At 33.9% G+C, this 69,091-nt stretch overlaps 5 protein-coding genes, 1 non-coding gene and 1 pseudogene across 6 annotated transcripts in view; 4 read left to right on the top strand and 3 right to left on the bottom strand.

The window, feature by feature from the left end:
* LOC107621870 (coniferyl alcohol acyltransferase-like) overlaps positions 1-4,731 on the bottom strand; it is an 8,035-nt gene extending 3,304 nt beyond the window's left edge. Inside the window, exons 1-2 of the mRNA XM_016323854.3 lie at positions 4,309-4,731; positions 1,256-1,669 (exon numbers count right to left, since the gene is read on the bottom strand). Coding sequence (XP_016179340.1) covers positions 1,256-1,669; positions 4,309-4,731 — 837 coding nt within the window. The remainder of the gene's footprint in view (positions 1-1,255; positions 1,670-4,308) is intronic.
* On the bottom strand, positions 2,124-3,966 carry LOC148579175 (fasciclin-like arabinogalactan protein 2 pseudogene; annotated as a pseudogene).
* Positions 4,732-19,407: 14,676 nt separating the features above from the next.
* On the top strand, positions 19,408-19,515 carry LOC148579174 (small nucleolar RNA R71). Its single transcript, XR_015895766.1, has one exon. It is a non-coding gene; the product is annotated as a small nucleolar RNA R71 (small nucleolar RNA).
* Positions 19,516-25,633: 6,118 nt separating this feature from the next.
* On the top strand, positions 25,634-27,762 carry LOC110268352 (uncharacterized). Its single transcript, XM_021114447.1, has 2 exons — positions 25,634-25,794; positions 27,195-27,762. Exons 1-2 carry the CDS (start codon positions 25,634-25,636, stop codon positions 27,760-27,762), a joined length of 729 nt encoding a protein of 242 aa, XP_020970106.1.
* Positions 27,763-47,191: 19,429 nt separating this feature from the next.
* LOC107623983 (protein JASON) lies at positions 47,192-51,701 on the top strand. Its single transcript, XM_016326400.3, has 8 exons — positions 47,192-47,534; positions 48,036-48,084; positions 48,219-48,298; positions 49,575-49,780; positions 50,614-50,696; positions 50,812-51,212; positions 51,306-51,388; positions 51,474-51,701. Exons 1-8 carry the CDS (start codon positions 47,373-47,375, stop codon positions 51,580-51,582), a joined length of 1,173 nt encoding a protein of 390 aa, XP_016181886.1. The 5' UTR covers positions 47,192-47,372; the 3' UTR covers positions 51,583-51,701.
* Positions 51,702-55,323: 3,622 nt separating this feature from the next.
* LOC107621869 (pentatricopeptide repeat-containing protein At4g14850-like) lies at positions 55,324-57,675 on the top strand. Its single transcript, XM_016323852.3, has 2 exons — positions 55,324-57,027; positions 57,149-57,675. Exons 1-2 carry the CDS (start codon positions 55,436-55,438, stop codon positions 57,612-57,614), a joined length of 2,058 nt encoding a protein of 685 aa, XP_016179338.1. The 5' UTR covers positions 55,324-55,435; the 3' UTR covers positions 57,615-57,675.
* A 2,680-nt stretch (positions 57,676-60,355) lies between these two features.
* On the bottom strand, positions 60,356-62,131 carry LOC148579173 (uncharacterized). Its single transcript, XM_088489073.1, has 3 exons — positions 61,956-62,131; positions 61,197-61,863; positions 60,356-60,637 (listed from the first exon to the last, which is right to left on the bottom strand). The coding sequence occupies exons 1-3, from the start codon at positions 62,129-62,131 to the stop codon at positions 60,356-60,358; spliced, it is 1,125 nt and encodes a 374-aa protein (XP_088345199.1).
* Between the last annotated feature and the right edge of the window lie 6,960 nt (positions 62,132-69,091).

The following is a 69,091-nucleotide window of genomic DNA, read 5'->3' as shown; positions in this document are numbered from 1 at the left end:
ATAATAACAGTTAGATGACGTGAAAGAAAAGTGTAATTGGACCAATTTAGTTCTTCTCTTTGCATACTTGGAGGTCGAGAATCATAATTAGAGCGCATATATAAAAACCCTCGCACCCAATAACACAAGAACAAAAATAAACTCTAACATAGACTCATGTTCAATAAAAGTAGGATCAAAATAATAAAAATAGAGAAATATCATCGCCAAATATGTATACATTCCAAAAATATCACCAAAAAAAGTTTTTGCCACTTGTCACTAACCTCTGTGAGCAGAGTTACAAATTCTTGCAGTTGTGTTCAACCTCCACGCATACGCTTATACACATTTTTTGAAAATCAATATTCAACCACAAATTTTTTCTCTTCCAACAACCACTAGTTACTTTCAGCTATAGGAAAGAGAAATATTTTTGTTTTAAAGTTTAGAGGAGAGAATACGAAGAGTGATCAAAAGGGTGGAGAAGTAACGTTTTATTACTCTAAAGCCCTAAAATGACATCATTTCAATCTTTCTTTAACGCTAAAACATATATGATGCTGATGTTTCTTTTCCAGTGTGACAAGAACTAAGCCACGTCATTTACAGCGTTGAGCTCTGGTGACGGAAAATGTGTTTGGGATCAACGTGGTGCATTTTTTTGAATTTAGGAGATTATGTTAGAGCAATTGAGATCTTAGGAACTAAATGAATTCAATTCATCAATCTCAAGGATTAAAATGGGGCTCAACTCTTTTAATGTTTAATTTCATTCAAATTCTTTTTAATATTTTTTTTTTATTTAATTTTGTCCTTAACGTTTTTAATTTTGTCTTTAATATTTTAAATAAATTTAACAGTTTGGGTATAATTTTGATACAAATAAAAAATATTAAGGATAAATTAAGATTAAATACAATTAAAAATTAGAAGTATTTTTGAAAAAAATTACAAATATTAAAAATAAAAAATATATTTTGTTCTCTTTAAAATAATACAATGACGTATATTTAAAAAATAAATTAATTGTAAACTAAACTTATTATGATTAAAAAATTACATTTAATTAAATTTAAACAATTTAGATTATTAGTAGAATTACTAACCAAACAAAAGAATCAACTAATTAAAAATTGACCGGATAAATTACATGTTAATTAGGAGTGGACTGGTTAAAAACCACCTAATTATTTTACTTCTTTAAACGTTAGTCATTAAATTAGCTTCTTTTATCTTTCAATATGGTAGTTTTAATTTTACGCATAACACAAACCTTTTTGCCTTTGATGTCTGTTGAAGCTGCACGAGCAACCATCTTCCACAAGAACGCGGAGAATGACTCGAGTTTTGTGTGCTTGGTGGCGCCATTGTCGGTGGCGAGTGAATGCATGTGTTGGAGCTGCTTTGCCGTGACATAGTAAATGCGGCTGAGGAGAGAGGTGGTGGTGGCAGCTGGTGGTGGGAGCTTGGAGATGGGGATGTACATGTTGTGGAGGGAGGGGTGGATGAACCCTGGGCGGCGGGGACTGAGAAGGGAGCGACGGAAGCAAGGTTGCTTGGGCTTGGGCCTGGTGGGTTGGGCCATGTTGGCCCATGATACAAGGAACATGTTTGCTGAGTATGCATCTGCTATTCGATGATCAAATGTGCATCCCACTACTATCCCACCGCACTTGAGTGATGTTGCCTGCATGGTTAAGTACAATTAGTTTGATTTCAATTACGCTTGTTTTGAAGGGAAATTGGGAGAAAACAAAATAAAAAAAATAAAAAAATAATTATTTTTTATTATTTGATTGAAGAGAGAAATTAAAAAAAAAAAAAAAATAATGTATCCACCAATTTTTTCTCTTTCTAACATTAAAAAGAAAAGAAAGAAAAAATTTATTTTCTTTTTCTACTTTTAAAGTTTTAATATTATCTCTTCACTTTTTTTAATATATTATTTGATACCAAAAAAAATATTAAATAATCATTTCTAATCATACAAAATTTAGATGTTAACATTTTTACTTATGAAAGTCAAAAATTAAAATTATACCATAAAAGATGGTTTTTACAAATAAAATTATTCGAACTCTAAAAAACTAAATAAAATTCTCAAATTACCTTCTAATATAATCTAACTCTAATTTCTAATTTTACCTTATACCACCACACCCCCAATTCCAAATTCTACCACCACTTTCATCCCTAACTACTACCATCACTGTCGCCATCACCATCACCATCTTAAAGAGCTCCCTCACCATCAAAACCTTGTTGATCTTGTATGCAACAAAGGAGTCTTGGTCAATCAATGTCCCCACTATATATGCTCGCCGTATCAACCTTCGTCTCAAACTTCACGTCTTTCCTGTCATTCTGCACCGTGAAGTCAAACTTGTTTGCTCCTTTTGTTGCCAAAGTGTTCATAACCCCGTTGTTTGACTTCAGCATGTGCAGTAACTGGTATACTGAAATTTCGTGGTACAGCAACACCGATATCTTCTATATGTCTGTGAGGTTCTTGTGCTTGGGCATCAAACTATTCATGATAGTGTATGTCCATGAGGCAGAACATGGTCAAGCCACCGTCCACGCTATTCTGAAAAGTTGGAAAAGCCTTTGAAAGTCTGAGCAAGTCTGCGAATGACTTGCAACCTTTCTCGAATTGGACATGATGTTGATGATGTTGATCTAGCTAGGGACCGCGGTGGGTGCTTCTGCTTCGGCGGAGCTCAATGCGCTGCTGATTTCGAGGATAGAGATATTGTAAGGGATTTTTTGAAAGGACTTGACGTAGAAAAAGTGGAGTCCGTCGTTGTCTTTGGAGGCGAAGCCTACTTTGCTACCCTTGAGGTTAGTGAGATTGACAGCCAACAATTCCAACGACACTGCCAATGGCCTAAAGCATGGAGGACCAAAAAGCAATAGAGGTGGTAATGGTGATGGCGGCAGTGATGGTGGTTGTTGGAGATGAGAGTGGTGGTAGGGTTTGAAATTGGGAGAGTGGCGGTGTGAAATAAAATTAAAAATTATAAATAAGTTACATGTATTAGAAGATAATTTAAAAATTGTATTTAATTTTTTAGTGTTCGGATAATTTTATCTGCAAAAGTCTATCTTCTAACTATAACTTTAATTTTTGTCTTTTATGGATAGAAATATTAGCGTCTAAATCTTTCTTGATAAAAAAATGACTATTTACTCTATTTCATTTTCTTATTTCAAATTTCACAATCTAAAATTTTATATTCTGGTGTATATTAGTTACCAAACAAAAAATATTCGGTGTATATATATTTATGTGTGTGTTAAAATTTAGATGAGGAAATATCTAATCCTTAATATTATATTTTTGTTTCGACAAATAATTTGTATCAAAAGAGAATTCATAATTTATTTCTTTATTATTTAAAGTATATTAAGCAAATTAGTTTCCAATGAAACAGTTTAATCATCCATCTGCTAGCTAAAGTATTTTTAAAGAAAATTAAAGTCTGGTTTGTCCTTTTTAAAAAATATTTTGTAACTACTTTGTTATTTTTATTTTTACTTAAATAAATTTTTTATTCTTATAAAATGACCGTATTTTAGTTTTGGTTCCTGTACTTATTCTTTGCTGGTTTTGGTCCAATAAAATTGAAAAAGATTTTGGTTTTAGTCATGTTTGTTTGCTTTGCTCCGTTAAATATTAATATGCTAGATTAAATGCTAATACGTAATGTATTTGAGTTTGTCATATTATCGATTCTCATGGCATATCAGCACTTAAAAGAAGAAACTAATAAAAAAGAGCCAAACTCAGAACCTTTTAAATTTCACTGAACAAAAAGATCAAGCAAAATTTTGTAGAAACTAAAAAAAGAAAAAGTTAACTTTTAATAAGGACAAAAGACTTATTTAAGTTTTTTTTTTTTTAGGAAGTAATATATCTAATATTTAAAAAATTATAGAGTAGTTTGCTAATTTTATAATATAAACTCTACCTTCTCACGTCATCGTCTAATATAAAATTTATTAAGAATTAATTTGGAATTTATTCAAAATTTTATTTTAAAATATTAAATTTAATACAATTTTATAAAATAAACATTGTCACTCCTAAATTCATAGTATCATATTTAAAAATAAAATGTTATTATCAATTTAGAAATATAAATATGCAAGTACTATATTATATATTTATTAAAAAAGAAAGGAAAAGTATACTTTTCATGGGACTATCCCATGCATGTTACTCTTTTCGTGATATGCATAACTAATCATTATGTATTATTGTTAGTTATACTACCTTAATCTCCGTATTAGACCTAGATAATGAATATTATGATTGCTATTTACCTGGACCACAAACACGCCACGCTTCTTCTTGGGAACAAGCTTCCCTTCAATGGAGACATCAGGATTGTACAAGTTGAGACAGTGAAGCTCAATGTCTGCGACAGCTTCAACAAAATCAACTCCACGGTTGTTGCATAGCAACTCGGGTTCACCCGCCGTGTTGGCCACCACTTCGCCGGCAAATGCATAGTAAGACACAAGAGCTTGAGACAGCGATTTCTTCAAACACCCCACCATGGATGCAAAGCTATTCATCACCATTGTGTTGTTGTTCTTGTAGCAGAAGAAGACTCCAACGTCTACCGGAGGAAGGAGTAGATCGAGGTTAGAGAGTGGTAGCCAGTGTTCTTGAGTTGGTAGAACCGCTGCTACCACCTCTTCATTGGTCACACTCACGTGGAACTCTCCAGCAGCACTATCCATTATTAATTATTGTATATATGTATTTGTGTGTAGCTGATTGGCGTACTGGTGAAAATCGTTCTTTGGGTACTATACGGATTTATAGGCAGAAGGTGGTAGATAAGAGAAGATAAAAGAAGACACGGTAAGGTGAGTTGGTTTGATTTTCAGCTAATGTTGGTTCAGCGCTGTTTCTTATTCGTTTATTTTTCATTTTAATTATTAAAAAAAAAAAAGTGATTATAATATAACGAATAACAATATATAGAGGTTCTAGTGGTGGGATGGTGTGTGGCAACAAATCCCCGTAAACCTGTTTTGAACTAGAATAATGCATGGTAGAGGATAATAGAATTTATTATTTTTTATTATTAATAATGTTTAAAATTTAAATATGTGTTAAAACTTAAAAGCATATTATTAGATCATTAAATTAAAAAAATTTAGGTTATTGTCTAAAGGTGATAGTTAAAAAAATTAAATAATAAATTTTAGTATTTTTTAAAGTATTCATCATTTAATATTGTGGATGGTAAATATATCAGAAGTTCAAATTAAGCGTTTATGTTGTGTTTGAAACACGATAAAATTATAATTTATTTTATTCTAAATTTAATTTTTTATTTAATTTAAAATAAATAAAAATAAAAATTCAATTCATTTGTAAATTTTTTAGATTTACATTATAAATAAAGTCAAATTTTTAAATTTTTTTTCATCATTCTAGAAGTAAGGGGGAAAATAATAATTTTGTGATATTCAAGAATTTGATTATTAAAAGAATTATGTTGTGTTAATATTGGAAATTAAAGAGACTAAGAGTTTATTTCAAAAGCAATAGTATTGACTTGAAATTATTCATAGATGAAGAAATGTATAAATTTTGTTAGCCACAACAAAAAAGATAAAGCTCAATAAGTTAAGTGAGGACAACAAGAACTAAAGAGTCATTAAAATTTTAAATTTATTTAACTATATTTAAATTTAATTTGTTGATAGAATTTGTCAAAAGATTTTATTTTAATTTGTTTAGTAATACTTTTAGGAGTTTAAAATTTTAAATCAAATATGATCTAATTTAATAAAATTAAATTTGATTTAAATTAGTTACAGTTAATTTTGGAGTAATATCTTTTATTTAATTTCAGCTTTTATAATTTTATTCTAAGAAGATTTGACCCACATTAAGACTTATCTGTTAGAAAACTGTTTAAACATTTTTATAAGTAATTTGAATAGTTTTTTATAAATAAATTTTATGGTGTCTATAATGCACAAATTTTATGTATTCAAATGAGGTGAGTGATTGCTTTACTTGTTGCATGAAAAAATTGGACGATCCAACTTACACTACAAGAAAATGGAGCATTTGTAACAAAAAATTTATATCAAATTTAACTCTTAATGTTGGTCATTACAATTTCGTTCCTTTGATCGAGGTTGTCAATGACAAGTTCTTTGAAGATTTAGTAGAAAAAATCCATCGATGACCTAGGTCACTAAGAATACGTTTCTTAGATGTCTAGTAAAAAAATAGTATCCAACTATCCTTTTAACTTAATCTTTTTGTTTTCATTGTGTCTTTTGTTCCTTTTTTTTTCTTATCATTCTAGTTGAAAAACACTATCCAAATATCATTTATCTTAATCTTTTCATTTTCATTGTGTCTTTGGTTCCTCTTTTTTTTTTCCTTATCATTCTAGATGAGACTTTGGTGAAAATTCCGGCTGAGGTGAGGGTAGATGTTGAGAAACATCTGGGTGCGGCTCAACAAGAGAAAACTCATACGGTGAATTAAAGTCCAAAGAAAATAGTAAAGAGCGAAAACAATAGGGTTAGTTAGAGTTTTCATCTGATGCGAATACAAATCTCACCTTAGATAATTGTATCTCCACTACATGGTCTCTGCAAAGAAACAATTCCAGCAAGACAATGTACTTCAACATCAATTGCATCTGTAGGAACAATTAGAGAAAGGGAGTGAGAATCTATGGGTTTTCCAATAGGATACCAATGGAGGAAAAAGATCGTATATCGGACCCAGGGTAAATCTCTATATCAGGAGAGTCACAGATATACTAGTCCGACTTTAGGATTATAGTCGCAGTCTGTTTATAACTAATGTTATAGTCTACCAAAGCAAGCAAGCAGTAATAACAAGCAAGTAAGACAAGTCACATAACACAGTAACATAGAGAATAAATATAGAATATAACCACAGAGAATATGTGATAAATAATATGATGCATGTTTTTCCTAAACAGGTCATGAGTTTAGTCTGCGCAAGTGTCGATTGACTACCTACAACTTGACATTACTTGGGATCAGACCTAGTGTTAGACAAAAATATTATTTTTATAAGAAAATGATGAAAAAAATAATTAGTCACATGGTGATGTTTCTGTATATAATATCTATATTTATTTTAATTAAAGGTCATTTGACAATTTGGTTATTTATTTGAATTTTTTGAATTGACATCAAGTAAGGAGTGCAAAAACAGTTACGGATGCAATTCAGATTCTCCAGAAATGATGTACAAAGGGTAACTGTCAGTTGGCATTAGCTTAGTCTATAAATAGCGCTTTAGGAACACATTGTAGGGAGTTCAATTCTTTTAGAAAACACTTAGAAACCCAAAACACTCTTAGTCCCTTGGCATCACAGAGTAAAATTGGGAATCTTAAGTAATTCCTCTGAACTCAAACACTTGTAATTTGCTTTTTTCAGTTTCTATTAATAAAATTTCTCTACTTTTATGTATTTTTCTCTTTTACGTATTCTTCTTTTTTATGTTTGTGTTTCTTTCTTCATCTTCTCTTTAATTTCTTATTTGTTTTAATTTCTGTAATTTACTTTGCCTCTGGTACCTTGCATTTATGTGTTTATTTGTTACTTTCATTCTTTTTAATTTTATTTGACGTTACAATTGCGACATTGAGATACCCACATTTTCTTTTAAACATAAAAAAAATTTGAGTAAAACAAATTGGCACGCCTAGTGGGACATTGTCAATAGATTGTAGTTTGTCAAAAGAAAAAATCAGGAGTTTTAAATTTGCATGTGGTTACGTAGTGGAAAGATTATGTTTCCAGAGACCAAAAAATCAGCGTCAATTGACATGTCAAATACATCTGCAGCATCTTCTTCTACTACCAGCGATAAGACTAGAGAAAATGAGTCTGAGAATTCTCCTGTGATTTCAAAAGCAGAGCCTACCTTGCTGTCAGTGAGGCATGATGGCGTTGCCCATGCCCATCCAGGGTTAAATGCAACTCATATAAATACCGTGGGTGGGGTGACCGCCTTATGGCTTGCCACCGGGGTATGCCCCCCATGCATGGTGACACAAGGATTGCCTGTACCTCTCTACTCAACTTTTCAAAATTCTCTTTACCAGAATCCATATGGCATGTCAAATGTACCTATTTCTGGGGTGTCAGGTTCATATATATCACAACAAAATTTTTCACATGCTATTAACATAGGAAATAACAACGCATCTAATTCTACTACACCCACTGTTACTAGGGTAGAGAACTCTAGGCCTGTGTTTTCTGACATATCAAGAGCAATGTTTGTTAATCAACCTAGTCAAACTGTTGGATCTTTAGCAAATATTAGGCAACAGATGGATGAAAGCCACCATGATCTAGTAAACATGTTAACTCATTAAATAGTGACAGTCTTAAATCCTCTTTTAGAAAACATAAACACTAGAATTAAACAATTAAATAGGTAAGTTAATAAAATTGTTACTGTGGTAAATTTAGAAGAAAATAATAACTATGGTTTAGGGATTAATAATGTCAACTAAAATGGTGGAGCAATTCCTAATTATGACGTTCATATGCCTAGACATGGTCAAAATGCTTATGATATGTTGGAAAGACTTAGACAAAAAAAACTTAGGGGCATTATAATCTAGCTAGGAATGTTGAACAAGTTTTAAACCGTTTGGGATTTAATGTTGGTTGTTTAAATAGGCTATGTTTCGTGTCTACTTTTCTTGAATGTGTCCAACAAGCAGAGCTTTCAAGAGGTTGGAAAATTCCAAAATCCCTTACAAAATTTTCTGGAGAAGAAAACGAGTCAACAGTAGAGCATATTGCTCGATATACTGTTGAAATTGGGGAAGCAACTTCTAATGAATATCTCAAGATGAGATATTTTCCTTCTTCTTTAACAAAAAATGTATTTACGTGGTTCTCCTGTAACACCCTAACTTTTAGTACGTCATGATCGTACTAAAGATAAGGTATTACTAATCTACTTTCCTTGTTTACTATTTAATATTAAGCCTTTAGTTCGATATCGCGTTTCAATTTTTAAGAAAATGCCTGAAAGTTTACTTTTATTAATTAAAATCATATATCAAAGATCCTCAAGCAATACTAATCACATAGTTATTAATAATAATAAATATCATACAATAGAATTCAAATAAAACTTAGTTACAACTCCTATCCCTCTACATAAAATAAAATCTTTAATAACAAGGGCGAGAAAATTCTATGAAAGCAACTCAACACATAAATTTAACTCAAATAAGGCTAATATCCGCCCGCGGCTTCAAACTGAATCTTCGAATTTGGGGTGAGAACAAACCACACGTTCTCAGTAGAGAATGAGAATGCCGTAAGAGTAATGAAATAAATTGCAAACAATTAACTTACTTAGTAAAACTATTTTTGTTAAACCTTTGAAAATACTTTTATTTCGACTTTAGATAAGTAATTATTTTTCTTTAAATTTCTAAACTCAAAACAGATTTTAATCACAAAATTAGCCATACTAACCATCTCTCAGCTACATAATCATTTTTCAACCACAACATCTCACCTCAATACATCCGTGAACTAACAGCACAAGTAAGGGATTCAAACCAACATACAAACAAGTCAAACAGCATAATCACAGAGAAGTAATACAAGCAAACATAACCGAATACAAATGTGCAAACAACATGATGCATGTCTATTCCTAACGTAGGCCATGAGCTCATATGTCGATTGCCTACCCGCTCCCGACATTACCCGGGCACAAGTCCCAGATATAGCTTTCCAGATGCATACAATGTGCTTATAAGTCGTACGGCTAGGCCGCATACAGTGTGACTCTCCAAATCAATAAGCGTACATCTGGAAAAAAGTTCTCAGTGTGTGGGCGTCCCCACTTTACATTTGGCATTAAGGCCCAAACAATATCACATCTGCTCTCCTGTGGCAGACAATCTCTTTAAGTTAATATATCCTTTAAATCCTTGTTCTCTACTCTCCTGTGGCAGAGATTCCTTTTCTTTAAAAACTGAGCTCAAAACAACACTTAAAACAAAATCTCTCCTTACAAAATTGGATTTAACATATTATGTTTTTCTTAATAAATCGAGTTTTAAAAAAATAGAATACACCTTTTCTCAACTAAATAAATCTCAAATAATTTAATTTTCTAAAACCAAATCTTTTAAAATAACTTTTCAAATAAAACCTCAGATTTTATAAAATTTCGTCAGCACTTCCCCTAAAACTCGGGCTTAGCCACCCTTTTCGGGTTCCAACTGAACCATTTTCAACCTCTTTTCAATCATTTCTAATAACTCAAACTAATTCCAATATCCACAACATTTATAAATCTGAAATTCCAACTAGGTCCAATGTCAAAATCTTTTCTAACTCTCAATTTATTACTAATAAAATAAATTTTCAATATAAAATCCGTTTCTCAATATAAATAAATATGTAAATAAAATATTTTCTACTATAAAATCATATTTCAAAATAAATTTATAAATCAGATTTTCGAAATAAAACTACTTTTTTGGTTACTTTTACATAAAATCGGGCAGAATCTCCTTTTAAAAATTGAACTTCACCACCCATGGGGGCTCTCTCAGATTCATAACTTCCAAACCAAACTCAAATCCAACTCCATTCAACAATTATCAGTACGACAATTTCTTCAATAATTAACTCATCATATTACAATTTAACAAGTAACACTAATTTAATCACCTTTCACAGCCACAACTCAACGAATTCATCATAATCACACAAAATCAGAATTTTAACAACTTTATCAAAATCAGAAAACCAATATCAACCACAGCCTCAATTCAAACTCATTATTCAGTCATTCCAAGTAATCGTAAATTATTTGCAAATATCCACTAGACTTCCGTAACATTCATAATTTAAAACAGTTAATTTCAAAATAAAACTCTCTACCTCTGTATGAAGTCAAAGTCAACAAAAATTTCGGAAGAACTTTTTGACCGAGCTACTGAAGAAAAAAACGTCAGAAATTATCTGTGTCTTCTAGAACTCCAGTTGGCCGAATTCAAGGGAAAGAGAAGCTACGTCACCGTCAGCTTTCACCAAACAAAAATAACGTCAACGTGTAGAGGAGGAGGATACGAACACTTTTACCAGATTAAATTTTTTATTAGAATTGCGGATTAAAAGAAATCGAAGAGGAAAGAAATGAGAAGAGCTTACGGTTTCAGCATGCAATTCGGTCTCTCTCTTCATTTTGATAAAATGAACGTTCAGTGATTACCATAATGAATTAAAGAAGATGCTTAATGAATTTGATGATGATTTGGCAAGGCTATGGTGGTTAGGTGTCAAAATATTTATCAAGGGAAATGAATATGTGTATGTGTTATTATTATGTTAATGCATGGTATATATAACATTGCCAATCTTTCTTTTCCTTTTGTTCCCCCTAATGGCTTCGGCCAAGTTTTTTTTCTTTATAATAATAATAATAATAATAATAATAAATTTAATTTTTGTCTATCAAAATAATTTCTAATAAATATTTTAAATTAATAGAATAAACTTTAATAATTAATTTTATTTTATTTAATTATTTTTGTTAAAAATAATTTTTTTTAAATTATATCTCAATATAATATAATAACTTATAAATAGTTAATTATTTAATTTTTAAAAATTCGGGGTCTTATCTCTTTAACTTAAGATCAAATTTCATTCATTCTTGGACTCAGTTAGAAAGAAATTTTCATGATTAATTTTTTCGAAGTGAATAGAAAGTTAGCCTTACGAATTTATTTTCTGTCAGATGTGCAGAGGGAGAATCCATTTATACTTATTTGGCACGGTTTAGAAACATGAGAAATAAGTGTTTTACTCCGATCCCAAAAACTGAAGTTGTCAAAATGGCTACTAATGGGCTAGAATTTAGAGTTAGAAAAAAATATGTTAATCAACATACTTTAGACCTTTTTCAGTTAGTTGAGAGAGTAAGACAAATAGAGCAAATTAAGAAAGAAAAAGAAAATTTTAAAAAAGGTTCTAAAAAAGTTGCATATGTTGATTATTTTTTCGATAATAGTGATTCAGATGATAAAGAAGTTTATATTGCTGAATTACATGGAGGTCCTCCTTATGTGTGCAAGTCTTTGAAGCCTATTAAAGGAAAAGAAAATTTTTTTTCATATTCCAAAGTTGAAAATAAGACTTATTCTTTTGATATTTCTAAGGCAGATCAAATATTTGAAGTTTTATTAAAAGATAAGCAGCTTATTTTATCGGAAGAAAAAAAGATGCCTTCGGCTAATGAAATAAAGAATAAAAAATTTTGTAAGTTTCATCAGGTATTCTCACACACCACTAATAATTGCGTCAGTTTTAGGAATTTAATACAAAAAGCCATTGAGGAGGAAAGGTTGAAGTTTGAGGATAACACTGTTATGAAGGTGGACACTGAACCGTTTGCTGCTGATTCAAATTATTTTGAGTCATTCAATTTGTCAATCAACATGGTAGGAATTGACGCTACAATGACTAGTGCTCAAGATGAAAATAAAGACCTAAGGATTTTTTAGCAAGACAAGAAGGCAGTTTATCCTCGTCCTGTTGAGGATTTGTTAGATTTTTTATTGAGAATTAAAGAATCTGATAGCACCATTGCTATGTGTCCAACGTGCAGTGCTATTTTTAACAAGGAAGCTGCAAAAGAGTTTGAAAAATACAAAGTTGAAGAGAAAGAAAAGGCTGAGTTGAAAAAGAAGATTGCTGAATGGTGCACGAAATTGTGATCTCCAGGCTCGAACAAATCCTGGTAATGGCTCCAAAGATTGGTGCTCTGATCTTAATTCATAATTGTCACAACTTCGATACAACTAACCAGCAAGTGCACTGGGTCGTCCAAGTAATACCTTACGTGAGTAAGGGTCGAATCCCACGGAGATTGTTGGTATGAAGCAAGCTATGGTCACCTTGTAAATCTCAGTCAGGCAGATATAAAGTGATAATGGTGTTTTCGAATATTATATAATAAAATAGGGATAGAGATACTTATGTAATTCATTGGTGAGAATTTCAGATAAGCGAATGGAGATGCTTTTCGTTCCTCTGAACCTCTGCTTTCCTGCTATCTTCATCCAGTCAGTCTTACTCCTTTCCATGGCTGGCTTTATGTGATACATCACCACTGTCAATGGCTACTTTCGGTCATCTCTCGGGAAAATGATCCAATGCCCTGTCACGGCACGGCTAATCGTCTGGAGGCATCACCCTTGTCAATGGCTTCATCTTATCCTCTCAGTGAATAATATGCTCACGCACCCTGTCACGGCACGGCTATTCATCTGTCGGTTCTCGATCATGCTGGAATAGGATTTACTATCCTTTTGCGTCTGTCACTAACGCCCTGCAATCGCGAGTTAGGAGCTCGTCACAGTCATTCAATCATTGAATCCTACTCGGAATACCACAGACAAGGTTTAGACTTTCCGGATTCTCTTGAATGCCGCCATCATTCTAGCTTACGCCACGAAGATTCTGGTTAGGAGATCTAAGAGATACTCATTCTAGCTTAATTCATGTAGAACAGAAGTGTTTGTCAGGCACGCGTTCATAAGGGAGAAGGATGATGAGCGTCACAGATAATCATCACCTTCATCATGTTCTTGGGTGCGAATGGATATCTTAGAAGCGAAATAAGAAGAATTGAATAGAAAACAGTAGTACTTTGCATTAATCTTTGAGGAACAGCAGAGCTCCACACCTTAATCTATGGAGTGTAGAAACTCTACCGTTGAAAATACATAAGTGAAAGGTCCAGGCATGGCCGAGATGGCCAGCCCCCTAAACGTGATCACAGGATCAAAATACAATCCAGGATCCAAAGGTGGTCAAAAAGACGTCTAATACAATAGTAAGAGGTCCTATTTATAATAAACTAGTCACTAGGGTTTACATGAGTAAGTAATTGATGCATAAATCTACTTCCTGGGCCCACTTGGTGTGTGTTTGGGCTGAGCCTGAGTGTTGCACGTGCAGAGGCCATTTGTGGAGTTGGACACCAGTATTTGTGCCCGTTTGGGCGTTCAACTCTGGTTTTGGATCCTTTTCTGGCGCTGGACGCCAGATTTGGGTAGAAAGCTGGCGTTGAACGCCAGTTTACGTCGTCAATTCTTGGCCAAAGTATGGACTATTATATATTGCTGGAAAGCCCTGGATGTCTACTTTCCAACGCAATTGGAAGCGAGCCATTCCAAGTTCTGTAGCTCCAGAAAATCTACTTTGAGTGCAGGGAGGTCAGAATCCAACAGCATCAGCAGTCCTTCTTCAACCTCTGAATCTGATTTTTGCTCAAGTCCCTCAATTTCAGCCAGAAAATACCTGAAATCACAGAAAAACACACAAACTCATAGTAAAGTCCAGAAATGTGAATTTAACATAAAAACTAATGAAAACATCCCTAAAAGTAACTAGATCCTACTAAAAATATACTAAAAACAATGTCAAAAAGCGTATAAATTATCCGCTCATCACAACACCAAACTTAAATTGTTGCTTGTCCCCAAGCAACTGAAAATCAAATAGGATAAAAAGAAGAGAATATACTATAAATTCCAAACTATCAATGAAACATAGCTGCAATCATATGAGCGGGACTTATAGCTTTTTGCCTCTTGAATAGTTTTGGCATCTCACTCTATCCATTGAGGTTTAGAATGATTGGCTTCTATAGGAACTCAGAGTTCAGATAGTGTTATTGATTCTCCTAGTTCAGTATGATGATTCTTGAACACAGCTTCTTTATGAGTCTTGGCCGTGGCCCTAAGCACTTTGTTTTCTAGTATTACCACCGGATACATAAATGCCACAGACACATAATTGGGTGAACCTTTTCAGATTGTGACTCAGCTTTGCTAAAGTCCCCAATTAGAGGTGTCCAGGGTTCTTAAGCACACTCTTTTTTTGCTTTGGACCTTGACTTTAACCGCTCAGTCTCAAGTTTTCACTTGACACCTACACGCCACAAGCACATGGTTAGGGACAGCTTGGTTTAGCCGCTTAGACCAGGATTTTATTCCTTTAGGCCCTCCTATCCACTGATGCTCAAAGCCTTGGGATCCTTTTTATTTGCCCTTGCCTTTTGGTTTTAAGGGTTATTGGCTTTTTGCTCTTGCCTCTTGGTTTTAAGAGCTTTGGCTTTTTCTGCTTGCTTTTTCTATATTTTTTTTTCGCCTATTTTTTTTTCTTTCGCCTATATTTTTTTTCTGCAAGCTTTGTTCTTTGCTGCTTTTTCTTGCTTCAAGAATCATTTTTATGATTTTTCAGATTATCAAATAACATGTCTCCTAGTCATCATTCTTTCAAGAGCCAACATATTTAACATTCTTAAACAACAACTTCAAAAGACATATGCACTGTTCAAGCATACATTCAGAAAACAAGAAGCATTGTCACCACATCAATATAATTAAACTAAGTTCAAGGATAAATTCGAAACTCATGTACTTCTTGTTCTTTTGAATTAAAACATTTTTCATTTAAGAGAGGTGATGGATTCATAGGACATTTATAACTTTAAGACATAGTTACTAACTACTAATGATCATGTAATGAAGACACAAACACAGATAAGCACATAACATAGAAAACGAAAAACAGAGAAAGCAAGAACAAGGAATGAATCCACCTTAGTGATGGTGGTGTTTCCTTCTTGAGGAACCAATGATGTCCTTGAGCTCTTCTATGTCTCTTCCTTGTCTTTGTTGCTCCTCCCTCATTGCTTTTTGATCTTCTCTTATTTCATGAAGCATGATGGAGTGCTCTTGATGTTCCACCCTTAGTTGTCCCATATTGGAACTCAATTCTCCTAGGGAGGTGTTGATTTGCTCCCAATAGTTTTGTGGAGGAAAGTGCATTTGAGGCATTTCAGGGATCTCATGGAAATGAGCTTCTTGCGCCTCTTGAGCTCCATGACTGGGCTCTCTTGCTTGCTCCATCTTTTTCTTAGTGATGGGCTTGTCCTCTTTGATGAGGATATCTCCCTCTATGTCAATCCCAGCCGAATTGCATAGGTGGCAGATGAGGTGAGGAAAGGCTAACCTTGCCACGGTGGAGGACTTGTCAGCCACCTTGTAGAGTTCTTGAGGTATGATCTCATGAACTTCCACCTCTTCTCCAATCATGATGCTATGGATCATGATGGCCCGGTCTATAGTAACTTCAGACCGGTTGCTAGTGGGAATGATTGAGCATTGAATGAACTCCAACCATCCTCTAGCTACAGGCTTGAGGTCCAATCTTCTTAGTTGAACCGGCTTGCCTTTGGAGTCAATCTTCCATTGAGCTCCTTCTACACATATGTCCATAAGGACTTGGTCCAACCTTTGATCAAAGTTGACTCTCCTTGTGTAGGGGCGTGCGTTCTCTTCCATGTATGGCAAGTTGAATGCCAACCTCACATTCTCCGGACTAAAATCTAAGTATCTCCCCCGAACCATAGTAACATAGTTCTTTGGATCCGGGTTCTTACTTTGATCATGGTTCTTGGTGATCCATGCATTGGCATAGAACTCTTGAACCATTAAGATGCCGACTTATTGGATGGGATTTGTTAGAACTTCCCAACCTCTTCTTTGAATTTCATGTCGGATCTCCGGATACTCATTTCTTTTGAGTTCAAAAGGGACCTCAGGGATCACCTTCTTCTTGGCCACAACATCATAGAAGTGGTCTTGATGGGCTTTGGAGATGAACCTTTCCATCTCCCATGACTCGGATGTGGAAGCTTTTGTCTTCCCTTTCCCTCTTCTAGAGGATTCTCCGGTTTTAGATGCCATCAATGGTAATGGAAAAACAAAAAACCTATGCTTTTACCACACCAAACTTAGAATATTGCTCGCCCTCGAGCAATAAACAAAAGAATAGAAGAAGAAGAAGAAGAAATATGGAGAGGGAGAGGGAGATGTGGTTTCGGCCAAGGAGGGTGTAGAGGGGTGTGTTGTGTGAATTTGATGAAGAATGGAGGGCTTTATATAGGGAAGGGAGGGGGGGTATCGGTTCGGCCATATGGGTGGGTTTGGGTGGGAAATTGGTTTTGAATTTTGAAGGTAGGTGGAGTTTATGAGGTAGGTTTATTGGGAAAAGTGGGTGGATGTGAGTGGTGAAGGTTTAATAGGGAAGAGGGATGGAGGTGATAGGTGAAGGGTTTTGGGGAAGAGTGTTTATTGGGAAGAGAGGATGATTGAGAAGAGAGAAGAGAGTGAGTGGAGGTAGGTGGGGATCCTGTGGGGTCCACAGATCCTGAGGTGTCAAGGCATTTACATCCCTGCACCCATTAGGCATGTAAAAATGCCTTCGTACCCAACTCTGGGCGTTCAGCGCCAGGTTGGTGGCCATTTTGGGCGTTCAACGCCCAATTGTGTGCCATTTCTGGCGTTGAACGCCAGAACCATGCCTGTTCTGGCGTTCAGCGCCCAGAAGCTGCCCATTTTGGGCGTTCAGCGCCAGAACCATGCTCTGTTCTGGCGCTGAACGCCAGACAGATGCTCCTCCAGGGTGTGATTTTTCTTCTGCTATTTTTGATTCCGTTTTCAATTTTTATATTTATTTTGTGACTCCACATGATCATGAACCTAAGAAAACATGAAAAACAATAAAAATAAGAATTAGATAAACATTGGGTTGCCTCCCAACAAGCGCTTCTTTAATGTCAATAGCTTGACAGTGGGCTCTCATGGAGCCTCACAAATGTGCAGAGCTTTGTTGAGACTCTCCAACACCAAATTTAGAGTTTGGATATGGGAGTTCAACACCAAACTTAGAGTTTGGTTGTGGCCTCCTAACACCAAACTTAGAGTTTGACTGTGAGGGCTCTGGTTGACTCTGCTTTGAGAGAAGCTTTTCATGCTTCCTCTCCATGGTTACAGAGGGAGATCCTTGAGTTTGAAACACAAGGGAGTCCTCATTCCATTGAAGGAATATTTCACCTCTGTCAACATCAATCACAGCTCTTGCTGTGGCCAGGAAAGGTCTTCCTAGGATGATGGATTCATCCTCTTCCTTTCCAGTATCCAGGACTATGAAATCAGCAGGGATGTAAAGGCCTTCAACCTTTACTAACACGTCCTCTACTTGTCCATAAGCCTGTTTTCTTGAGCTGTCTGCCATCTCTAATGAGATTTTAGCAGCTTGCACCCCATAGATTCCCAGTTTCTCTATTACAGAGAGGGGCATGAGGTTTATTCCTGAACCAAGGTCACACAGAGCCTTAAAGATCATGGTGCCTATGGTACAGGGTATTATGAACTTTCCAGGATCCTGTCTCTTCTGAGGCAATGTCAGTTGATCCAGATCACTTAGTTCATTGATGAACAAGGGAGGCTCAGCTTCCCAAGTATCAATGCCAAATAATTTGGCATTTAGCTTCATGATTGCACCAAGAAACTTGGCAGTTTGCTCTTCAGTAACATCCTCATTCTCTTCAGAAGAGGAATACTCATCAGAGCTCATGAAGGGCATAAGGAGGTTCAATGGGATCTCTATGGTCTCTAGATGAGTCCCAGAGTCCTTTGGTTCCTCAGAGGGAAGCTCCTTATTGATCACTGGATGTCCCAGGAGGTCTTTCTCCTTGGGATTCACGTCCTCTCCTCTCCTCACAGGTTCGGCCATGGCGCTTATGTCAATGGCCTTGCACTCTCCTTTTGGGTTCTCTTCTGTATTGCTTGGGAGAGTACTAGGAGGGATTTCAGTGATCCTTTTACTCAGCTGGCCCACTTGTGCTTCCAGATTTCTAATGGAAGACCTTGTTTCATTCATGAAATTTACAGTGGTCTTAGATAGATCAGAGACTAGATTTGCTAAATTAGAAGCATTTTGTTCAGAGTTCTCTGTCTGTTGCTGAGTTGATGATGGAAAAGGCTTGCTATTGCTAAACCTGTTTCTTCCACCATTATTAAAGCCTTGTTGGGGCTTTTGATCCTTCCATGAGAAATTTGGATGATTTCTCCATGTTGAGTTATAGGTGTTTCCATAAGGTTCACCTAAGTAATTTACCTCTGCTATTGCAGGGTTCTCAGGATCATATGCTTCTTCTTCAGGAGAAGCCTCTTGAGTACTGTTGGATGCAGCTTGCATTCCATGCAGACTCTGAGAGATCATATTGACTTGCTGAGTCAATATTTTATTCTGAGCCAATATGGCATTCAGAGTATCAACTTCAAGAACTCCCTTCTTCATAGGCGTCCCATTATTCACAGGATTTCTTTCAGAAGTGTACATGAACTGGTTATTAGCAACCATGTCAATGAGTTCTTGAGCTTCTGCAGGCGTTTTCTTTAGGTGAATGGATCCACCTGCAGAAGTATCCAATGACATCTTAGATAACTCAGACAGACCATCATAGAATATATCCAGGATGGTCCATTCTGAAAGCATGTCAGAAGGACACTTTTTGGTCAACTGTTTGTATCTTTCCCAAGCTTCATAGAGGGATTCACCTTCTTTCTGTCTGAAGGTTTGAACATCAGCTCTAAGCTTGCTCAGCTTTTGAGGAGGAAAGTACTTGGCTAAGAAAGCCGTGACCAGCTTATCCCAAGAGTTCAGGCTGTCTTTGGGTTGAGAATCCAACCATAATCTAGCTCTGTCTCTTACAGCAAAAGGGAAAAGCATGAGCCTGTAGACTTCAGGATCTACTCCATTAGCCTTAACAGTATCACATATCTGCAAGAATTCAGTTAAGAACTGAAAAGGATCTTCAGATGGAAGTCCATGAAACTTGCAGTTCTGTTGCATCAGAGAAACTAATTGAGGTTTCAGCTCAAAGTTGTTCGCTCCAATGGTAGGAATGGAGATGCTTCTTCCATGTAAATTGGAATTAGGTGCAGTAAAGTCACCAAGCATCCTCCTTTCATTATTATTATTTTCGGCTGCCATATCCTTTTCCTGTTCGAAAATTTCTGAAAGGTTATCTCTGGATTGTTGTATTTTAGCTTCTCTTAATTTTCTCTTCAGAGTCCTTTCAGGTTCTGGATCTGCTTCAACAAGAATATTCTTGTCCTTGCTCCTACTCATATGACAAAGAAGAAGGCACAGAAAAATAATAATAATAATAGAGATCCTTTATACCACAGTAAGGGGATCCCTGTATGAGTAGAAGAAGAGGGGGAGATAAAGAATGTGATGTAAAGGAAGAAACACAACTGTACGAATGGAAGAGATGTGAGATGAGATGTTAGGATATGAATGAATAAATAGAGTAAGATGGGGGAGGGAAAATTTTCGAAAATTATTTTGAAAAAGAGTTAGTGATTTTTGAAAAATGGTTTTTGAAAAATGTTAGTAATTTTCGAAAATTTTTTTAAAATAAAAAATAAAAATAAAAATAATTAGTTAATTAAAAAGAAATTTTTGAAAAAGAGGGAAGATATTTTCGAAAATTAGAGAGAGAGAGTTAGTTAGGTAGTTTTGAAAAAGTTAAGAAACAAACAAAAAGTTAGTTAGTTAGTTGAAACAAATTTTGAAAAGATAAGAAGTTAGGAAGTTAGAAAAGATATTTTGAAATCAAATTTTTGAAAAAGATAAGAAGATATTTTTGAAAAGATATGATTGAAATTAGTTTTGAAAAAGATTTGATTTTTAAAATCACAATTAATGACTTGATTCACAAGAAATCATAAGATATGATTCTAGAACTTAAAGTTTGAATCTTTCTTAACAAGCAAGTAACAAACTTGAAATTTTTGAATCAAAACATTAATTGTTATTGTTATTTTCGAAAATTTGGTATAAAAATAAGAAAAAGATTTTTGAAAAATATTTTTGAAATTTTCGAAAATAACTAAGAATTTTGAAAAAGATTTGATTTTTGAAAAAGATTTTGAAAAAGATAAGATTTTCAAATTGAAAATTTGATTTGACTCATGAGAAACAACTTGATTTTAAAAATTTTTGAAAAAGTCAACTCAAATTTTCGAATTTGATGAGAGAAAAAGGGAAAGATTTTTTTTTTATTTTTGAATTTTTATGATAACATGAAAATTATGCAATGCATGAAATTTTTAGATCAAAACAATGAATGCATGCAAGAACGCTATGAATGTCAAGATGAACACCAAGAACACTATGAAGATTATGATGAACATCAAGAACATATTTTTGAAAAATTTTTAATGCAAAGAAAACATGCAAGACACCAAACTTAGAATTCTTTAATGCTTAGACACTAAGAATTCAAGAATGCATATGATAAACATGAAAAGACTCAAAACAAAAAATCATCAAGATCAAACAAGCAGACTTACCAAGAACAACTTGAAGATCATGAAGAACACTATGAATGTATGATATTTTCGAAAAAAATGCAAGATGCATATGCAAGTGACACCAAACTTATGATATGACTCAAGACTCAAACAAGAAACAAAAAATATTTTTTATTTTTATGATTTTCTAATTTTTTTGGATTTTTTTTCGAAAATTTATTGAAAAGGGAAAATAAGGATTCCAAAATTTTTAATATAAATTCCAGGAATCTTGCCATGTTAGTCTAAAGCTTCAGTCCAGGAATTAGACATGGCTCACTAGCCAGCCAACCTTTCAATGAAAGCTCCGGTCCAAAACACTAGACATGGCCAATGGCCAGCCAAGCTTCAGCATTTAACACCAGAGTATATTGCTCTTGATAACAAATTGCTGCTCATCATTTATCAAGTATGTAAATTACCTCTGATGGTTTGGAAGCCTCAGTCCAAAAGAATTTAGATATGGCTTTACAGCCAGCCAGGCTTCACATGCTTCATGAAACACTAGAATTCATTCTTAAAAATCTTGAATAAAATTTTTGAAAACATTTTTTTTTTCGAAAACAGATGAGAGATTCTTGAAAATATTTTTGAAAGATTTTTTTTTTGAAAAGAAAACAAAAAGAAAATTACCTAATCTGAGCAACAAGATGAACCGTCAGTTGTCCAAACTCAAACAATCCCCGGCAACGGCGCCAAAAACTTGGTGTTGTTGCCGGATCCGAACTTGGCACTGATGTTACCGGACCAAAAGCTTGCCGAAAACTCAAACAATCCCCGGCAACGGCGCCAAAAACTTGGTGCACGAAATTGTGATCTCCAGGCTCGAACAAATCCTGGTAATGGCTCCAAAGATTGGTGCTCTGATCTTAATTCATAATTGTCACAACTTCGATACAACTAACCAGCAAGTGCACTGGGTCGTCCAAGTAATACCTTACGTGAGTAAGGGTCGAATCCCACGGAGATTGTTGGTATGAAGCAAGCTATGGTCACCTTGTAAATCTCAGTCAGGCAGATATAAAGTGATAATGGTGTTTTCGAATATTATATAATAAAATAGGGATAGAGATACTTATGTAATTCATTGGTGAGAATTTCAGATAAGCGAATGGAGATGCTTTTCGTTCCTCTGAACCTCTGCTTTCCTGCTATCTTCATCCAGTCAGTCTTACTCCTTTCCATGGCTGGCTTTATGTGATACATCACCACTGTCAATGGCTACTTTCGGTCATCTCTCGGGAAAATGATCCAATGCCCTGTCACGGCACGGCTAATCGTCTGGAGGCATCACCCTTGTCAATGGCTTCATCTTATCCTCTCAGTGAATAATATGCTCACGCACCCTGTCACGGCATGGCTATTCATCTGTCGGTTCTCGATCATGCTGGAATAGGATTTACTATCCTTTTGCGTCTGTCACTAACGCCCTGCAATCGCGAGTTAGGAGCTCGTCACAGTCATTCAATCATTGAATCCTACTCGGAATACCACAGACAAGGTTTAGACTTTTCGGATTCTCTTGAATGCCGCCATCATTCTAGCTTACGCCACGAAGATTCTGGTTAGGAGATCTAAGAGATACTCATTCTAGCTTAATTCATGTAGAACAGAAGTGTTTGTCAGGCACGCGTTCATAAGGGAGAAGGATGATGAGCGTCACACATAATCATCACCTTCATCACGTTCTTGGGTGCGAATGGATATCTTAGAAGCGAAATAAGAAGAATTGAATAGAAAACAGTAGTACTTTGCATTAATCTTTGAGGAACAGCAGAGCTCCACACCTTAATCTATGGAGTGTAGAAACTCTACCGTTGAAAATACATAAGTGAAAGGTCCAGGCATGGCCGAGATGGCCAGCCCCCTAAACGTGATCACAGGATCAAAATACAATCCAGGATCCAAAGGTGGTCAAAAAGACGTCTAATACAATAGTAAGAGGTCCTATTTATAATAAACTAGTCACTAGGGTTTACATGAGTAAATAATTGATGCATAAATCTACTTCCTGGGCCCACTTGGTGTGTGTTTGGGCTGAGCCTGAGTGTTGCACGTGCAGAGGCCATTTGTGGAGTTGGACGCCAGTATTTGTGCCCGTTTGGGCGTTCAACTCTGGTTTTGGATCCTTTTCTGGCGCTGGACGCCAGATTTGGGTAGAAAGCTGGCGTTGAACGCCAGTTTACGTCGTCAATTCTTGGCCAAAGTATGAACTATTATATATTGCTGGAAAGCCCTGGATGTCTACTTTCCAACGCAATTAGAAGCGCGCCATTCTGAGGTCTGTAGCTCCAGAAAATCCACTTTGAGTGCAGGGAGGTCAGAATCCAACAGCATCAGCAGTCCTTCTTCAACCTCTGAATCTGATTTTTGCTCAAGTCCCTCAATTTCAGCCAGAAAATACCTGAAATCACAGAAAAACACACAAACTCATAGTAAAGTCCAGAAATGTGAATTTAACATAAAAACTAATGAAAAAATCCCTAAAAGTAACTAGATCCTACTAAAAATATACTAAAAACAATGTCAAAAAGTGTATAAATTATCCGCTCATCACTGAAAAAGAGAATGAAACTAATGAGCTAAAACGAAAGATAGCTGAGGAAAAACAAAAGTTGGGCGGTCAGACTTCTTTGAACAAGTGTGTCAACAAAGCTAGGATACAACCTATGAACCAGAAGATGAAGACTGTAGTCATGATTGATGAAAAACTCGATGTATTTTCTTAAAAGACAAGGGTTCTTCCCACCAAAATTTCAAACAATAAATGGGTCCAGAATGTGAAAAATGTGCAGAATCAACCTACTGCTTTCTCAAGAGGAAAAACCAAGTGGGTGAGGCCTAGACCTTTTAAGCCCAGGTACTACGAGTTCTAGTTATGGAACATGAATCATGCACAAGATATAGGTAGTGTATATATTCTAAAAAATATACATATTTCCTTAAAACCAATTTATTCTTGTTATAATCCTAACATGCAGCAGGTTCCTAGTTATTCTCCTTGACCAAATTGTCAAAATATTCTAAAGTATTCTCTTTTTACAACTTTTGAGCAAAAAGAGAATATATCTGAGTATGTTCTTTTAGATCCATATAAGGGACATGGAGCAGATTTTCCTCCTTTGCTAACCATGGCTAAATTTGCAGAAATAGAAAATTCTTCTACTCACCCTAAATGCAATAAAAATATAAAGAAAAATCTGGCTGCAATGAAGGTAATGGTTGAAAACAAGAGAAAAAATATGAATATTTAATTACTGATTATTTTGAAATTGATTTTGATGACAACTTAGAAGCGATATTTGGTGTTAAGCAACCTATAGCTATGGTATCAATACTCCCCGAGGAGTATAGTCAAGTTCGGAAAGTGGAATCATTAGAAGATGATTGTTATGATATCTTTCCTAGAAGCGAATGCTTATTACTAGATGACAATATGTGTGGTGGAGGATTATTTGAGAAACCTACTGAAAATGAGAAGGAACATTTGTGTCCACTGCATATCAAGGCTCGTGTTGATGAAAGGATAATCAATAAGATTTTGGTTGACGGGGGAGCTGCTGTCAATCTCATGCCTGAAAAAATGATGAGAAGGCTTGGGAAGACTGAAAATGATTTTATCAAAAGTAGCATTGGGGTGACAGATTTTAATGGAAGGACTTCTTTTATTAGAGGTGTGGTTCTACTGTCAATTGAGGTTGTTTCTGTCAATAGGCCAACTCTGTTTGTTGTTGTTCCATCTAAAGCTGATTTTAAGTTACTTTTGGGACGTGATTGGCTTCATGAAATGGGTGCTATTTCATCCACTTTACATAAAAAACTGATTTTCTGAAATGAAGATGGAGGAGTGGAAGAAGTTCTTGCTGACAATAGTACCTGTTACTATGATGAGATGCATGTGGAGTTCAGGATGTATAATCCTGGAGTCAAGCGACTGACGATTGACACCAAGGCATTTAATCCTGAAAATATTGAGATGTGCAAAATAGATGTGAATAGTTTTATTTTGGTCCGTAAAGCTCCGGGGTGGATACGGCCTCAAAAGAGGCTTAGATGACGAGGTTGACGAGCCAACTAGCTCGGCTGTCAGCCTATATGATAGACAGAGAAGGGTGCATTGATAGTGTACCTTATGATTGTATATATGATGATGGTATTTTAGGTTTTGAAAAAAATAATACTAACAATGTGAAAAAAATTGAGGTGCAGGATCTTTTGGAGGAGGTAGATATTGGTAACGGTGATTATCCTAGATCAACATATGTGAGCAAGATGTTGCTTGAAGATTTCAAAAAAGAAATGGTGGAGATATATTAAAGGAATATTGTGTCTGTTTTGCATGAGATTATGAAGAAATGCCAGGTTTGAGTCGTGAATTAGTAGAGCATCAATTGCCATTAAAGGCCAATGTCAAACCTGTCAAGCAGCCACTAAGGAGATTTACTCTTGAAGTCGTGCAGAAGATTAAAGAAGAGATTGAAAGACTTCTTAAGGCTAAGTCTATAAGAACAGCAAGGTATGTCAACTGAATTTCTAATGTTGTTCCTGTCATGAAAAAGAATGGAAAATTAAGGGTTTGCATTGATTTTAGAGATTTAAATTCTGCAACACCAAAAGATGAATATCTAATGCCTATAGCTGATATGTTGATAGATTCTACTGCTGGTCATAAAATTTTAAGTTTTATGAATGGATATTCAGGTTATAATCAAATTTAGGTGTCCAGGTACTTTAGGAACTTTTGAATGGGTTGTGATGCCATTTGGGCTCAAAAATGCTGGTGCAACTTATCAAAGGGTGATGAATAAAATTTTTTATGACTTTCTTAAAAATTTTATGAAAATTTATGTTGACGATGTGTTTGTCAAATCAAATGCTCAAATAGAGCATCTAAAAAATTTAAAAAAAGCATTTGAAAGAATGAGAAAGTATAAATTAAAAATAAAATCCTTAAAATGTGCTTTTGGTATGAGTGCAGAAAAAAGGGATTGAAATTGACAAGAACAAGACAAAGGCTATCTTAAAGGCTCTTTTTCCAGCAAACAAAAAGCAACTACAAGCATTTTTAGGGAAGGTCAATTACCTTTGAAGGTTCATTTCCAATCTGTTAGGAAAAACTAAGGTTTTTGCACCTCTGATCAAGTTGAAAAAAGAGGAAGGGTTCCAGTGAAAAGCAGAGCATCAAAAAGCTTTTGACGACATCAAGTAGTACTTGACTAATCCTCCTATTATGACACCTCCAAGGCACAGAGCACCTTTAAAACTTTACGTGTTAGCTTCTGAAGTAACAATTGGTGGAATGCTGGCTCAAGAAGATGAGGATGGCAACGAAAGAGTAATTTATTACCTAAGTCGTGTGCTAAATGATGTTGAGAGCCGTTATTCTCCAATTGAAAAACTTTGTTTAGCTTTATATTTTTCTTGTTTAAAACTTAAGTATTATTTAATTCCTAGGAATTTTTATGTAAATTCTAAGTTTAATGTTCTTAAATATATGTTGTCTTCTCCAATTTTGCATGGCAAACTAGGAAAGTGGATGTTGGCCTTAACGGAATCTTCTTTACATTTTGTTCCTGCAAGAGCCGTTAAGGGACAGGTTTTAGCTAATTTTTTGGTTGACCATTCTTGTATTGACATTGATAAAATTTTACTAGGTTTTGTTGGTTTGATGCCTTGAAAAATATATTTTGACGGTTCATGCCATAAGGGTGGTGTTGATATAAGAATTTTAATTATTTCTCCAAGTAGCGAGCCAAGTAAATTCCTCTTTGAATTAAATTATTCATGTGCCAACAATGAGGCAGAGTATGAAGCGTGAATAATGGGACTGGAATTATTATTAGAAAGAGGAATTAAAAATGTGGAAATTTTTGGAGATTCATAGCTTGTAGTCCGTCAAGTATCACTTGAGTATAGGTGTGTTAGTGAAAATTTAAGAAAGTATTTCAATGTGGCTACAAAGTTATTGAGCGAGTTTGACAATGTCATTGTAAGGCATGTTCCAAGGGAGTTAAATCAAGAAGCAAATAAATTAGCTCAAATTGCTTCAAGATATAAGATCAAGTCCTCAACATTAGAAAAATTGGTAAGGATAAAGGACATATTTATGCCTTTGAGAGAAAGAGAAGTGTTGTTATTAGAAAAACTAGACCCAAAAGATTGGAGAGTACTAATTGTGGAATATCTAGAAAATCCAAGTCTTAGTGTCGATAGAAAACTTAAATATAGGGCTCAAAGTTATGTTCTAATGAATAATGTCTTGTTTAAGAAATCTGTTGATGGAAATCTCTTGACATGTTTGGGAGAAAAAGAAACATATTTGGCTCTTGCAGAAGTGCATAAGGGAATTTGTGGTGCCCATCAGTCAGGGAAAAAAATGAAATGGGTGACAAATAGGAGAAAATTGTATTGGCCAACTATTCAAAGAGATTGTATAAATTATGCTAGGTCCTGTGAGGAATACCAAAAACATGGAAGCCTTTAACATATTCCAGCTTTAGAATTGCATGTTATAATTAAACCATGACCGTTTAGAGGTTGGGCTTTAGATCTGATCAGAAAGATTCACCCACCTTCTTCTAAAGGTCATAAGTTCATTTTGGTTGGTATTGATTATTTTTCTAAATGGGTAGAGACTATCCTTTTAAAGGAGGTGACTCACAATGAAATAATTGATTTCATTAAGGAGCATATTGTGCATAGGTTTGAAATTCTGCAGTCTATTATCACTGATCAAGGAACCACGTTTATTGAAAAAAATATCATGGAATATGCCAAGTCTAGGGATATAAAAATGCTTTCTTCTACACCGTATTATGCCTAAGCAAATGGACAAGTGGAGGTAGTATGTCAACAAATGCACATTTGATTTACTTTGACAACACTTGAGGCAAATGCACACGAGATGGCATGCACCAGTGCAACCTGATATAGACAGATATGGAGGTCATCTCAAATGAAATACAAAAGAGGTCACTGTGATTTTAATAATTAGTTTAGTATGAAGTAATGTAATAACTTCCTAAAGATAGCAAGTGTCAATCAGTCTACAAAAAAAAAAAGATAGGGTGCATACAAAAGCAAATAATAAAAAAAAAACTCTAAAAGTTAAAAAAAGTGAAGATTGCAGGGACATATTAAAATGACAGAAGTTCACATAATAAATACAAGATTAAACTTCAAAGATCTCTTTCAAATGAGTAACTTCAGTTTGGAGAGCGGTTTGGAAGTTCCTAGCTTCTTTTGCAGCTTCATGTGAAGAAAGCATCTTCTCTTATAAGAAAGAGATACTAATAATCAGGCTAAATGAAATGTCATACCTTATTAGTTTTGGGGTTAGGTGTAGGCTTATCAAATGTGGTAGAGATCAGATCTTCAGTGTTAGGCACAATTAGTGAAGTGGTAGGAGCCGCAGTGACCTAAAGCAAGAAGTGAAATGAGGACGAAGGTAACTAATGAGATTAAAAATCATCATAAGAGACATCATCATCATTTAAGTTCTTTAAGATAATGTTATTTTTTAATATGGAGGATGTGAGAATATATGAAAATACCTGAGAAACAAGTTTACCACTGAGGCAAAGGGCATCGACAACATTATCTTCCGAAGATGAGTTACTCATTGCTTTATCACTCGACGAGTTGCTCTCGTTTTTCTCTTTATTATTCTGAGAGACTACTGGTCCATTAAGGTTGCCATTATATGTATTTGATGTGTCATCCTTATCATCACTATTTGAAGATGTTGACACTGCAATTGGTTCAAGTCTTCTTTTTATCCGGCGGCTTGAGTAATTAAAATTGAGTTTCTTTTGTTCTACAAGTCTACCAGAAGTCTTTTTCAAAGGAGGATTGGCAACAAGTGAGGTAGTTTTTTCTTCGGTAAAAAAAATATAATAATAATAAAATAATTAAAACAGGTGCCATTGTGATATTCTTAGAAGGCATTATGCACGAAGAAAATAACATTAATAACAATAACACAGAGAAGAGCATAATTTTTTGAATCTAATGAAAAAATAATTTAGTTATAATTATCTTTTTTGACGATTGATACTCTTCTCACTTGTTGCATTACAAGAGCAGTGGTCATCCTTTGATAACAGGTACTAAAAGTGGCCTTAATGGAAGAGTAATAGGTTTTTCACCAAGAGAAGAATGAATATGTGGTCAATAGACAAAGTTTAAAAGCAAATTAGTGAAATTTATTTATCAACGAAGCATTGTCCTTCTAAAAGTTCAACAGATCTTCTAGTGAAGTGGCTTTGATATGCAAAGATTGAGACTCTTGAAGATGGTAAAGAGACGGAATGGCTTGAGCTAACCCAAACTGTCTAGAAACGGCATTTGGCATGTAGACTGCTGTTCTTAGGTCATCTTCACCTAGGAACCAGCAAAAGGTAGTTGGGGAGTCAAGAATTGTGACCAAATAGTGATACTTTCCTTTTGTGATATCTTAGCTGGAGTAAGAGATTGCATCAACCATTTCAGACCAGTTTGATAATTAGCAAAAGGAGTTAAATTGATGTTGTGGTCTTTCTCTGGCAAGTAATAGAAAGCACAGAAGAAGTGTTTCATTTTATCATGTGAGGCCATCAACTTGTCAGAAAAAACTAAGTAGAGCAGATGGTGTCTTGCAATCACAGAATCTGTAGGAATTTTTTGGGTCAAACGTGATTGTAGCTCAGACTCAAAAATGGCAGACAGCCACAATTGAAAAAACCAAACGGGACCGTCAACATTAGTGATTCTCTTTTTCTTTCTCATAAGGTCTGTGATCCAGAGCGAGATATTGTCGAGCCAGAAACAATTTGGCTAAATACAACTTCCTACCATCGGCTAACATAATAGCTAATGGGAGATAAGTGACTTTGACTTGAAGACTCTGGACACAGAAAACAACGCCACTCAACTAATAGGGAAGAAAGGCTACGTGCTCATTATCAAAAACAGGTTCTTCATCTTGACATTTGTTATTGAGAATGAAGCTTTGTAGGTGGTAGAAAAGATAGCAATGGAATACTTAACTCCTGTGGTCGACTTGGTAGTAGTTAAAATTTTCTCTCCCAAGGGAGGTAGGCCAGTTATAGCAGCTACATCCAGAAGAGTAGGCGTAATCATACCGTATGGGGTGTGAAAAGTATGATAAGTCTCATCGCAGAAATATAATGCACCTCCCATTAGTCCTAATTTGACAGTGTAAGAGTTTTTACTAAACTGAATTAGATCATATATTCCAATTTCTTTCTACAGGGTCATTTTCTCAGTTTTAACCCTATCTAACTAAGTACAGTAACCTCCAATGTTGGTCTTTGGGAATTTATGAATAGCCTGTTGTTGGAGTTAAAGTATCTAATGGGAATAGAGTCTTGAAAAGCAACGAATTTTCTTTGAGAGTGACCAAGAAAAAAGAATTTTTAATCTTGCTTGTGACTTTGGGAGAGATAATAGGGTCGATGAAAGCTGAGTCTACACCGTCAATGGTGAAAGGGAGTAGCACTTGAGATTCTCATATTTTTTATTTTGAGGCCTCTAGTTCAGGAGCAAAATCTTTGCTGTTTTTAACAACAGGCTTATCACAAATGACCACTTTAGATTAAGAAGGAAGACTTGTTGACGGATGGTGGTTTGAGGTTGCCATAAGAGTACAGATTGAAAAATCTAAGTATTGGGTGTCGAAGTTGTCAATAATCAACAAACAATCTGTAAAGGTAGAAAGTAATGCATAAGAAATGAATAAAAGTTGAGCTTATATGGGTTTAATTTGGTTTAAGCAGTTAGCAAGGACTTCACATGGAACAAGGCTTAATACTGTTTGCCGATACTCATGATATATATTTGGGATTTTATCATAAATTTACAATAAGACCAAAAAGAAGAGATGCCTCTCTAAAAATTAGAACATCCTAATATTTTTCCAATTCAAAAGGACTAAGATAAAGAGCATTTGAATTCCAGCACACATGAACATACCCAAGAAAGTAATATGCAATTTTTGGTTCATAAAATTTAATACAGTGGAGCATGCATGAAGTGTGAAGAATAGAGAACATATTGAACAAGATCATAGTTAAAAAAAATTCATCTATAATTGTAAATATCAGCAATTTACCAAATAACATAATTAGCTCATAAAGTCATATTGATCAAATTAAGAGAATGAACATAAAAAAAAAAAGATGAAAAAAAAGCAACATAGTAGAATTGAAGAATAAGGACACTCAAATCTTAATTTGAGTCAAAGAATGTAAAAAAAAAAAGAATGCTCTTTAGGGTAAGATTCTAGTACTCATAAATAACACTAGATATTATTCACACCATTTTTGGGAGTTAGGGTTCCTCTAAATCAACAATAAAAAAGAGAAAGATAAAAATGGAGTTAGCAATTAAATCTTACCTGAAATATCATAAGATCTAGGTATACTTGTGAATGGAAGTAGCCCACCTTAATAGATGAAATTTGGAAGAATGGGAGACACAGACATATTCTAGATATAAAATTCTGGGTGTTCAAATACTAACATATTTTCTCTCACACAAATATTACAAGACGATAGAGTATTGAGCTGTTTTATTTTTGTTTAGTTAAAATAAAAATAAATAAATAGATAAATAAATAAATAAAAATAACCAAAAAAGGAAAAGTATGATACTGTACAAGTACTCCTATTCACATTCTAAGTTAACATTTTAAAATAAAATACTTGTCAATACGTGTTTTTATTATATATATATTTAAAAAGAAAATATATATATATATATAATAAAACAATAAAACAATAAAAAAATATATAATAAAATAAAAAATATATATATAATAAAAAATAATAGTAATAAATTTAAAAGAATAAATACATATATGTTTACATATACTTCTTGTATTGCTATAAACAATAAGGTATTTTCACTTTCAATTACTGTACGACTTCAAGTAAAAAATATTGGGGGCATTATGTTAGACAAAAATGTTATTTTTATAAGAAAATAATGAAAAAGAAATAATTAGTCATATGGTGATGTTTTTGTATATAATATTTATATTTATTTTAATTAAAATTAAGTCATTCGACAGTTTGGTTATTTATTTGGATTTTTTGAATTGACATCAAGTAAGGAGTGCGGAAACGGATGCAATTTAAATTCTTCGGAAATGATGTACAAAGGGTAACTGTCAGTTGGTATTAGGTTAGTCTATAAATAGCGCTTTAGGAACACATTGTAGGGAGTTCATTTCTTTTAGAAAACACTTAGAAATCTAAAACGCTCTCAGTCCCTTGGCATCACAAGATAAAATTGGGAATCTTAAGTAATTTCTTTGAACTCAAACACTTGTAATTTGCTTTCTTTCAGTTTCTATTAATAAAATTTTTCTACTTTTACGTATTCTTCTCTTTTACGTTTGTGTTTCTTTTTTTATCTTCTCTTTAATTTCTTATTTGTTTTAATTTTTGCAATTTACTTTACCTCCTACACCTTGTATTTATGAATTTATTTGTTACTTTCATTCCTTTTAATTTTATTTAATGTTACAATTGCGACATTAAGATACCTATATTTTCTTTTAAACATAAATAAAATTTAGGTAAAACACCTAGATATGGCTTTCATTGTACCTATTATTAAGCATACATATCAGGATGGACAAAATTATAACGAATCTAACCGGATAGTTAGCAACGGTTACAAAGCTTGATGCCATGATATTCATACAATGGGAAATAATGTGCATTTAAATATCACTCGATAATTTTAAGAATTTTACCCTTATCATTTAAGGGTTAAGCTCGTAAGGTGTATAACTTGTATTAATTTTTTTTATGGATTTATTAGTGAACACGAGTTGACAGTAAAACGTTCTCCAATCCAACAGAAAAGTTCTCCATTGCTCTCGGAGGGAGATGGACTTCCACAATAAAATCCACAATGACTTTGTCTCCTCCTCCAAATACGATGGCTTTTTTATTGAAATAAATACAGAAAAACTATTATTTCCTTAAATACGCATGGATAAAAATCTTTTTTCAAAATGCGCAGCACCAAATCATGAGAAGCACCCACAAATTGGAAATAGCCTCTATCTCAATGCTAGTGCCCACGAAATAGTGGCAGGAATCCATCTTGTGTATCGGCTTCTCAGGTATGGCAAACACGAATTCGGCCACCATAGAGGTGGTACCCACGAAATGGAGGCAGAGGGAAAACTCAAGGGGTCAGACGCGAATCGGACCCAATTCATTGGTACCAAACACGAAATGCAGCAACTAAGTTGTAATCATCTAGAAGTATTAGCTCTCTATCACCATTTTCATGTAATAATTCATCTGTTGAAAATATTGACCATCCACCACCATTTTAAAACAATGTTCTATCTGAACCACCTACGGCATATATTCCTTCCAGTTATTTTTTTATCATTTTATCACTATATTTTTATTATTAAATTTGTATGTAACATTGTGTGGTATGAAATCTCAGTTTTAATTTTATTTTTTTCACATGTGATTTTATTTTTATATAGTTTGCTATTATTTTTATAGTTAGTTATAGTAAGTTCTTGACCCCAATAAAAGAAGAGAGAGTTTTAATAAGAGTAAAAAAAAATAAAAAACAGCAACAAAATATATATTGACATATATTTTATATTTGTTTTTTATTTTCACCTACCATATCATACATAATAAAACAGCAAACACTAACTACACAATAATTTCTTTGGCATTGCTATCAAGATTATTGTGAATTAAAATTTTATTATTATTCACAACATACAAGAACATCGTTTTCTAATGATATTACGTGGGAAGAACCAATTGCCAAAAAAATAAAACTAATAAGAGAGCAAATAAAGAATTAATTGTCTAAACAATTGTAATCCCAACCAAGCACTTAATTAATTAAATTATGTAATCTTTGATCCATCAAATATGCTATAGTTTAATTAAGTTAGTTAAACCACCATTTTGATAATTTAAAACGTTGGTTTGTCAAAGATTGATCGTTTCTTTGTCGTAAGGTTTTTGGCTCTTTAAGGATTAATTTTGTTTGATAAGTACATCTAAAATGGGGGATATTTTTTAACAAACTATTTTTTTCTATTTAAAATACCAGTTTTAATTAAATTAAAACCAAAAAGCTCATTTCGTGTGTGTCAGAATTGTAATGGTCCAATTCGTGTGTGCTGCCATTGACATACCCATCTATGGGATGTTCCATTTCGTGGACGCCAACGTTAAAGTGAAGACTATTTTTAATTCGTGGGTGCTTCCCATAATTTGATGCTGCACCTTTAAAAAAAGGTTTTGATCCATGTGTATTTAAAAAAATAAAAATTTGTCTGTATTTATTTCAATAAAAAAAAAGTCTAAATACGATCCTCTCATTTGGATTCACACTTTAAGTTTACTTTCTCCTCTCAATTTATGACCTTTTTGCTAGTTCATTATGAATATAGGTGCTTGTGAATCCAATATAATAACAATATGTTGTAAATTTATAGTAAATGTGTTGGGTTCTTAATTTTTATTGGTTTATTATTATTATTTTAGGATATTATTTTTTTATTTATCAGAGAGAATAATTTAAAAAGAGAGAGAATGATAGTAATAATAGTGAAAAAAAGGTAATTTAAACATTTTAAATAATTTTTAAAAGTTTAAATAATTTTATCATACATAATTGATTTTTTATAAATATAATTTTAATTTTATTATTTCGTAAATAAATTTGTCAGGTAGTAGAAATAGTAGTTTAGTCGGAAAAAATGCTACTAGTTTTATCTAATTTTATACGCACACGAGTAACGAATAATCTCGGCATACAAGCAATTAACAGTTACAAGTCTTACAAGTCCTTTACGCTCAAACACGCCTCTTGTGGCATGTGTGTTTCACACGCCTCCTTAACAGACTTTTAAATCAATTAACACGCGAAATTATAACGTTCTTTTTTCAAAGGATTTCATTTCCTTTTTCGAATTTTTTACCTTCTTTGTTCGATCTCGTTCGTGCGTTTCTCTTTGCCTTTTCATTCGTTGTTTACGTGCGTTTCTCACTGGTTTCTCCTTCGTCATTTACGTGCGTTTTTCTCTCTGTTTTCTTGCTTCGTTTTTTCTCGATTTTCATGGTTTTTGAAATCAAGCTTTGAAATTGTTTTGAAGATAATGGATGATTCAACTTCAGATTGTCAGCTGAACCAGAGCGAAGTGGATTTTGAATTTGAATCGAATGAAGTTCCTGAGGTGTGATTTAGTTTAAGTTAATTATTGAATCTGAATATGATGCAGTTAGTCGTTTATGATTGTCTAGCTGAATAATGTGTGAACATTGACTATTAACTGAATCTAATGTACTAGTTTTGATTAATTTTGTGCATTTTATACCAGACATTCGGGTGTAGATCAGAACTATTTGTGCGTATTTTAGGGAAGTTTGGGTGTATTTACAGTTTATGGCTTTTCTGAATATTTTAGTTGAGTTGTTGTAGTTTGGGTGTAGATCAAGAATATTTGGGTGTATTTTAGTTGAATTGTTATGTTTTATGATGTGCAGAAACTCTATAGTATATCCTTGTTTTTAACATGGTGTATTTTGCAGCCCCTCTGTGTTGTTAATGACCAGTTTGTTCCCAAAGTTGGAATGACTTTTAACCAAGGTTGTGAGAACCGGATCGATCATTGAACCGGTCAGGTGACAGGTTCAATGGTTCAATGGTCCAACCGGGTCTAACCGGGGTTGAACCGGTTTTATTAAATATATAATACCATTACTAAAAATTCAATATACAATTTTAAATATACAAATTCAATAATTTCTTAATTAATAAAATTCAGAAGTTTATAATTTGACATAATAATTTATTCATATTTTATTATTAAAATTTTATAAAATAAAATTTTTTTAACCAACTTCTAAATTATAACAAAATAATTAGTAAGAAAATTCATCCTTAAACTCAGAGAATGCTTTGGTACAGAATAAGCTGTTGGTTTAAATCAATGATCTGTGTCTAAAGTTCAATGGAAGCTAGACAATGTCCATGAAAAGGTAACCCAACACTCAAAGCTAGTTAGAGATCTTATCTCTGCTCTCTGAGTATCGACTGGCTACTATCTGGGAGGAACTTCAATAAAAGAAGAAGCAAGGCAGAAAACTAAAAATTGGTCATTGCAATAAAAGTTTAGAATCACAAACTTACACTTAAAAATTTTAATCCATCAACAGCGAAAAAAATTCAGAGTTACACCAAATTTCAACAACCACCTTTCAATCTATTCAACAATAAAACTCAGAAAACTTAGAATCACAAACTTACACTTACACTTAAAAATTTCAATCCATCAGCAACAAAAAAAAATTCAGAGTTACAGCAAATTTCAACAAAAACCTTTCAATCTATTCAACAACAAAACTCAAAAAACTCAAAATCAAAATTCAAATCCAGAGAATCTAGAAACAGAAAACCTAACCAAAACAATCCAAACTTAACCTCCAAACTAAATTCAAAACCACATGAGCAGCAATCCAACTCAGAACATAATTCCGATTTAGAAGCCAGAATCTTAGAAATTGAAACTGAAGAAGCAGTGGCTTAATTATTACCAGAGACATGGCGAAGGAGGAACGGCAGTGACAGAGTAAGCTCGGAAGAAGATCATTTTGCGATAGCGAGGCCCCGAGCAGTGATTTCACGGCGAGGCTCTGGGCAGAGATTCACGGAGGAGAGATGCGCTTGAAGAGGATTGAGTAACCGTTTGCGTGACATAGAGGAGAAGAGGATCGACAACGAGGACAACGACGGCACCCTCTGTCACTGCCAACGACAACGATCACAGAGGCGGGCTTTACGACAAGCACAGAGACGGTGAACACAAGAGTGGCGGCGGCTAGGGGTGACGATGGCTGGTGGGGCTTCGCGACGAGTAGAGACGGTGAGGAAGAGAAGAGTGGCGGCGGCTGCGGGGGCTGACGGTGGCTGGGGGGCTGACGGTGGCTAGTGGGGCGGTGGCTGGGAGCTGATGGTGGCGGCGGTGTTTTCTCTCAAAGGTTAGGCAAATTAGGGATTTGGTTGGAATGTGAAAGTGAGACAGAAGGGAGAGAGTCGGGTGTTTTGGGGGGGTGGGGTTTTTACGTTTTTTTTTTTTTTGAGAGAACCGGTCTTTTGAAAAACCCGACCGATTCAGCCAGTTCACCGGTTAACCACCGGTTTGACCAGTTTTTAAACCGGTTTTTTGCAAGGCGGTTTTGCGTGTCAACCGTACCGGTCATGACCGGTTTCTGGTTAATCCGGTCGAACCGGCCAGTCCGGTCTGGTTTTCAGAACCTTGCTTTTAACACCCTTGAAGATGCTGCAAAATTTTACAAGGACTATGCGAAGGTTGCAGGTTTTTCTCTCTGAGTTCGGAGCACAAATAAGAAGGGAAACAAAATTAAGAATCAATTGATTACATGTAGCAGAGAGGGAAAATAGAAATCTAAAATATCTCCGACCGAGAAGACAAATCCCACAGCTGGTTTAAATTGTCCTGCAAGAATTTATATACACATATTGAAGGATGTTGGTGTTTGGATCATTTCGAAGGCCGTGTTGCATCATTCACATCCTTACTGTCCAGATCAAGCACAGATGCTCAAACAGCACAAGGAACTAAGCATATCCGTGCGTCGTACAATAGAGAATAACGAGGAAGCCGGTATCAGACCTAGCAAAACTTTTCAATCATTTGTTGCAACAGCCGGGGGTCACCGCGAGTTAAATTTTATCGAAAAAGACGTGAGGAATTACATCACTAGAGAAGTGTGGAATGTTTCGAAACAAGAGGATGCAAAAGAATTCGTGAAATACTTATTAAGAATGAAAGAGAAAAATCAAAATTTCTTTTTCGAGCTCGAACTCGAGGTCGATCAGTCCATTAAGCTTGCTTTTTGGGCGGATGCAAGGAGCAAAACTGCCTGTGAGTATTTCGGAGATGTTATTTCATTTGACACCACCTACAATACAAACAGGTAATATGTTGTTCTTGTTTATGATGCTAAATTAATGTTGTTTTATGAATCTGCTGCAGAGGTGTATATTGGATGTTTTTGGGTGTATAAAATCATTATTTGGGTGTATGTAATGATTTTAATTTTGTTTTCTCGTAATTTGTTTCAGGTATAATTTGGTTTGTGGTTCTTTTGTCGGGGTGAATCACCACAGTCAATCAACACTTCTTGGATGCGCTTTGATGAAAAATGAAGATATTGAATCATTCAAATGGTTATTTCAATGTTGACTTCGTTGCATGGGAAGAAATGCTCTGAAAGGGATTCTCACCGATCAATGCGCGTCAATGAAAAGGGCTATAGAGGCTTGTAGGCCTACAACAATTCACCGTTGGTGTATTTGGCACATCACGAAGAAGATTCCTAGAAAATTAAATGGCTACAAGGGACACGTAGAAATCGAACAAGAAATGAGCCAAGTTATTTGGAACTCTCATACCAAAGACTCATTTGATAGGAATTGGAATGATTTTCTGCTGAAGTACGGTCTTGTGGACAACAAGTGGCTTTCAGGTAATGATGTTTAAATTTTGCAGCAGAGGTGTAAATTCCATGTTTTTGGGTGTAATATAGTCTGATTTGGGTGTATTATGCAGATCTGTACGAAGACCGTCATATATGGGTTCCAATTTATCTGGATCACCACTTCTGGGCTGGGATGAGAAGCACACAAAGGAGCGAGAGCATGTATTCATTTTTTAACAAGTTCATTACCCAGAACATCACACTTATCCAATTTGTCAAACAATACGATAATTGCCTCGGAAGCAGGGAGCAAAGAGAAAGAGAATCCGATGCTGCAGATTTTTACACCATCATACCTATGCAACAAAATCCTCCATAGAAGCTCAATTTCAACATGTGTACACTCACCAAAAGTTTAGGAAAGTCCAAGCACAATTCAGAGGGAAGGCGAATTGCATCACATGATTAACAAACTCCGCTCTAGGCTATTCAGTATACGAAGTTGGAGAACAAGTTTCCAGCTCAATATTCAACAAGTTTGCGGTTACTTATGACTCAGTAGCAGCCAAAGTGAAATGCCAGTGTTTATTATTCGAGTCAAGAGGGATATTGTGCCATCACACCCTAAGCGTGTTAAGCTTTGAACGAGTAACCCAAGTATCACCAAGATATATATTGGAACGATGGAGCAAGAAGGTAAAGAGGCGACACACACACATCAAGAGCAGCCACGGCGAGCCACTGTTGGAGCCAAGAAGCAAGAGGTTTGATGAATTGGTGTTTCGTTCGCAAAATATATGTGAATTTGCATCAGAATCTGAGGAGCTGACTGCCATTCTGCACTGTGCCTACGATAACGTCATGGTTGAGATGGAAGAACTGAAAGCCAAAAGGAAGGGGACATGTTCATTATCTCATGAAGATGTCAACTTGGAATTCGTTAACGAGCTTCAAAGCCCTCTAAGGGTTCAAACAAGAGGACATCCAAAAAATAGGCCAGGTTCAAAGTTGGACAAACAGATTGCAAATGCCTCAAAGAAGAAGAAAACGAAAGCTCTAAGCGAGGTAAAAGTGATGTTCTTTAAATAGGTGGTGATTGAGTTTAATTTTCCTGTTAATAGTTTTGCTAATATGTGAGTTTATTATTTCCAGTTAAACCTTTTTGATGCTGCATCAGTGGTACAACCAAATTTTAGCCAATATCACAGACATGTTATGAATTATCAGTTCAGGGAACCAGTAGCAGGGGATAGTTTTTTGGGTGTATAGTTACAGGATATTGGTGTAACGCTCAGTTTTTTGGGTGTATTTCTGAATTTTCTTGTATTTGACATTTGACTTTTATATTTTATAGATCCTGCTGTTTATGTTTAGAAATTATTGTTTTGTTTAGTTTTTATGGTTTAGGGTTTAGGGTTTAGGGTTTATGGTTTAGGGTTTAGGTTTTTAGGATTTAGGGTTGTAGGGTTTAGGGGTTTAGGGTTTAGGGTTTTAGGGATCTAGCAGCAGGGGATAGAATGTTGGGTGTATAATGAAACTATATGGGTGTAAATTTCAATTTTTTGGGTGTAAAATTTAATTTTTTATATTTTTCAGATGCTGCTGTTTATGTTAGAAATTATTGTTTTGTTTAGGGTTTAGGGTTTAGGGAGTTTAGGGTTTAGGGTTTAAGGTTTAGGTTTTTAGGGTTTAGGTTTTTAGGGTTTAGGGGTTTAGGATTTAGGGATTAGGTTTTTAGGGTTTAGGGTTTATGTTTTAGGGTTTAGGTTTTTAGGGTTTAAGGTTTTAGGGGTTTAGTGTTTAGGGATTTAGGGTTTAGGATTTTAGGGTTTTAGGGTTTAAGGTTTAGGGTTTAAGATTTAGATTTTTAGGGTTTAGGGTTTTAGGATTTTAGGGATCCAGCAGCAGGGGATAGAATTTTGGATGTATAATGAAACTATTTGGGTGTAAAATTCAATTTTTTTATATTTTACAGATGCTGCTGTTTATGTTAGAAATTATTGTTTTGTTTAGGGGGTTTATGTTTTAGGGTTTAGGGTTTAGGGTTTTAGGGTTTAGGGTTTAGTGTTTAGGGTTTTAAGGTTTAGGGTTTTAGGCATCCAGCATCAGGAGATAGAATTTTTGGTGTATATTAAAATTATTTGGGTGTAAAATTCAATTTTTTGGGTGTATAGTAGGTTTGGTGTTGTTTTCCTTCATTTTTTAGAACCTGTAATTTAGAGCTTTTGAATACAGCAGAGACAGTTTAATTATGGAAAAAAATTTATAATAAAACTGGATTATATTCTAAAAACTTTACAACATGTGTTCAAACTATTCCAAGAATACATAACACTTAGATTAATCACTGTCAATATCATATGAATCTATCTGACAATATAGACTCAACAACAGTGAGGATGGCTTGGATAATCTTACTGCATCACTTCCCCTAATGGCTTCAGCTCTGTCAATATTCATTTCATGAAATAGAATTCGGGAAGCAAATTCTACTCTAAAGTGCTCCACTCCTCCTACAGTTTAAAAGAATATTCTTTTTAATCAACTATGTTAATTTGGTAAAGTAATAGAGAGTTATATAGTTTTAAACACAATTACCTGAGTCCAATTGTCCCACTCATACTTTTTCCTTTTAATATTTTCAGGCTGAATTATTTCAAGCCATTTCATTTCATAAATAGCACAATCATAGCTGAAAAATAAAAAATAAATTAGCAAATTAATGTAGGAAAGATTAATTTTCAGAGTGAAAGATTTATACCTTGTTTTTTGGCCTGAGATATTAATGTATGGTGGTTTAATCTCATTATCCTTTTTCCTGAGAGGTGCTCCCCAGCATATACCCTTATTCTCGAAATTACATATCCCTACAAACATAAAACAAAGCAAAATAGAAGAATAAATTTAATAAAGGAATACACCCAAAGAATCACAAACTACATCTTATTTTGAACAGAAATACGCCCAAATATTAAAATACAAAACACAGAAACAACTTACAATGAATTTATTTAGCTTCATTCTGGCTTCAGAGGGACATGTCTTGTGATATAGGTCAAGTATATAAAATTTTCTCTTTCTTACATTAGCCACCCATATCCACCAATGCTCTGAATAGCAAACAGGTGTAAAAATCTGAAGCATGTCCACATTGAACAGTGTTTTAGTTTAATTGGCACATAAGCAAAGAATTGTGATAAGAAGTTTTAGTAACGAAAACTTACATATGGATGTGATGCTAATTTTTTGAGGTCCAAAAATGGTATAAACATTGGGTAGTCTTCGATCCTAAATGGCTTTTTGGTTTTAGGCTGTAAGAATTCCCCATCTGGATGATTTCCAATGGCCATGTTCTGCAACATTTGTGAAACAGCAAATGAAATATATAATACACCCAAAAGATTACAAAAATACACCCAAATTTAATTGAAGTACACCTTACCACAATATCAGGGGGAGACAATATATTTCTTCTTGAAATCTTTTAATGTTTTGTTGGTTTATGATCAGGCACATGGCAGTGACAATCTAGAAAAAAAATTCCAAATCAATTTACATCAATTAAAATTGCAGTTACATTCCATGATAAAATCATTAATGTTATTCTAATATTACCTCAGCTTCTATATGTGTAGCAGCTTTCAGAGATGCAAAGTGGACTTTTGACAAAATGACTCGATCTTGGGCTTTGAGGGTGCACACCGGGTCATACTCATTAGTGCTTCCATCTCCGTATGTCTCCACACGTGTGGCCCAGACGTAGCATTTCTCTTTCATTTCAGCCGACATTTCCTTGTTCTTCACAGGAGTTTCAAACTTTTCAAGAATTTTTTTGGCACGCTGCTTTTTAATCGGTGGACTTTTACCCTCTGCATAATCCAATGCTGTCTTCACCCCACTGTTTGCAATTTTTTCCACCAGTTCCTTTAATTGTTCGATTAATTTTGGTATTTTAGGACTTTTTGCCTTCTGCCCCTCTTGCGTCGGTGCTTCTTCTTGGCTTGAATCAGTCAAGTCAAGACTGAATGATGGCATCAGACCTTCTTTAGGTATGTAGGATGCTGTCCGGGCCATCATCATCAATGCAGCAGCGTCTTCTGGGGGCTAGATTACTTCGTGTTGACATATAACGTACTATAAGAATAAGAATAGACGAATGATATTGAAAACTAAATTCTATTGTGCTGAACTTACATTTTAGATGGAGCTGGTGGAACCGTGGGTGTGCTTTCATCAGGTTTCGGGGGTTGTGGAGTGCTGCAAGGTTAGATAAAATGAATCATATTATAAAAAAAACCAGGTACAGATTAATCGTGAAGATATACACCCAAATAAGGAAAATATACACCCAAATAATAATCAAATACACCTAAATACGAAATAAGGAAAATATACACCCAAATAATAATCCAACACACCCGAATATTATTTCTTACCTTTTTGTTCTTTCTTCACTAATTTTCTCTCTCGGAGACTTTGCGGGGGATGGTTCAATTGCTGGCACAGGGGTTGTCTGGGACAGATGGACATAAACTTGAATCGGAACTCTAAACAAGACAAAAATAAAAAGTTAAGAAAGCTCGTTAAAATTCATGATTATGAGGTTGAAACTTAGTTGTAAAACTCACATTGAAAGCGCTTTAGGTTGTGAATGTGTCTCCATCCGCACAACCATCATGTTCTGTCGAGCTGGGTCATTGGCTTATTCTTCTACCAGACTTAACCTGAAATACACCCAAATAAAGTCAAAATACACCTGAAGCATTGAAAAGAAACACAGTCTTTGTTTTTTGAGAACTTACGTAGTTGCAGTTTTTGCTTTTTTTTCTGCCTTTTTTTTCCTGATTAAAACATTAAAAGGCTTTTTTTTCTAAAAAAATAATTATAGAATTAGAAGCAGAAGGTAAAAAAGGATAAAAGCAACCAGTATTAGAAACAGAAATTATATGCTCTCCGTCGGTTTGTTTATGTTGCTTTGATCTGTTTGTCCTTGAGACAAAGGATCATTCTCACTTCCTAAGTTCACATCGGACATTCTAAGCATAGAATAAACATCATTCAGTAAAAATACTATACAGTTAAATCAGGATAACAAGATTTTATCAAATAAAGGTTCTTACATTTTGGATGAGTCATAGTGACCTTCTGTCGATCCCAGTTTAGCTCCCTTCTTCCTGGAAAACCAAAAATAATTATCAACAACTAAAACACCTTAAAATCGGTAATATACACCCAAATATAACAAACCTCTGTGCAGCAGCTTTTTCATTGGTTTTCTTATTTTTTGATTCTCTTAAGAATTCTTCTAATATTTTAGTTCCATGTTCAGATCTGACAGTACATGCATAAAAGAACATGTTAACAAATATAATTTTGATGATAAACAGTAATATATCTTTACAAAGTATCTTACCCATCATAGGACTGAGTTTGTTCAGGAGACGAATCCTCAACAACGTGCTTTCTCTTTTTGGATTGTGCCCTGAAAAAAAAAAGTATGAATCAGAAAAATAAAATAAAATTGATGATAAAATACTATCCAAAGCAGTGCTTACTTTTTGGGTGTAGTCTGAATTTTTTTCTTTGTTTTTATCGGTGATGATTCTTCACTTCTGAAAGTTAATGAGAAACACTCTGTTAATACATCAAATTTTGAAAATAAATAAAAAAGAAAGCGATGATAATTTCAGAATCTTACTCATCATTCGATTCAGTTTTTGAATTGGAATCCTCCAGAATCTGCTTCCTTTTTTTTGGATTCCATTCTGCAAGGCAAATAATCATTAGTAAAAAACACCCTAAAAGTGACAAAATACATCTAAAAATATTACTTACTTTTTGACCGTTTTGGTGGGTTATTTCCTTTTTGGTTCCTCTGAGTTTTCTTCAGACTCAGACTCAGAGGAAGAATCAACTTCAGTTTCAGATGTATCACTCTCAGATGATGATGAACTTGCCTTGTTTTTTTTTTTTTGTTTTTTTTGTTTTTTTCTTTCTTTTATATTTTCTTCATTTGTTTCAATTTCTTTTTTGTTTCTGCCATCTTTACGATTTTCTGAAACAGTAGAAATGTTAGTTTACAACATCTACGTAAATAAGATATACCCAAATTAGAGAAGGTATTCTGTTCACTTACCATATGTCCATCTATTTCTGCTCTCATCCTTTCAACCAACTGCTCTCTATTCCAGTTGGAAACCCAAGGCAGTCCAGGTTTTTCTTCTCCTATCTTGTCTTTGTTTTTTTCCAGATGAAAATAGACTATCATCAAGGCAAAGAGGCAGTCGTTGATTGATTTTTTCTTTTTCAGACGGTAATTAGTTATGCCTTTGATGATGAAATTCAGCACATAGGCTCCCCAGTTGTCCTCCGTTATTTTGTCCATCTTATTATTGTTGGCAACAAGAACACCATCTGAATATAGAGGATGAAAATCCTCTTGAACATCAGGCGATCTTGTTCATTTTCAACACCAATACTCATCATCTCTCATTAGTCAGACTCTTTAGAGTCTTCCCTTGGAACCTTCTAAAAATGAGTTTGTTCTCTTCAGAAAGTTCTTTATAACTCACTTTATCAGGAAATAGATCTCCTACCAAAAAGAAAACAATTTACACTCCAAATCACTTGAAATACACCAAAATATCACTCATCCAAATCACTTGAAATACACCCAAATATCACTCATATACACCTATATTTATTTCTTGATTACATGATATTAGAATAAGATATTACAAAGAATGGAACTATAGAGGTTTTCTATAATGAGTTACCTGATGCATTGAGGCCAAGGGCAGCGCCTATTGTGCTGGGTTTAACTTTGAAGGAACCATAGCTTGTTTTGAGTGTGTTTTTTCCCAATTTAAAGGAGTTAGCCAACTCCTTTAATAGTTTGTGATGCACCCTCATTGGTGGGATGTGTATCAGTCCACCAAAACCTAATTTTCGAACAATCACTTTCTTTGCCTCACTCATATTTTCAAAATTTTCACTCAATAATCTGGTGGCACACTTCAAGTCTTTGGTTTGCTGTAAAAAAAAAAGCAAAATTAGAATCATTTAAATAACATATATTTGTATTAGGAAAAATTGACTTGTTCTAAGACATATATTTATGCTTACATTGTATTTTTTTTTTTCACTTTGGTTCTTGGTTGCCATTTTTACTGCAATGAAAAAGAGATACTGTCAATAGATAAAAAATACACCCAAATATCAGAGACATACACCCAAATATCAACCACATACATCCAAATCCAATCCTATAAACATTTTGTTTTTTTAATTAAACGAAATTAAATGAGTTGAAAATCATATCCAACTCAACCAAACATGCATAAAATGACACTACAAGGTCAAGCACAATTAAAACAGTACCAGTTAGACTTCAACAATTCTAATATATATAGCAGTCCCATACACCTCTATATTTTTTTCGATTACATGACATTATATCAGTTCAGAAAGATAGTTAAGTTCAAAATGCCACTAGAAGCAATAGTCGCATTCCAAGTCCGACATATACACCAAAAAATCTGCCATATACACCCAAAAATCATTTAGAAGAGGAAGAGTCTTTCATGTAAACATGCACAATATAGAGTATACAAACCTACTTAAAAAACATGTAAACATGCACAAAACATGTACCAAAACAGATCAAAACACACGTTAAAGCATTCGCTAGAAGAACAGTTTCATCAGAACAGTAATATGAGATCTAAACCAAGAACAGTGAAACATAGAGAGAAATACGGATGATATAGTGTTTCGATTTCAAAATCAGAAACAGAAATGTGAAAAACCTAGAAGAACAGTAAAAGAGTACCTTGAATAATGTTAGTTCGTTCTTTTTGGTGATTTTTTATGGAGATTTGTATATTTTCTTCTTAATTTCTTCTACTTTTTGCGAGGAGTTGGAAGGTTTCTTCAGAATTGTAGTTGGTTTTGAATGTGATTTGAATATCGACGGTTTAGATATTGATTGAGGAAGAAGAGAAAGAGTCTTTTATAATAAGTGCGTTTTGAAAAGACAAAATGATTGAGTAAGACGCGTATGTTTACACTCGATTGTAAAAGAGTGTAGTACATATATTTTTTATTGAATTTGGACTAACTTATATAACTTGTAAGACAAAAAAACTTGTATCCAGGCTGCACGAGTAAATGCCTATTTTCGAGTTGAAAACATTCGCGTTAAGACAGGGATCTCGGTCTCGGTCACAATCATCGATCCAATGTTAGCAACGCGCCTTCGCTAATTTGAACCCACCTAGCCAGCCACCTACTCTCCAAAAACTGCTACGTGTCATGACATATGAGCGCGTTCCAACGTAACAATGATCCGCGCGTAGGAAAAAGATACCCCAAGCGTGTCCCTGAAATATGAATTCCATTCCTTCCCTCTCCCTCCTTCCTCATCATACTTCACTGTTAGTTCAAATTTCAAAATCCACTCCTTACTCTTCCCTTCTCTCTCTCACACACTCTCTTGCTTCCTTCCTTATCAATTTACACTCTATTTTTTTTAAATAATTAGAAAAAATAGAGAAAAGGAACGTTATAATTACTGGTTCTTCTGAATGATATGCGCTGGTTAGGTCTGATTCTGAGGTTCGTGTTCCGATCCTTCTACCGCGCCACCATGGGTAGCTTCTTTTCTTGCTTTAGAGGCCGTGACAACCGTCACCTTCCCACTAATGCCACCACCGCCACCACCGCAGCGCTTTCTCGTCAGTCCAAAACCAACGTAACCAGTCCTAACTTTTTTTTTAATTAAAAAAAAAGCACTTATTTTTGTCTTCTATATTGTTAATTGTTATGAATGTATTGGAATTTGTTTGAGCAATATCTTATTGTTGTTGGAGGATTTGCAAATTGTTGAAAATTGTTGACATACTTAAGCTGAAATTTGAATGATTAATTTGTCAGAGTTGTTTGGTAAAGCTGTTTGATTTTCTATGAATTTTGTTGTTGGGTGTGCTATGCATATTAGCATTTTTGTTCTTTTTTTTTTATCTGATAAGATACTTTAGAAAAAAGGTTAGCGAGTGTTCAGATATTAATCAATTTTAATGCTGGGTTAATACTTGTAGCAGGTTAAATGAGTCAAAATGATCAAGGGATCAAGTTGACTAATGTTTTTTATTCATAGGAACTATTTGGACTCGTTAACACCGGACCAAAGTAAGCATTAACCCTTTTAATTTTGCTTTTGATCAAGGTTCTAATTTTGTTGTGTGTAAACCAGGATGCTGTGGTCTCTCGAAATCGGCTGTCTACTTTGTTTCTCTCTGAAGGTAACTAATTCTTTTGTTTCTGTTTTTTAATGATACTTTTATGGCTTTTAATTATTCTATTTTGTTGCATTGATGTTTACCAATATGAACATATGGCCTCTTATTTCCATGTGTGCTCTTAATTTTTTGAAAAGTGAGAGAAGAATCTGCTTGCAATGAGGGGAAGAGTTTTGGTACAGGATCTCAGATTCATGAGAAGGGACATAAGGATGAGGTGTGCATTTTTGTTGTTTTTATTATTCTAAATGCAATGGTTGTTCTATGACAGTTCTTACATGTTTAGCAGTATGGATTATGGAATAAGGAATATATATATTGGCATGTAGTTTATTTTTCATACAATAGGAAATGCTTCAAGATAAGTCGCTGAAGCTGTTAGCTGGTGTATGCTTTTTCTTTCTACTAAGCTTGCAATTAGAGTTATTTCTACTTTCTGGACAATGGAGAGCATGTTTCATAGATGAAATTATTAGTGAAAAACTAAATGTGGGAAACAACTAGTAGCAGTTAGTCTCATATTTGAAAAGAATTGACAATAGCCACAATTAGGACTTCAAGCTTGCTGTTGCTTCTTTTTTTTTTTTTAATAAAAAAGAATAAATTTAAAAACAAAAATTGATTGTAGTCTCTGTTTACAGGGGGAGGAACTTAGATTCCAGAACTCTTGGAATCACCACCTTGGAATCTACCGTTGTTGACTCATAGTTTAGCAGGGTAACCTGTATAGTTTGAGATCACCATAAATGGTGGTATCATAGCTGATTAGGCCTCGCTCACTCCAAAAGCTAGCTCAAGAAGTGGGGGATGTTCCTCATTTATAAACATTCTAGAGAAGTATCCTTGGCAGATGTAGGACTTGCAATAGTGGCACATATGAAAATGGTCTTTCAAGATAACGACCTCTATCACATTTGAGCCTTTTGTCATTTCTAATTCTAGCAACTGCAATTTCTATGAAGTGTTTAATATTTTAAGATATAATGAATGGAAAGAACTGCAATATTGTTAGAAATCCAACCCCAAACCTTTCTCAATTGTAGATTTTCTGATGTTAATGTTTTTCTACTTTTTTTTGGGGGGATAAATTTTTCTACAATAGCGCGTAAGCCTTGTTCTACTAGCTAACAAATTTGTAGATAGCACGTAAGCTAGTTCATTGCATACTTATCACATTTGTCGTGATAGTCAAGTATATGCAGTCTTGGGCATAGAAACCTTGGTAGTATCAACTCTCAAGAAGGAGGTCATCTATTACCTAAGTGGTGAAAAAAAAAATTGATAGATTTCTCATTAAATTCACTTTTGAATCTTCCAAATTCATATTTTTTTTAAGTTTCTTCTTTTATAATGATTGAAGTTTGTGTTCTCATTACTACTTGTATAAATTTTGAAAAACACTGAGAACGCTATTTAATTTTTTGCTCTCTCTTAAGATTGGTGCTTGTAGATGAAATATCTTTCGTATAATTACATGAACCCTTTTTCGACAGGCCATGTTTCTCAAAGCATCTGAGAAGCTGAAAGTATCACCTTCCTGTGGCAAAGATTCTGAGCCTTCAAGGTTTCATTCTTGGCGTCCCAACACGTCAGCCGATAAAGTTCGGCTAGATAATCAACCATTCAATCCCCCAACTCCCAAGAAATGTTCTGAAGATTGGAGGAAAAGAACAGATTCTTTAGAACAAACACCAAGCAGGTTGTTCATCTATTTATATTTTGAATTTTTTTATGCTCACGTCTTATAGTGAATGTGGAATAACCACATTTTTGTCTATTTCATAGGAGATCGATATTCCGTTTGTTAATCTTGAGAACAGCAGGAGCTTACTTTACATTTACTATGTAGTAAAGGATTTGCTCTGAATGTCGAAATTATACATTTGATTTCCAAAATTAAGAGTGTATTCGGATAAAGAATTTAAAAAGAGAATGCATTTTTTAAGAGCATTTTAAATCCTTTAATTAGAAATGATTTGTTTTGATATTAATAAAATGAATTTTACAAATCACAAGCACTTTTGTGGGGTCTTTTGTTTAGTTCACAACAAAGAATTTAGAATACCCCATAAGATAGGGAATTTCTCCAATTTCCTTCCTTGTTTTCTTCTTTTAAAACTTGATTGATAGTAAAAAGGAAATAATTTGCTCTCAAATTTGGCAATATATATATATATATATATATAGGATTTCATCTTCTCTTCTTGTGCGTATATACGAGATATTTGAAAATGGTGAATCTTATGATAACTATGAATATGCTGGCTATGACAACACTTAAAAAGTATAGTTTAAATTAAGATCATACTTTTATATTAACTGGTAACATTTTTAATTTAATCACACTTTTTTATTTTTATTTTTCAAATTTAAAAGGTTGAAGGTTTTCAACAAAGGTGTTGCCAAAATTACATGTAATTGAATTATGGCAATTTAGTTACATATCATTTTAAATTCTTCAAAATTTTAGAATGCTCTATTGAAAACACACTCCAAGATTTTTCTCGAAAGCTAATTTCCTTTCTTTTGCAGCTGTATCTCCAATACACAAAATACTAGACGTGACTCTCTTGACTCTAGTGAAGGAAGTAAGACAGGGAACCTTCATGCTTCAGGTATGACTAAGAAAACAACTTCTTGAATGTGAAACAAGTCTACATTTTGAATGTGAAACTGAATCATCAACCTATGATACATTTGATTGTGGTGTATGGCATATGATGAAAACAGAACCCCCAAATAAGGAGGGTGAATATAAATTATCACCTTATCCCATCCCTTTGAAGCTACCTGATGAAATGCAAACACCAGAAACTGTCTTTGAGACAGCTCAGTCGCAATTTCGGTATCCCAAGCAGGCAGAGAATGAAAAATCAAAGAAAGTCTTGAATGAAAATGAATCAAAGGTGGAAGAAAGCTTGTCTTCATGGCTGAAGCCGGCGTCAGTAATTCTAGAGGAGAGAAACAAGAGAATGGAAATGGCGAATAGTCATACTCGCAAAGCTCCATCTGATAGGCCTATCATTGGAATGGTTGCTGCGCATTGGAACGAAGACGAGGAATCTCATTTTCCTCCTCCTAAGTGGTGGGATGGTAATGGGATACCAAACTCAACCAATAAGTACAAGGAAGTATGACTTATATTATCAACATTTTTTTCTTTTTCCAATTTGAGTTTTAAAGCTTGATATTGCTCCTGATTTTGCTGATTTTTCACTTTTCAGGATCAGAAAGTGAACTGGCATGCAATGCCATTTGAAGAAAGGTTGGAGAAAGCGTTGTCTGAAGAGAGTTCCATATCTCAAAGGTATGCTTATTCAGTTAGTTATGCTAACGTCAAAGTGTTTTCTTATGTAGTTAATAGTTGATTATAATGTTATTTGGATTTGCAGGAAGGATTTTTGTGGAAAACCAATTGCTTTTAATGAGAATGAAGAAAATGACACAGCAGTGTCTCAGTTTCAGTCATCACCGCATCCCCAATCCGTTGTGTCATTCTAATCATTTAGAGTTGTCAATCAAATAGTGTTCTATTCTTGTGTTTGGCATTTGAGGAATGGAAACTGAATATACCTGGTTCAACATGTTGATTGGTTGGAACAAGCAATTGGTTATACAAATTTTTATGAGAAATGCTATTTGTACACTAAAATCAGCCATTAAAATCAGCCATTAAAATCAGCTACCAATGTATTTGTGTATAAATACATGTGTAGTTTAATTTATTTTTAATGTGTATTTGTATTCCAGCATGTATTTTATATTAGTGGTCGACTTTGATGGCTGATTTTAGTGTACACATAGCATAACCTTTTCATAGTAACATGAAATTGTCAAGCAGTGTGCCTCCTCTGCTTGCATTGTACATAAGTCATGAGAATTATTGCTATATAATGGATATTTGGAATTTGCTAATGGTGGCATAGAAATCAAATTTATTAAAATACTAATAGATGTTTAATCAAACAAGGAAATTTAAGAAATCTAAAATTAATAAAATAACGTAACTTTGTAAAAAATAGAATACAAAAATATTAGAAAATAAGTTTATAGTTGACGACAAATAAATAACAAAAAATAAAGTTAAAATTATTTTGGATTAATCAATACTCTTGAATAGAAATGGATCTTCTCAATTTCTTTTTTTTTCAATTATTTGTTTAAGTGTGACTTCTCACCTTACACTCTTTAAGTGGGATAAAAAAAACCATGTGAGAGAAGATATTATGAGAGATCACATTTTATTAAACAATTGAGGAAAAAAATTGAGAGTTAATAGTCAAAATCGTCATTGAAAGATACTCTGATCTCTATTTTGGTCCTCGAAAGACAAAATTAATCGAAATCGTCACCGAAAGATACACGATTTGGTCACGTTAGTCCTTCCGTCAGTTGGGATGATAACGTGTCACGTTAAGTGCCACGTGGCATGATAACATAGTGGGTTAATACACATGTCACAAGATGATTTTGATTAATTTTGTCTTTCGAGAACTAAAATGGAGATCGAGGTATCTTTCAGGGACGATTTTGTCTATTAACTCAAAATTGAGAGGATCCAATCTCCTTAAATTTTTGCGTTAAACTTTATAAGTCAAACTTAAATTAGCTTAATAATATATATACATCTTATAAGATTGTTTCATTTAAGTTTTGTTAATCTCAACATAATGTTAAAATTAAGCTTGTATTAAGATCTCAATTTGAAGAGTAGATACAACTCTTTTTAAAAAAGTGAGCTCGACTAGATAATTATTTAGTATTTATATTAAACCAAAATGTGTCAAAATACTTGTGACAAATTTTAGTAAATAAAAGCGTAATCGTAATAAATGACGTACAAGAAAATGAAGTTTAAAATGGAAAGGAGGTAAAACTTGGAAATAAAAAACTTGAAGGAAAAAAAATTAAAATAAAATAACGTAACGATATGGAAGTAAAACAAATGGAAAGTTGAAAAACAAACGAGAACTTTAAATAAAAAAGCAAATAAAATTGAAGTTTTAAAAAAATTAAAATACTTGAAAAAAAAGAAAAATAACAAAATAAATTAAAAATAAAAGAAAAATAAAGAAAATAAATAAAAAATTTATTTCAGACACTCACTTATACTTGCATTCTATTAGCTTCCGTAATCTCGGTGTGATTTGAATTATATACCATCAATCATGTAATTTCAAATGACTACATTTGTAATTTATTTTTATATTTATATTTTATAAAAAACCCATTGCTCAGTTAGCACAATCATTAATGAATCAATCATGCATTTTTAATTTATGTGACCATTTTGGAATATCAAAATTCACTATGTTTAACAAAAAAAAACAAATTAATATAACTTGGTTGTTTATCAAAAAGTTTAAGATGATACAAATTAGCGTCAAACATTATAAATATCATTTTTTTTAATACTTACATTACCGTATACATTTATTAAATTGTAACATTATATACTTATATTAAATTGATATATAGTAGACAAATATATATTCGATGTTTGTCAAAAAAAACATATAAATATTAGTTGTACCGTACAAATTGAATTCAATGATTTAACTAAAAAATTAGTTAAATAGTATTGACGATGCAAATTATTTGTGTAAAAAATATTGAGTACTTTTCTAAAATTATATAACTCAAGAAATTTATAAAATTATAATAAAAATATTATAAATTAATTAAAATCATATATAACTTTTAACTGAATAATTAATGTTGGAATTGTAAAATTGTGCAATAATAAATATTCTTTATAAGTGTTTCTTAATATATTAAATGATATAGTTTAATAAATAAAAGACTAATTATTTATAGTTATATTTTAAATTATTATATAAAAAAAACAAAATAAAAGAATGATATAAGTCTTTGTTTTCAACTATGAAGTCATAAATTTTTATCACTAAGCTATGTTAGTTATATTTTAATATCTTTAAACAAATATTTTTAATTATTAATATTTTTATACAAATTATATAATCCTAAAATTTACTTTTAATTGATACCAACAAATGTTTTTAAATTGGAGTTCAATCTATCAATAAATCATATAAATTCTATTCGTTTTTTCTTAAAATTCGAATAAAAAGATAGTTATAAATAGTTATTGATATTTACGTACAAATATCTACTAAAACTTAAAAGAGAGCAAAAATTAAAGTATGCTCTGATATTAATCACTCTAAGCCTAAAAAAAATCACACTGACTTTTTCGAAAATTACAGTCTTTGTTAAAGTTTATCAGCCTTAGTTCAAACTTGATGTATAATATATATGGGATTGGACCCTTCTAAGATTGTTTAGTCACTCTTGGTAAAAAAAAAAGTTAATTTATACCATTAAATTATTGGAAGTTATGATTTTATCAGATTAAAATATTTATATAAAATAATTAAAAAGAATTAAAGAGAGAGTTTTTCACTTTTCTCATATAATGCAACATCCATACATATGAATTCGCATAAAGTAAATTATAGTTATTGATATATACAAGATTTATCGTAACATTAATAAATTTAAAATCGATATATCTTTCTTAATTAATTAATGAAGCACAAAAGAAAAATAAAAAAATAAGAAATAGTCAAGAAAAAATACAATAGAGTACAATTGAATACTCATGAATTTAAACATGTCAACTTGTTTTTAAAATTTCGATAGGTAAAAAATCATATATATATATATAATAAGTTTAATAAAATTAAGTAATGGTGTCAACAACATCTAAATACATAACAAAAAATTATAATTTAAAAAAATGAAAAAATAACTCATTATTGACAATAAAAAATACCGGAACATAGAAGACAAAATTAAAAAAAATTAGAACATATATAACAATAATGAAAATTTTTAGTATAAAATTATATTGTTTTATAATTTAAAAAATAATATATATATATATATATATTTATCTCTTTTTCATATTTATTTTATTTTATTATAAAATAATTAATAATAAATAAAAAAATAAATTATCTTTTATAATATAAAAGATTATGTAAAAAAACTTTTAATCCATTATATCATAAATATATCAATATATGTATTCAAAACATTTATGATATTTCAATTAATAGAAGAATTAACTTTAATTTTTTTTATCTAAATAAATAAACTAATATGTAATTTAATTACAAAAATAATATATATATATATATAACAATTTATTTTTTAGTTAATACTTTACCAACGTTCACCTATAATTTATTTTGACTTCTTATACGTTGCATCAGTATCACTCTGAAAAAAAAAAGTAGAAAAAATGGTAGTGGTACATAGAATGATAAAAAACAACAAAGACAATGAACAGAAAAGAATCTTAGTTTGATAAGTTGCATAATACATTAACATGGTGGTGGTGCAACATTCGAACTTCCTTGGCAGCTTGTTGGAGTCGGCTGTTGCAAGCCACTGCTCTCTGTTTGGTCGTGCTGTCCATGCACAAATTCTCAAGACACATCACACCCCTCTCCCTTCCTTCCTTTGCAACCATCTAGTCAACATGTACTCCAAACTCGACCATCTTACGTCTGCCCAACACGTTCTCTCTCTCACCAACACTCGCACCGTCGTCACTTGGACCTCCCTCATTTCCGGCTGCGTTCACAATGCCCGTTTTGTCTCTGCCCTCCACCACTTCTCTAACATGCGCCGTGAGTGCATTAGCCCCAACGACTTCACTTTCCCGTGCGTCTTTAAGGCTTTGTCTTCGCTACAAATGCCTGTTACCGGGAAACAGGTTCACGCCCTTGCGTTAAAGGGTGGCATGATTTATGATGTCTTTGTTGGGTGCAGTGCCTTCGATATGTACAGTAAAACTGGCCTCTTAATTGATGCTAGCAAGATGTTCGATGAAATGCCTGGCAGAAATTTGGCCACATGGAATGCTTATATTTCCAATGCAGTGCTTGATGGAAAGCTCTTGGACGCGATAGGTGCATTTAAAGAGTTACTTTGCCTGAATGGAGAGCCGAATTCGATCACATTTTGTGCATTTCTTAATGCATGTTCTGATATGTCAAGTTTGGAGCTCGGGCGTCAGTTGCATGCTTTTGTAATTCGTGGTGGATACAGGGAGGATGTTTCTGTTTCGAATGGGCTTGTTGATTTCTATGGAAAGTGTGGGGATATCATGTCTGCTGAGATGGTTTTTAGCAGGATTGGGCGGAAAAATGTTGTTTCTTGGTGTTCTATGCTTGCTGCTCTTGTGAAAAACCATGAGGAAGAGAGGGCTTGCATGGTCTTCATGCGAGCTAGGGAAGAAGGTGTTGAACCAACGGATTTCATGATATCAAGTGTGATTAGTGCTTGTGCTGAGCTTGGAGGGCTTGAATTTGGCAGGACAGTACATGCACTGTCTGTCAAAGCATGCGTCGAGGAGAATATATTTGTTGGGAGTACACTTGTTGACATGTATGGAAAATGTGGAAGCATTGAGAATGCAGAGCAAGTCTTTGGTGAAATGCCTATGAGGAACTTGGTAACTTGGAATGCACTGATGGGTGGATATGCGCAGCAAGGTGACGTAGACATGGCTTTGCATCTATTTGAGGAGATGACATTGGGTAACTGTGGTATAACACCAAGTTATGTGACACTAGTTTCTATATTATCAGCTTGTAGTAGAGCTGGGGCAGTGGAGAGAGGGATGCAGATATTTGAGTCCATGAGAGTAAACTATGGAATTGAACCAGGCTCTGAGCATTATGCGTGTGTTGTGGACCTTTTAGGGAGATCTGGTTTTGTTGAGCGCGCATATGAACTTATAAAAAGAATGCCAATTCATCCCACTATTTCAGTATGGGGGGCTCTACTTGGGGCTTGTAGGATGCATGGGAAAACAAAGTTAGGAAAAATTGCAGCAGAGAAATTATTTGAGCTTGATCCTGATGATTCTGGCAACCATGTAATACTATCTAACATGCTTGCATCTGCTGGCAGGTAATTGTTTAAAACCATTTTGGCTAGCCTTCCTTCCTTTGATCACTATATTAAAGAAGTTTTAGTGGAAAATTAATAATTTCACTTCCAATTGATTTAACATTACAATTGCATAATGCAGATGGGAAGATGCTACTCTTATCAGGAAGGAAATGAAAGAGATAGGTATTAAAAAAAATGTTGGCTATAGTTGGATTGCTGTCAAGAACAAAATTCATGTTTTTCAAGCAAAGGATAATTTTCATGAAAAGAACCATGAAATTCAGGCAATGCTAGATAAGTTGAAAGGAGAAATGAAAAAAGCTGGATATGTTCCTGACACCAATTTATCGCTCTTTGACTTGGAAGAAGAAGAAAAGGCTTCAGAAGTTTGGTATCACAGTGAAAAGATTGCTCTTGCTTTTGGCCTCATAGCCCTGCCTCTTGGTGTTCCCATACGGATTACAAAAAATCTTAGGATTTGTGGAGATTGCCATAGTGCCATTAAGTTCGTCTCAGGAATTGTTGGTAGAGAAATTATTGTACGAGACAATAATCGTTTCCATCGGTTTAAAGATGGTTGGTGCTCTTGTAAAGACTATTGGTGATAGTTTTCATCCTGTGTCAATAGAATATACTAATTGAAAATATAGAAAATAAGGGAAAAAATGAAACATAAGCATAGAGGAGTGCTAATTATAAAAGTGAAAAAAAAATTTTGATCAGTTTAACCTTGCATAAATATATAATATTAAAATAAAATATAAATTCATATAATTTTGATTAAATAATTATGTAACGTTTTTAATAACTCTTATTTCTAATTATCTATGTATAGTTATGTGATTATTTACCTTATTTTTATACAAGTTCATTTTTTAATTGACGGAGACATTGATAGTTGGTTTATTTTGTTAGATGGAGTACATTTTTGGAAAATTATTTTGTCATGGTAACATTTTAGGATTTATTCTATTAAAAAATTAAAATTTTTAAATGCCAAATGGTAATTTATTATCTCTGTATGGAGGGTTTTTCACCTATATAAATTATTTAGAAAACAATTTTATTCAAAGTCATTAAAGGATTAGAAATATAAAATTTTAGATAAAGTAAAATAAAAGCATGTATAATATACATATATATTAGAAATATCTACATGTACTCAAGAAAAAAAAGAGATATTTACAATATTTTTTTATTTTATAAATTATAAATATTATAAAAATAAATTTTAATTTTGATAAATTATCAATAGGAAAAAATTTTACAAATGCATTCAATTATATATTATTATGTAAAAAGTTTTACTTTTTACTTTCACGATGTGAATAATTATATAAAAGAATAAATATAATAAAATAATTATATAAAAACTTTTATATTGCCTATGCATTCTGCTAAACTAAAAAAATTAACTGATTATAGATGCTCATGCTCTTAAATTAACAAAATTATACTTCTCAGGTTTAAGGGTAAGTGTTCTTTTTTTTTAATATATAAGGATCAATGAGAATATATTAATAATAAAAAATTACACTACAATAAAAAAAAAGCATAAATTGAATAATAAGTACATAATAATAGTTTAAACTAATCACATAACTAGCAAATAATTTTAATTATAAAATAATACCTAATAGTTAATATACCAATTATTATATCTCCGCATAAATAATATTTTTCAAAAATAAATGAAGCTGATAATTAATTGGGAGTCATTTGATTTGAAGGAAAAATAATAAGCCTAAATGTAGGTGCTTCCTATAATTATAGAGAAGATGACATCTTCTTTCTTTTTTGTTTATTTTGGACATGAGATGACATCTTTTTTAAATGAGAACTTCGGATTTTTAGTTGGGGTTTTTCATGCTAAATCGTTGCGAAATGGGTTTAACAGGAGGGTTAAACTTATAAATCTGTAGTTTTTTTTTTAAGATAAAAATATATTTCATTAAATTCGGTAAATAAAATACCGAATCTATGTCAGGACAAAAAAACAATGAATAATAGAGATTTTTTAAATAAATCACGTTTAGAAAGAAATCTAACAGTGAAAAAAAGAAAAAAATTGTAAGAAGTGAAAGTAGACTTCTTTTTAGAGAATAGGACTTGTGAACTAACTTAATGAGAAGCTACATGGAGGCGTTAAATCTCTCGAAGGAGTTTACTAGAAGCATCGAGAATAGAAGTTGGGACAGTGTTGGTTCCTTCAAAGACAGAGATTCTTAGCTTTCCAACAGTTCCAACATATAATAGCAAGCAGTTGTTGGTTCCAATTGTCACCATCCATTGAAAGAATATGCTCCGACGTGGTATTCTACCAAGATAAAAATTCAGTAATTGGATGGGTGGGGAGGCATAAACTCAGAGAACTATTGGACCAAGCATCTCTTATAGCTGGACATTGAATAAAACAGTGAGGGATTGTTTCGTCCTCTTCTTGGCAACGGGGACATAGTGCCGGTGTTACAGGAAATCTCCAGTGAATTTGGGCTAGAACCGGGAACCGACCATGGAGGCACTTCCAAATAAACAATTTGATTTTGTGAGGGAGCTTCATCTTCCAAAGGTTGATCCAGGGGGCTTTTTGCTGCATATGGGTTGGACAGAGTTCAAGCAAGGGGTGTAAGAATAGGTACGCCACTCTATAGCCTAATATTGTATCATACTTCTTTTGTTTGTTCAGTTCCCATTGGAGTGTGTCATCTCCACCTTCAATTTTCAAATATAGAATTCTAGTTGAGATATCACTTGGAAAGATCTCTGTAATTAACGGCTGATTCCAAATTCTTTCTTCAATAATCAAGTTTTTTACTCTATGAGCAACAATGGCCGAGTGTTGAACATATATTGGCACAATGAATGGATATGGGGGAGGCAGCCATAGGTCATCAAACATACGAATGTTTACACCGTTACCTATTCTCTAGGTAAGTCCATTCTCCACCACATTTCTACCTTACAAAACACTTCTCCATCCCCAAGAAGGGAGTATTCCAGGTTCTGCATCTAGAATATTTCTGTTTCTGAAATATTTCTCTCTGTAAATTCTGGCCAATAGAGAATTAGAATGTGTTGCTATTCTCCAATACTGTTTGCATAATAGAGCAAGGTTTTAAGCCTTAAGGTCTTTAAAACCAAGACCTCCTTCCTTTCTTGGGCGGGTCATAGTGTCCCAGCTGATCCAGGCCAGTCGTGTTTCATTTCCTTTTTAGCCCCACTAGAACTGAGTCAGTAAGAAGTGAATATCAGAGATTAGACTGTCTGGCAATCTAAAGCAGGAGAGAGTGTAAATCGGGATGGCCTCCCCAATTGCCTTTAATAAAACTAATCTTTTCCCAGCAGACTATAAATTACGCTTCCAACCTTGAATTCTTTTCCGTACCTTCTCCTTAACCATGTTAAAAGTGGCTCTCTTTGATATATTAACAACAGATGGTAGCCCAAGATATTTATCTTGAGCTCCTATGCGTGAAATGTTTAAGGAGGCAGCCAGACGAGCGCGAGAGTCAAGAGGAGTGTTATGACTGAAAAAAACTGCAGACTTGCCAAGATTAACTTTCTGACCGCTGAAGCACTCGTACGTAGTTAATAAATCAAGGATATTTTCACAAACAGTTGAATTAGCCTTACAAAAAAGAATAGAGTTGTCTGCAAATAGAAGATGATTGACCTTAGGACGCCTGTTAATCTGAATGCCCTTAATGAGACTGCTGTTTTGTTCTGCTTTGTGTAGTAAGAAAGAGAGACCTTCTGCACAAAAGAAGAAAAGATAGGGAGAAAGAGGATCTCCTTGGCGGAGACCTCTTTGTGATTTGAAAAACCATAGGGTTGTCCTTCCACAATCACAGAATAAGAAATAGTCATCACTAGTTCACAAATCCAAATAGTCCAAAGGGGATCAAATCCTATTTTCTCCAACATAAACCACAAAAAGTTTCACTCTACTCTATCGTAAGCCTTACTCATATCCAATTTGAGGGCCATCTCATGTTCCAGACCTTGTTTTTTGTTCTTGAGGTAATGCATACATTCATGGGCAATTAAGATATTATCAGAGATCAGTCGGCCTTTAATAAAAGTACTCTGAGAAGGGCTGATAAGTTTATGCATCATTTCTTGAAGTCTGTGAACTATGACTTTAGAAATAATTTATAAACTATAGAAGAAAGGCTAATTGGTCTCACTTGGGACATATTTTTAGCATCTGGAACTTTTGGGATCAGACAAATTTGTGTGTGATTGAAACTTTTCAATATGTGACCTCCTGTAAAGAATCTGTTAACTGCCCAAAACACATCACCACTGACGATGTCCCAGTAACGTTGAAAGAATTTAGCTATTATCCTATCATCTCCTGGAGAACTCTGAGGGTGAACACTAAAAGTAGCCCGTTTGACTTCCTTTATAGTAACCGGACGTCTAAGCCTTTGGTTTATGGAAGCTGTAACCTTAGGCTCGAAGTCAGTGAATAGTGGGTTTGGATCATTGTGACAAGAGGAGGAAAAAATATCTCTAAAATAAGATTCAACCACTGCCGCTATATCAGCATTTGAAGAAAGTAATTCGCCATGGTTTCCGGTCAAGTGCCAGATTTTATTCCGACGAGTGTGGTTACAAAATTTCTGGTGAAAGTAACTAGTATTTTGATCTCCTTCCTGAAGCCATCTGACCCTAGACTTTTCCTTCCAATATAATTCTTCATTATGGAGAGCATTTTCTAGTTTACTTTCTAAATCTGAGATGATATTACCTCCATGGACTCCTGCTGTCCGAAGCTCCTCTAATTGAGATTGAAGAGAATCAATTTTCTCTTTAGAGTTCGTTCTATTAGACTGTTGCCATAAGACAAGACTGTGTCAAAACTTCTTCAATTTTTGAAATAAAATAAACATGGGGCTGCCTTCTATTCTCTCCCTCCATATCTCATTCAAAACCTATCTTACCTCATCATTAGAACACCACCGTTCTTGAAATTTGAATCGCCGTTTAGTTCTCTCCGTTCTTGAAATGCTTGAATAATAGGTTGAAGAGCCTCATACTGTACCTGCCTACCTTGATCATGAGAGGTCAAATGAACTCCAATAATACCCCAAGAAACATTAGTGTCCACTTCCACCATCGAGGCCACAATGTAAAAGTTATCATAACTAATAATCTGAATATTGTATCTCTCCTTCCATGCCAAAGCAAGGCCACCGGCAACTCCCGATGGATCCGCAATGAACCAATCTTTGAAACCGCAAGATTTAAGCTTTGCTTCCGCTTGTCGAGGTTAGTTTTTAGTTTCACAGAGAAAAACAACCTCGGGAGAGTGGGATTTACAAATCCTTTTTAAATTGTGGATTGTCAAGGGTCTCTCCAAACCCCGAAAATTCTAAACTAGTAGCTTCATGGCTCCATGGGTGCCATTTGAAGGCTGGCACCCTCCACTATCACAGCATCATTAGAGTACTCCTCAAGACAGATTTTTTTCATATTTTCAACATTCTCCTTACCTTCATTCCTCCGCTTACTTTTTGCGAAAGACTCACGTGCCAAAATTTTCAAATTATGGCTCCTTCCTCCTTGTTTTACTTTTGTATTGGTGGCACCGACTTGATTTGAAATGTTCATTGGAGAGGATATAACAATTAATGTTTTAGGGAGAGATATATCAGCCGTGGTACTCTCCATTTCGTATGAATCCCCATTGTTTCCTTTCTCAGGCTTGAATTTCGTTTTTTCTTCAATTTTTTCTGGTTCCCTTGCATGCTTAGACTAGAGAAGCTATCGAGTAGCCATGACGGCGGAGGCTTCTTCCTCGACTGTGGTTGTGTCTTATCTGCACTGGATTTGTTTGCATTACCAGCTTCTCCTTTCCTTTCCAATCGTCTGCCTACCTGGTCTGCCCTTACCCATTCTCCAATTCTATCTTCCTTGAGTCTGTTCTGAGTTGTATCCTTAATAAAAATTTGGCAGGTTTTTGAATCATGTCTCAAATGGGCACAGTAGGTATAGAAAACACCAATTCTTTCATATCTGATTTCTATCTCCATTAGTTTTTGCTCAGTTTCAGATAATTTCAAGCAGTACTTAATCTTTTTTTCTCCATTAATTTCCACTCTAGCCTTCAGGATGCGCGCCTCTCTACCTTTAATTTCAAAAAGATCAACTTCACTGATTGCACTTATACTCCCTCCAAGTTTTTGGCCTACCCCCAGCGTTTTAAATTGCTCAGTCAAACCCCAAAATTGAGACCATACGGGGAAGGTAGAGATCACATTGCAGTTAGGTTCGCCAGATTGGTTCCATCTACGGACATGCAGAACGTAGTTTTTAAATAGCCAAGGAGCGCCTCATTCTATCTGAATAACATCAGTTTCTAGATCGAAGAAGAATTGAAACTGGTTGATGGCCTTTTCAATAACTCTAAAATCTTCAGGTTTGCTCCATATGGCATAGAGGGCATTCTCTATAGTACCAATAGAGAAAGGGCGGTCAGCAAATATTCTACCCAAGAGACTTTTGTGGCATGCGTGAATACCTTCAGAAAATAAACTTACTTATTAGTTATTACGAAGAAGTTGATAACCAACGTTGAACTTAAATCTCTTCATGAATCATAATTCCATGAATCTTTGTATCTCTTTCCTAGTTTCACATCTTTTATTAAAAATAAAAAGATCAATTTATAATTAATATTACACAATATTAGTTAGAAAATACAAATTCAACACAAAACATATTACCTCGATACCTTTTCATAGGCTAGCATGTGAGAATCTCCAAATCTTTAACAATAATTTCACATGGTGAAATTCACTTAGAAAAATATAACAAGAACCAAGCATTCTCTAAAACTAAAGCATAACCACAATCAATACTAATATTGTCTAATAACACCAAATATTTAAGCTACATATAAATAACACAAAATATTATACATTAGTCTAAAGTCTTATACTTCCTAAACATAGAACATTAACTTATAGTCTTATATTGACAAATAACACAAAATATTAATGTTTACAATACTTAGATTTCATAGAAGAATAGCCATCATTCATCAATTGCTATTAATATTGTCAACTTGCTCCTTTTTGATATGGATGCATTAGTAAAACCTACAAAACATATAAAATTACTCATTTTTTATATAAAATATTATTATTTAAAATAAATAAGTCACAAATTATAAAGATATCATAAATGTACTTTTAACAATCTTTTGACTGCTATCAAATTGATCAAACTCTTGATCTCCAACTCTTTGTTTAAAAGAGCACAACCAACTTTGAGTGCATGTCAAAGCTTCAACCATTTGTTAAGTTGTAAGTGTGAGAAATGTAAGAATTAGTCTCACATTGAGGAAAACAAGGAAGAGTGAGGAGTTTATAAAATAAGAGACTCATTAACTTGGCACTTTAAGGTTTTGAGTTGGATGTAGTGTCTTCTCATTAACCTTCTATCTTTTTTGTTTTTTTTCCCACATGATTCAGAAGCAAGGAATACCTAAGACGTCACCGGTTATGAGAGAGAATTTTGTATTTTGAAGCATTCTCTTTCCACTAAGCCAATATATCAAAATTCTCATCTTCCACAGTATTCTTGGCCAAATATCTCTCCACATTTAACTTGTTATCTGCATTAGCCTTCTGTTTTTTTGTTTTTTTTTTTTTCACATTTCACTCTATTTTTAGATATGTCCTTGGCACCGATTGAGACTTTAATATTGTCATCCAAAACATCTCTAGATGAATTTTACCCATCCTCCCTTCCTTTGTCATCTGCAACCTCTTTTGCATAAAACTTATACAAGGTATCCAATGTAAGTTTAAGAAAATCAATCATGATAGTAGACACTTTCTTGTCGTAAACATCTTCCAAACACCAATAGAGATAATCTAGTTTGTACCGAGGATCCAATACAACGGTAACAAGTAGCAATGGGTTAAATTTATCAACCGGTCTCCAATATTAATCATATTTATTCTTCATAGTTCCTAACAATTCAGAATGATTTTGACTCCAAAATGTTAGTTGAAAAACAATAGATACAATTTCATGAAAATAATTCTTTTTTATGTAACATGCAAGAAAGATGAAAAACTCAGTTATCTCATAGAAGATTATCAAAAATTCAATGAATAATCTATCAAGTTGCCAATCAAGAGGTGTAGGTGGACTAACTTTTTTTTCGCCACTATCCTCTCTAAACTATCTAAGAAAATCAGGTTCTTAATCATAAAGTCTGTCGAAAGTTTTTTCAAATTTCTCGACATGTTCCAACATTGGATAGGTGGAATTCCACTTAGTTGGAATATCCAAGCACACAAGGCGTTTAGATTTAATCAACTTAGTTTCAATACAGTTCGTTAAATTTTTTAGTCTTTTGGGGAGAGGACCTAACATACTTGACAGCATTTCTAATGCTTTCAATTTAAGTTTGTTGCTCTTTAATTCCTTCATTCACTATTAAATTAAGAATGAGTATAACATCTCACATGCATATATTTTTCTCCACACACCAACCCACCTCTTGCACCTACTTTTCTTTGAAGGTAAGTTATAGCCCCATCATTCGAACTTCCATTATCTATTGTGATTGTGAGAACTTTTTCAATTTTCTACTCTCTCAAACACTTCTCAATTTCTCTTCCTACTGTATCACCCTTGTCGTTCTCAATCTGGCAGAAATTTATAATTCTCTTTTGTAACTTTCATTCTTCATCAATAAAATGTGCAATCAAGCTCATATAACTATAATTTTAATTTGATGTCTATCAATCTGTTGTTAAGTAAATCTGAGAACATGACTTTGTCAACCATTCTTTTAGATTTTTCTTCTCATCTAAATAAAGTTGAAAACAATCTCTTGAGACCGTCACCCTAGATGGTACCGTAAATCTTGGCTCAAATGATTTAATATTTTGCGAAACCCAATTCTATCAACAACTTTAAACGGCGTTTCTTCAAGTACAATAAACTCAGCTACAGACTTCTTACAATCTTCCAAGTTATAACCCTTAGAGACTTTGTATACTTTTCCTTCTTCATCAATTTTGGGCATATAGCCATGAAGTGTCGCCTTCTTCTCCACTTTAGTAAATATCCATTTATGAGCACTCTTCAAGTGTTTATTTAGAGAATTTGTGCAAGACATAATGGAATCTGATAAGTGAGATTTTGAGTAAGTGTTTACATAATCTTCTTCTGCAAATTTTTGTGAAAAAATTCCGATGAGAAGAAAAAAGAAGGCGTTAAGAGACCCTCCTGGCCCCACCCTAGACACTCTAAGATCCTTTTTCAAACCTGCTCCCATTTCGAGTCAAGAGATAGATAAATAGACACATGTTTAGTAGGGTGACAACTATATTTTTTCCAGCAATGATTATATTTAGCCAGGTGCTATCCCTTTGTCTCAGTCAACGAAAGTTCAGTAAAATATTGCCAAAGATACGATTTTGTTTCCTTACGAATAACTTTTGGATCCTCATTGCTTGTATCCTTGTTTTCTTCATTAACTTGTGGTGCAGTAGGAATTATGCTGGCATCAATGGCAGGAGCAGCAACATTTTAAGCTTCAATTTCCATTGCTTTGTTCTTCTCGATGATTTGTGGAGGAATTCAATTGTCTCCTCCTCCCATTGTTTGTTTTCTAAACAAACAAAATCAAAAACAAATTTAACAATAATCAACAACACAACAGAAGTTTAGCAATAATTAGAACAAAATAGGAAGAACAATAAACACATCAACTAAATTAAGAACAAATAAAAAAAAGGTAATAATCAGAGCAAATATTTAGTTTACTAATAATCAGAACAAGAATCAAAACACTAAAATACCATCACTAATTAATTTTTTCAGAACAATAATCAAAACCCCTAATCAAAACATTAATTATTTACTTGAACTTGAGAACAGAGGTCAGAAAAGTGAAGAAAAAGATGACCAGCGACAAAAAAGAGGACGGCCAGGGGCAGTAGAGCAGAGGTGGTGGCTTCTAGTGGATGACTGATGGTGGCAGAGAAAAAGAAGACGACTAGGGACAGTAGTGCCGGGAAAATAGAGCAGAGAAGCGCTGTCGCAATTTGCAGCCACTAATGATATCGTCGTTGCTGAGGGTCATCGTCACCAAGAGGTGAGAAGTAGTGCAGCACCGTGGCCGTGAGGTGAGAGATGCAGGCAAACAGAGGAGCTTCAGCGTGGGTCAAGGTGATTCTGAGGTTGGTGAGTGGTGCGCCGTGACGGTGGTTGGTGAGAGACAGAAGAGGGCTGAGGGGGAAAGAGTGGCAGTGCTGTGTGTGACCCGTGAAGGAACTGAGGTCTGACGGTGCGTAGCTGCGTCGCGTGCTGAGAGAAGAGGGTTGTGTGCCTTTTGTGCTGCGTATGCATGCCTTAAATTTTGGAGAACAGGAGAAGTATGAATCTCATCGAGTTGGGGCTGGATGACTCGAACTATGGCTCAGTCCCGATTGAGTTACTCTTCCAAGTTTTGTTTTTTTTTTTTTTCTGGGTCAGACCCGGACCACTTCGAACTCGGGCCAACATGTTCCAAAATACTTCGGGTCCGGATCCGATTTGCGGATCGAATCGGACCATGTACACTCCTAAAAAATATCTATTTTCGTGTCTAATTTTAATTACTACTCAATGATTATCTATTATTTTAAAAAATTAACTAATATATATATTGTTCCGAACCAGACTAAGGGATCAAGAAGACAACAGTCTAACTAGGCCTAAATGAGCCTTGCTTTACCCCGACTCGAAATCGGAAGCAAAACACACACCTATATAAAGAGAGCATCTAACTCTTCCCAATATAATCATCTCACTCTAATCCTAGATTAATCTGTTGTCTCTTTAAGTCTCTCTGATTTGAGTTTGAGTGTCATTGCAGATATATATCTCACCAACTCCAAAGACCACGACTAACCCGCTGTGATACGCCAAGGAGGCTCTCTGATCAATCTGTTATGAGACATTCAGTCCATATATCTTATTAATTAGTATATATTTTTTAAGAGGAATGCTAGGAGGCCAGCAACTTTTGTAATTTGTAGCCATCAATGATAGTTTTAATGGTGTGAAATTGATGTGAGATTTCATTCAATGACTCATTTTTTTTTGCTGATTACATGTTGGCCAAAATTTAACAAAATTACCGGCCCTCTAGACTTTTCTATTTTTTAATATATAAGAATTAATCTTAGAAAATTATAAAGATATAGAAAAGCATGCACAACCGAACCGTATCAAATAATTGATATTCAATCACAACCATATGCTACAATTCAATAACGACTAATGTAATCCCGTGCGATGCACGAAAATGTTAAATCTTTCATATGAATATTTTAAATTAAATTAAACTCTAATCATAATGTAGTAATTGAAGAGGATTAGAAATTAAAGTAAACTAAAAAAAAATCATAAATTCTAAAAAGTGACATATGCTAGTAAGTTATCATCTTGAACTTTGTTTTATGTTGAGAAAAAAGTCGTCAAATAAAATATGTTTTACATGAAAAGGGGATAAGTATTATTCACCGTAGCACAAAAATATTAAATTTTTATGAATGTTTTACACTAATTATAACTCTAATTATAAATCTTAAACTCTAAATATTATACACTAAATCAATAAGTCATAAATCTTAAATTATAAATTATAAATATTATATTTTAAATCCTAAATCTTAATCTCAAAATTCTAAATCATAAACTGTCAATACTAACTCTCAAACCATAAACATTAAAATCACAAATTACTAAGTCTTAAATTCTAAACCAAAAAATTTTAAACATTAAATCTTAAACTCTAAATCCTAATTTTAAAACTTTTAAACCTAAACTAAATCCCAAATCTTAAAACCTAATCCCAAAATCATAAATCGTAAATCCTAAATCATAAACTGTTAATACATATTCACTAACTTTAGACTCTAAAACCTAAATTCTTAAACTTTAAATTCTAAATCATAAATTCTATATTCTAAATTCTAAATCAATAAGCACTTAATTCTAAACCATAAATCTTAAACCATAAATCTAGATAGTCACACTTAACTCTTACCATATAAATATTTTATAA

This window comes from Arachis ipaensis, chromosome B10 (genome assembly GCF_059453495.1).
Source record: "Arachis ipaensis isolate K30076 ecotype BB chromosome B10, ASM5945349v1, whole genome shotgun sequence".
NCBI classification, from domain to species: Eukaryota; Viridiplantae; Streptophyta; class Magnoliopsida; order Fabales; family Fabaceae; genus Arachis; species Arachis ipaensis.
Note: the sequence above shows the minus strand (reverse complement) of the source record. Positions and strands in the feature narration are given on the sequence as shown.

Coding starts and splice junctions, on each gene's coding strand:
- LOC148579173 (XM_088489073.1), bottom strand. CDS start 62,131: ATGGTGGAAGTGGACACTAATGTTTCTTGGGGTATTATTGGAGTTCAT. Junction 61,864..61,955: donor GGTGGTGTTCTAATGATGAG/GTAAGATAGGTT, acceptor GTTTTGACACAG/TCTTGTCTTATGGCAACAGT. Junction 60,638..61,196: donor ATGCTAAAAATATGTCCCAA/GTGAGACCAATT, acceptor CTTTTTTGTAAG/GCTAATTCAACTGTTTGTGA.
- LOC107621869 (XM_016323852.3), top strand. CDS start 55,436: ATGGTGGTGGTGCAACATTCGAACTTCCTTGGCAGCTTGTTGGAGTCG. Junction 57,028..57,148: donor ATGCTTGCATCTGCTGGCAG/GTAATTGTTTAA, acceptor TGCATAATGCAG/ATGGGAAGATGCTACTCTTA.
- LOC107623983 (XM_016326400.3), top strand. CDS start 47,373: ATGCGCTGGTTAGGTCTGATTCTGAGGTTCGTGTTCCGATCCTTCTAC. Junction 47,535..48,035: donor CTCGTCAGTCCAAAACCAAC/GTAACCAGTCCT, acceptor TGTGTAAACCAG/GATGCTGTGGTCTCTCGAAA. Junction 49,781..50,613: donor TTAGAACAAACACCAAGCAG/GTTGTTCATCTA, acceptor TTTCTTTTGCAG/CTGTATCTCCAATACACAAA.
- LOC110268352 (XM_021114447.1), top strand. CDS start 25,634: ATGCCAGGTTTGAGTCGTGAATTAGTAGAGCATCAATTGCCATTAAAG. Junction 25,795..27,194: donor AAGTCTATAAGAACAGCAAG/GTATGTCAACTG, acceptor ACTTGAGTATAG/GTGTGTTAGTGAAAATTTAA.